The sequence below is a fragment of the Lycium barbarum genome, chromosome 1 (assembly GCF_019175385.1).
Source record: "Lycium barbarum isolate Lr01 chromosome 1, ASM1917538v2, whole genome shotgun sequence".
Classification (NCBI taxonomy): Eukaryota; Viridiplantae; Streptophyta; class Magnoliopsida; order Solanales; family Solanaceae; genus Lycium; species Lycium barbarum.
In genome coordinates, this window is record NC_083337.1 from 12,651,589 (window position 1) to 12,721,935 (window position 70,347).

At 37.2% G+C, this 70,347-nt stretch overlaps 8 protein-coding genes across 12 annotated transcripts; 3 read left to right on the top strand and 5 right to left on the bottom strand.

Annotated features, from left to right (window-relative positions):
- Nucleotides 1-2,994: 2,994 nt before the first annotated feature.
- LOC132632045 (protein IQ-DOMAIN 17-like) lies at nt 2,995-7,111 on the top strand. The gene is made up of 5 exons (XM_060347844.1): nt 2,995-3,304; nt 3,425-3,730; nt 4,826-5,071; nt 5,705-5,833; nt 6,104-7,111. The coding sequence occupies exons 1-5, from the start codon at nt 3,149-3,151 to the stop codon at nt 6,863-6,865; spliced, it is 1,599 nt and encodes a 532-aa protein (XP_060203827.1). The 5' UTR covers nt 2,995-3,148; the 3' UTR covers nt 6,866-7,111.
- A 6,429-nt stretch (nt 7,112-13,540) lies between these two features.
- On the top strand, nt 13,541-23,082 carry LOC132632055 (heterogeneous nuclear ribonucleoprotein Q). 3 transcript variants are annotated; one of them, XM_060347853.1, is made up of 9 exons: nt 13,541-13,699; nt 15,369-15,814; nt 15,954-16,070; nt 16,199-16,339; nt 16,434-16,613; nt 18,591-18,795; nt 21,795-21,976; nt 22,062-22,150; nt 22,646-23,082. In XM_060347853.1, the coding sequence occupies exons 2-9, from the start codon at nt 15,431-15,433 to the stop codon at nt 22,788-22,790; spliced, it is 1,443 nt and encodes a 480-aa protein (XP_060203836.1). In that variant the 5' UTR covers nt 13,541-13,699; nt 15,369-15,430; the 3' UTR covers nt 22,791-23,082. The 3 variants fall into 3 exon arrangements, with proteins under 3 accessions (XP_060203836.1, XP_060203848.1, XP_060203841.1); XM_060347865.1 differs by having other exon boundaries at nt 22,065-22,150; XM_060347858.1 differs by having other exon boundaries at nt 13,666-13,822.
- A 1,241-nt stretch (nt 23,083-24,323) lies between these two features.
- LOC132609685 (uncharacterized) lies at nt 24,324-26,682 on the bottom strand. Its single transcript, XM_060323796.1, has 3 exons — nt 25,940-26,682; nt 24,777-25,805; nt 24,324-24,660 (listed from the first exon to the last, which is right to left on the bottom strand). Exons 1-3 carry the CDS (start codon nt 26,680-26,682, stop codon nt 24,324-24,326), a joined length of 2,109 nt encoding a protein of 702 aa, XP_060179779.1.
- Nucleotides 26,683-26,742: 60 nt separating this feature from the next.
- On the bottom strand, nt 26,743-27,492 carry LOC132609695 (uncharacterized). Its single transcript, XM_060323806.1, has 2 exons — nt 27,336-27,492; nt 26,743-27,182 (listed from the first exon to the last, which is right to left on the bottom strand). The coding sequence occupies exons 1-2, from the start codon at nt 27,490-27,492 to the stop codon at nt 26,743-26,745; spliced, it is 597 nt and encodes a 198-aa protein (XP_060179789.1).
- A 4,281-nt stretch (nt 27,493-31,773) lies between these two features.
- On the bottom strand, nt 31,774-33,289 carry LOC132632074 (uncharacterized). Of its 3 annotated transcripts, none has more exons than XM_060347876.1 (2): nt 33,126-33,289; nt 31,774-32,578 (listed from the first exon to the last, which is right to left on the bottom strand). In XM_060347876.1, exons 1-2 carry the CDS (start codon nt 33,241-33,243, stop codon nt 32,175-32,177), a joined length of 522 nt encoding a protein of 173 aa, XP_060203859.1. In that variant the 5' UTR covers nt 33,244-33,289; the 3' UTR covers nt 31,774-32,174. The 3 variants fall into 3 exon arrangements, with proteins under 3 accessions (XP_060203859.1, XP_060203877.1, XP_060203869.1); XM_060347894.1 differs by having other exon boundaries at nt 31,774-32,536; nt 33,126-33,288; XM_060347886.1 differs by having other exon boundaries at nt 31,774-32,554; nt 33,126-33,288.
- Nucleotides 33,290-39,201: 5,912 nt separating this feature from the next.
- On the top strand, nt 39,202-40,281 carry LOC132609703 (uncharacterized). The gene is made up of 2 exons (XM_060323815.1): nt 39,202-39,540; nt 39,832-40,281. Exons 1-2 carry the CDS (start codon nt 39,202-39,204, stop codon nt 40,279-40,281), a joined length of 789 nt encoding a protein of 262 aa, XP_060179798.1.
- Nucleotides 40,282-49,239: 8,958 nt separating this feature from the next.
- On the bottom strand, nt 49,240-51,338 carry LOC132609711 (uncharacterized mitochondrial protein AtMg00810-like). The gene is made up of 2 exons (XM_060323827.1): nt 51,192-51,338; nt 49,240-49,392 (listed from the first exon to the last, which is right to left on the bottom strand). The coding sequence occupies exons 1-2, from the start codon at nt 51,336-51,338 to the stop codon at nt 49,240-49,242; spliced, it is 300 nt and encodes a 99-aa protein (XP_060179810.1).
- A 2,707-nt stretch (nt 51,339-54,045) lies between these two features.
- On the bottom strand, nt 54,046-54,993 carry LOC132609716 (uncharacterized). The gene has a single exon (XM_060323843.1). It carries the CDS (start codon nt 54,991-54,993, stop codon nt 54,046-54,048), a length of 948 nt encoding a protein of 315 aa, XP_060179826.1.
- Nucleotides 54,994-70,347: the final 15,354 nt, after the last annotated feature.

The window sequence follows — 70,347 nt, forward strand, 5'->3', positions numbered from 1 at the left end:
GACCTTAAATAGGAAGTTATGGAGGGCACATATTAGGATAGAAAGTTAGTACGTAGTTGAGCATTATCTCGTTTATCCATCTATATTAGTAAGCATAGTATTACTCTTGAAGTTTCTTGTTCTTTGATTTCTATAATATTTATTCTTTTTTGTACGATTATCGTATTATTTTGTTATAGTCACTGCTCCTTTTTCAGAATGCTTTGTCATGCTTTCTTAGTATTTTGCCATGACTTCTTTACTTCCGTTATTTCTTTTTCCAAACTGTTTTGAAATGCTTTTCCTTGACCCGAGGGTCTATCAGAAACAACCTCTCGACCTCCCAAATTAGGGATAAGATCTGCATGCATACTATCCTTCCCAAATTTTACTTTTGAGATTACACTGAGTTTGATATTGTTGTTGTAAAATTGAGATCGAGGAAGTATCTAACATATATTTGTGAAATAGTCAAAGTAGCACACCCTGGAAACTAAAACAGGGGTATATTTGAGACCGAAGAAGTATCTAACATATATTTTGAAAATTTTCGTTAAGACAAGAATATATTTAAAAAATTTAATGACGGGAGGGATATGTTTGATTTTTTTCTAAAAAGAAAAGAAAAAACTACAAAAGGTGAGGGTCACAAGGGTAGTTTTGGTTGTTGTGCAGACTTCTTCAACAACGTGCATTCGATCGTCTCAATAACTCAATGGCACACTGCTTTCAATGTGGCAACTGGCAGGTGCTCTTTTCTCTTGCTTCATCCACATAGATATTCATTTACTTTTCTAGATCTGAAAACATTAACAGACACTGTACTATATTTCTCTCTCTTCTATGTCACCTCTCTTTAAATAATTTTGTGTTCAAAGCTGCACTCTCTCTGTCTCTCTCCCCAATTCTGACACCACCCACTACTGTCATTGTCCTCCGGAGCCTGGAGGACCATGAGAGATGACAGACCCCAAAACAAGATAAATAACTAATCGGAAAACTAATTAGTTACTAATACAAGAAACTATAATAAAAAGAAGGGTTTAAGAGCCCGTTTGGATTGGCTTATAAGTTAGCTTATAAGTTGTTTTCAGCTTTTTTGAGTGTTTGGCTGGCCAGCTTAAAGTCATTTTATGCTTAAAATAAGCTCAAAAAAATAATTGAACCCATTTGACTTAGTTTATCTAAAGCAGCTTATAAGCTGAAAACAACTTATAAGCCAAAAAAAATAAGTTGGACTACCCCAACTTATTTTTTTCAGCTTATAAGCTGCAAACAGCTTTAAGCTGTAAGCCAATCCAAACGGGCTCTAAGTAGTAAAGTACTCCCTCCGTCAAATATTGTCTTATTTTTTTTACTAGTCTGTCCTAAAATGATTGACACATTTCTATATTTAGAAACAATTTAACTTAATGAGATGATTTATAGCAACATAAATATTTATGGCTTGTTTTGGATCACACATTTCAAAAGTTTTCCTTTATTTCTTAAACTTTGTGTCAAGTCAAACTAAAACAATCTTTTTAAGACGGAAGAAGTATATATTATGGGGTGTTTGGCTAAGCTTATAGACTTGCTAAATTGAATTATGACCAGCTTATAAGCACATTTTAGTTTATTTACGCTTTTGATAAACACTTTAATAAGTCATAAGTTGGTCATCTCTAACTTATGTTTTTTTAGCTTATGAACACTTGTGGTTTGATCAAATTTTTATTATTTTATTCTTAATATTTTTATAATTCTCCAAATATCTTTCACAAAATAAAATTCCTAACTTCTTCTCCATTTTGTATCTATTATTTCTCCTTTATTTTACAAGGATACTTTTAAATTTATTAAGACCATTCAAGGACATTTTAGTTATTTTAACAGAAATAGCTTATTAGCATTTTTTTTATCAAACACATCAACTACTTATTAGTAGTTTCAGCACTTCTATCCAAACATGTAGATTGTCTACGGCATACCTTTTAGGGTGCGGCCCTTTCCCGGACCCTGCTAAAACGCGATGCTTTGTGCACCATACTATTTTTTTTTTTTTTTTAAGTTTCAATGTTCAAAACGTTTTTCAATACTTATAGCTTACTATTAGTTATTTACAACGGAAAAAGGGCCAAAATTACCCCTGAACTTTGAAAAATAGTTCATCCATACCCTTCGTTATACTTTAGGGCCAATTATACCCTTACAGTTATACTATGGGGTCAATTATACCCTTATGTCTAACGGCTGCCACGTGGCATCATCTCAGCCCTTCAAAATTATTTTACCCTCAAATAATTTTTTACCCACTAAAATAACTCAAAACGACCCGAATTCTTTTTTTCCAGCAAAAATAATACGGAATTATTTTTCCAGAAAAAATATAAAAATAATTCTGTATTATTTTTGCTGGAAAAAAAATTCGGGTCGTTTTGAGTTATTTTAGTGGGTAAAAAATTATTTGAGGGTAAAATAATTTTGAAGGGCTGAGATGATGCCACGTGGCAGCCGTTAGACATAAGGGTATAATTGACCCCATAGTATAACTGTAAGGGTATAATTGGCCCTAAAGTATAACGAAGGGTATGAATGAACTATTTTTCAAAGTTCAGGGGTAATTTTGGCCCTTTTCCGTATTTACAATCCGCTAATTCAAAGCTTTTAGGGTCGTCTGGTTAGGAAACAAGTTATTTCAAGATTACTTATCCCTGAAATGTTATCCCACACTCCCATAAGGATAAAAATAACACTACAATCTCGGGATAACTAATTCCGGGATTAATTATATCACGATTTTATCTCAACCAAACGTGAGATAAACTCATATCAAATTTAATTCCGAAATTAATTATCTCTTATCCCTCTTATCCAACGAGCCCTTAGTGTATTAATTTGGTTATACTTGTGATGAAAAGTTACATGTTATTAAGTCAATTTCATAAAATAACTTAAAATTTTAAACACTATCAATGCCAGAACCTAAACATGAAAATGAAATAAAGACCAGAAGTCTTGTTGGCCCCAAAACTATATACCAGAAAGAACTACTTATTCGTGTATCTCTCGCTTTCACTCTCTTTAGAGTAGTATCTACTCTTCTTTTGTCTTCGTATATATCTTTTTCATTCACTACTTTTGCTCCATCTTTGTCAAAAAAGAAAGCCTGAAAGTCATCTTCATAATTATGGGAAATAATAAGAAAGGATCAGGATCTTCTTCTTCTTCTTGGTTAACTGCTGTTAAAAGAGCTTTCAGATCTCCTACTAAAGACCCTCAAAAGAAGAAGCAAATTAAAACAAGAGATGAAAATAATGAAGTTGATGAAGATGAAGAAGAAAAGGTACTACTAGCCAGTAGCCACCTTTTTTTTTTTTACTTTCTTTTTTGGTCAATAATTAACTTTAGATCCATCTTTTTACTATAGCAACTAACTTTCTTGTTTTTTTCTGAATTCATGCAGAAGAAGGAAAAGCGAAGGTGGCTTTTCAGGAAGGCTACTAGTAATCTTGAAAATGTGACAGCTCATCAGGCTCCACATAAAGCGGAGAAAGATGACATAGGAGCGGACCAAAGCCAACGGCATGCAATTGCTGTAGCTGCGGCAACTTCAGCCGCTGCTCAGGCTGCAGCTGCCACAGCACAGGCAGCTGTTGAGGTGGCTCGAATGGCCAAGCCACCTGTTTCTAGATTCAATTTTTCTTTTTATCCCGGGGAAAAGGAGCATCAGGCCGCGACGTTAATTCAAACAGCTTTCAGGGGATATCTGGTGAGTCATGAATTGCAATGTTTGCCCTGTAGATGGATCAAAAGATATACACAATATTGTATTGGAAATATTCTAGGTGATTTCTTTATATTTGTTAAAGCTTTAGTAGACAAAATTACCTATACATGTGTGCTGCTGAAAGACACCAGGTATGCGCTGACATATCCAAGATGGACACAAATTGACTGAAAACAACCTTTATCAAAAGAAAATAAAATGGTCATTGGAGTCATATCAAGAATGAAAGCATTTCTTAGAAATGAATCTTAATTTGAAAATGGCATTCTAGCATCAGACACCATAGTCATTTAATTACAAAATAAGAAAAGGAAAAATGGTTTTTATATTACTTTAATTATGGACATGTGAAGAGGAGAGACACATATGCCCCAGTGCGGAGGTGTGAGAGGTTGGCCATGGATGGTTTCAGAAGAGGTAGGGGTAGGCCGAAGAAGTATTGGGAAGAGGTAATTAGCCAGGACATGACGCAGTTATAGCTTACCGAGGACATGACCTTAGATCGGAGGGTCTGAAGGACTCAGATTAGGGTAGAAGGCTAGTAGATAGTATCGTTTATCCTTTCATATTAGTAGTCGCATTATCGCGATATAAGCTCTTGTGCTTTGATTTCTTCTACTATTTGTTATTTTCTGTACTTTGATTATCTTATTTTATCTGTGATAGCTACTGCCCCTTTGCAAACTGCTTCATCATGGCTTAATCGCTTTCGTTATTTTCATTTACATATCGCTTTGAATTTCTTGACCTTATCTGACCTCTTTTTATGCTTTTTATTGAGCTGAGGATCTTTCGGAAACAGCCGTCCTACCTTGGTAGGAGTAAGGTCTGCGTACACTCTACCCTCCCCAGACCCCACGTTGTGGGATTTCACTGGGTTGTTGTTGTTGTTTAATTATGATTATTGAATGTAGGGCATTGTCTAATTTCAGGAAAATCTAGAAACTTGAGTAACTTGGTTGATACAGTTCATTATACACACTAAGAAAATGTAGCTGATGCCATGTTCTTAGTTTGCTTGTTTTCTGACCATTTGTGGAATTGATTGAATGAATTGCTTTTGTTGTGATTTTGAAGGCAAGAAGGGCTCTAAAAGCACTAAAAGGTCTAGTAAAATTGCAAGCTTTAGTGAGAGGTCACAATGTTAGGAAACAAGCCAAGATGACTCTTAAATGCATGCAAGCTCTTGTTAGAGTTCAAGCGCGGGTACTGGACCAGCGATTTAGGCAATCTCAGGAAGGAAGTCGAAAATCAACATTTAGTGACACTAGTAGCGTGTGGAATTCTCAGTATCTTCAAGATATCTCGGACAGAAAATCAATGGTAAGTTCATAAGTTGATGTATAATTCATTACTTTCCTATAGTAAGTACTTGGAGATAATTTGGTTTTGAGTTTGGATTTGGATATGCAAGAGTTGAATTTGGAAAGGAAAATACCATTTTCATTGGTTTTAGATTCAAAACAAAAAATAGTTAGTTGCACCTTCTCTTCTATCCAAATTCTTTGGTTTTAGTTTTTTGAAAATATATTTCAAAAGCCTTTTAAAATCAAATCCTCGTTTCGTGGTTTTTGGCTTTGATTTTGGGAATGCATTTGTAAACGACGACTGATTTTGGACTGCTCATTGGTTTTGGTATTGGTTTTAGCACCAAGTAGGCATTGGTCTAGGCGTGCGCAAAGGATTGGTTTTAAAGTCAAATCTCTCTATAATGAAGTCGTTTGTCTAGATATTGTTTGGTTGCTATAGCAAAATGTTGTTATACAGAACATATAATATAACATAACATGAAAAATCGGTTCCAAAAAAAAAAAAAAAGACTTGGCCGCTATAGTGAAATGTATTATAGAGGATGAATTTTATAGATAAGTCTGACTGTACTACGTACCAAACAAGGATTGAGATAGATGTAAATACTTTTCGTATAATTAACTCATTGGCATTTATATATGCCAGTCAAGCAGCATTCCAGATGATTGGGATGAAAGGCCTCATACTATTGAAGAGGTAAAAGCAATGCTGCAAAGGAGAAAACAAGCTGCTTTGAAACGCGAAAGGACCTTATCCGATGCCTTTTCTCAACAGGTTTCTCTAAATCCATGTCGAAATTTTCATGTTTCAAGTAACTTTCTTGGTGTAAGCTAGTTTTGCCAATAATGGGCGGAGCTAGGGTACCAGAAGGGAGTTTATCTGAACCCCTTCGTCAAAAAATTACACTAGATTAAAATTATTTTATGTATATATAGTAGATGTTGAATGACTTCTTCGTAAGTTTATTTTTCTATACTTTGAATCCCCTTAGTGAAAATCCTAGCCCACCACTGTTGCTAATTCATTCTATTTTCCGTGTGACAGACGAGGAGAACAGGCAGAAATTCCTCGATAGGCAGTGATGCGGATTTTGGAGAAAGACATCAATGGATGGACCGGTGGACGGCTGCAAAACCATGGGACAACAGCAGAGGCAGAGCATCAATTGATCAGAGTAACTCTCCTGTTGTTAAAACGGTTGAAATGGATACGTCACAACCTTATTCATATTTACCTCCCAATTTAAGAAGATCACACGAACGACCAAGTTCACCCCTTCATAGAACTCAACAAAATCAATCGTTTCAATTCCCCATTACACCTTCTCCATCAAAAACAAGACCTATTCAAGTCCGCTCTGCAAGCCCCCGATGTCCAAGAGACGAAAAAAGTTATAACTACACAGCTCAAACTCCAAGCCTGAGGCCTAATAATAACTACTCCTCATTCAGTAGTAGCTCTAACCAACATAATAGACTAACTTCCGGTGCTGCAAATATTCCTAATTACATGGCTGCTACCAAGTCTGCTTTGGCAAGAATTCGTTCACAAAGCGCCCCACGACAGAGGCCATCGACTCCAGAGAGGGATCGAGCTGGATCTGCTAAAAAACGTCTTTCTTTCCCCATCCCTGACCGTTATGGCAATGTCTATGAACATAGTCTAAGGAGTCCAAGCTTTAAAAGCCTTAGTGGAGTACATTTCGGATATGAACAACAATCTAACTATTCTTCCTGTAACACGGAGAGTCTTGGTGGCGAGATCTCTCCATCCTCAACCAGTGATTTGCGAAGGTATTTAAGGTGACCAAGGGCAAAAAATAAGGTGATCAATGTACATGCTAATGCATATTGCAACTGTAATGCCTTTTCTTGTTTGTTAGGTATTTTTTAACTTTGTTTGGAGTCTTATTTTTTAAATCTTTGCTCCTTTGTTGTGATTTCCTTCTGACTTGTAATGTTTTTGAACCCATATTGATGTGCTAGTCAAACATATTGTAACTAGTTCTTTAAGCATTGTTTAATGAAATAGCACCTACCGCAATTACTGTTATAGGGCTAACTTTGATGTGATCACTACTTACATGCGCTGTTTCATACTTTGTCATACCCGAATCTAAGAAAAAAGTGAAAACTTTCAAAATTTATGATATAAATAAGTCATAAATATTTGTGTGGTTATAATCATCTCGTTAAGAATAAAATATGTATTTTAAAATTAAATTATTATGAAATATAAGAATATATCATTCCTTTTAAAATTATCTAACTATAAAAAATATCACATAAATTGAGGAGGGGAGAGTATCTCACGAGTGCAAAAAGCTACATTTTATTTAGTTGAACTTAAAATAGCTATACTTGCTTCTTTTGTCGGCACATCTACCTTTTCTTTTCTACTTCCCCTCTAATAAAAAAATGTGATCATTTCCTCTTGAATTTCTTCAAAATGATGCTGATTGAGCATAGGTCCACCTCTGTAGTAAAGAAAAATAGGGGAAAGTGGAGGACCCCTCATCCTCTTTAACATTTTTAATGAAGATAATAGCACCAGCTCAATTGGGGGCCCTGTATCTATGATTTCTAGGCAAGAAAGATTTAAGTTGCAATGATTACGACCTAAGTTGCTATAACTCTTTAAAAATGATGTTGCATTCCCCAGGATTCTTCAAAAATGCATTATTTTTTAAAGATATGATATACAATCAAATATTATTACTCCATCTTATATATTTTGTGTGAATTAAAGTTCTACACTCACGAAGTCTCTCATAAGTCACTTCTCTTGAAGTCTGACTTCAAATTAGAGTCGAAACAACATAGATTATTACTTCATCTTATACATTTTGTGTGAATTTAAGTTATACACACTCACGAAGTCTCTCATAAGTCACTTCCCTTGAAGTCTGACTTCAAACTAGAGTCAAAGCAACATAGATTATTACTCCGTCTTATACATTTTGTGTAAATTTAAATTATACACACTCACGAAGTCTCTTATAAGTCACTTCCTTTGAAGTGTGGCTTCAAATTGAAGGTCTACCATTATAGCTACATCATAAAAACCTTTCCTGGCAATAGGTACTAATTCTTAGGTACAAAACATGTAAAGTTCGTTGCTAATTTTTAGTTACATCATTTCTTGCTACTACCACATATCACAAAAAAGTTATTGTGGCTAAAGTGTTTAGGTGCCAAAATTGGTACATTTAGTAAAATGTAAGTCTTCCATTGTAGAGTAAAAAGGTTTTTCATGAATGTTTTGAAGCTAATGAGTATTTGAGCCTGTTTGGATGGGCTTAAAAAAACAGCTTTAAGCTCTTTCCCCTATTATTTTTAGATGCTAAGCCAAATGGACCCAATTATTTTTTTGAGCTTATTTTAAGCACAAAATGGCTTTAAGCTGGCCAGCCAAACACTCAAAAAAGCTGAAAACAGCTTATAAGCAACTTATAAGCCAATCCAAACGGGCTCTTTGTGACCACCTGAGTTTAGCTACTGATTCAACTAACCTACTAAGTTGCATTTTTTTGCGTGGATTGTCCTTCAAAGGCGCTGGTCTTTAATTTTTGTCCCTCAAATTGCTGGTCTTTAATTTTTGTCCTTTGTTTACAAAAGTGGCGAAAATAACCCGAAGTTTTGGGTACGAACCCCGCTCAGTCAAAAAAAAAAATCGCAAAACTTTTGCTTTTAAGGCTTAACATTTGTCCAAAATTAGGCCTATTCAGGCAAAACAGTTTGTCCTAAGGCCTAACTTTTGCTAAGCAGCTCTGCCTTGCAATTTTTTTTTAACTGAATCGGGGTTCAAACCCAGAACCTCGGGATATTTAGCAAAGTGAAAAATTAAAGACCACTCCCGAATAAGGACAATCGTGCAAATTGTCCACTAAGTGATCCTCGTTCATTCATTTCATCCTTGGTGTCCACCTCAGTGACTAGCCCAACTAGATTATTGGGCTCTTTTTTCATTAACTGATTGGGTTCTTTTTCAGACATGTCAAGATTAATTAAGAGAGTCCAATTGTTAGTAGAAAAAGCCCACAATTTTATAAGAAAATTTCATACAACGACGAAATAGTACCCTTAATTATCATTTTGTAGATATTTTCAGCTAATTATCCAATATAACAATAGTTTACATTCTGCAGCAATTTAAGCCAATCAATGTATATCTTGATTTTAGGCTCCCTTGATTCAAATCCTCACATTTTCCTTTATCAATTTATACTTGAAGTTGAACCTGACATTTGAGGTTCTTGGGTATGAATGAGTTCGAAAAATCAGTCGGTTTTTCAGTTACTGAGATGAAAATTAAAGGTTAACATTGTTGGTGCATATTGGACTTAGAGTTCCATCGTTGAGTTTCAAATTATGAGTATGAAAATTCTTGTTTGTCGTTGCTCGTGTTTGAAAAATAATAATTTAAGTATTTGTTTGCACATATGTTGGATACTATTGTTAAATGTAGAAATCATAAATTCAATACTTTAGCGTTCCAATATTAATTTGAGAGTTGAATCATGAAGAAAAAACTACAGAACTCTATTGACGAATTCAAGCTTAGAACTTGAATTTTTGTATCTGAGTTTTGAAATTATTTTTGATTGAGTGTTCTTCCAAAAGTCTAGATTCGTCTTAGGGGCTTATATCTCAAATTTGGGACGATTCGATGGATATTGGAGGTGGTTTTGGCCAAAAAATCGTGCGGATTGCCCTTCATATGGATTGGTCATTAAATTTTGCCCCTCAAATCGGTGGTTTTTAATTTTTGTCCCTACTTTTCATTTAATGAAAATTTGTGGGCCAAAGTACCCTATCTATGAAATCAAAGATTTGGGTTTAAGAGGCAAAAGTTAAAGACCAGTGATGTAAGAGGCAAAAATTAAAGACCACCACCGAAATAGGGCATTTGTGCGAATGACTGGTTTTTTTAATGGTAACCAGCAGTGTATGTCTTGAGTATACTATGTATCACGATTGTAAGTTTATGTATCTTATATACATAAAACATACCCATAATATACATACACTTTACATAAATGAGACATTTACACTTGACATAAATGGGACATTTCTTCTCTAACCTCGAAAATCAATATAAAAAGTAAACTTTTTTGCACCACCACAGCGCATGGAACATTGTGGAAGTGTAAAAATTAGGTTGGCCTACATATTTTCAAGTCTATGAAGTTTTAGCTTAGCACGACGCGTGACACCCCATGCCAAGTCAATTTTAGCCCTATTCGAGTCTGTTTTGGTTTAAGAAATGTGCTTTAGTCTTAGCATGTTTTCACATATTATAAATACATATTAGACACATTTTTAAGAGGAGATTGGAGGGGATTACACTAGATTAGAGAGAGACGACCGAAAGATGAAGAGGAGATTCAATGACGACTCAAGTGCCTTCGACCCTAACCTTTCTTCTCTCTCTTCTCTTATTGTTTGTTAGTTTTAGATTCGTGGTGTTTCATGAATGTTGTAATTTGAATCTTGAATTGTTTGATTGATTTATCATATTGGTTAATTTATCTGATTTTGCATTTAATAATTTGATTGTCTGGCCAACGATACTATCTACGAATCCAAGATTGAATTCAGAGAGAGGATTAATCTGGATTGCATATAGGATTGAACATGGAAAGTTTTTGAAATTGGGCCTCGGAGAATAAATTCACGTATTAAAATTAGCATAACTTTATACAATTATTTGGTAACAGAAATGGGAAAAAAATATTGTCATGTGGAATATAGTATAAGTTATACGATGTTTGGTTGATTTTTTCTCCTTTTCCCACAAAACATATTATTGCTAATACATTGTTTGGTTCATCCTTTTCTTTTTTCGTATAACTAATACATATATAAGTTATGAGAGAATCTATGTAATATTTTATGTAGAGTAGAAAATAAAACAACTAACACATGAATAACTAAACCATGCATTACTTAATATTCTAACAAACAACCACACAACCCCTAATTATTTCAAATTACACTCAAAATAGTTAAATAGGTAAGATAAAAAAATATCGACGCATTATAAATATCCCATATTTAAAATCTTAAACCAAATTACGCACACACCTAACTTTTAAAGAAAACAAAGCTGAAAAATATCATATTGACAATGATACCCCTAACGCTCATTATTTATGGAGTGCTTTATTTATTTTCATAAGTGGAATATTCTTGATATAGAGTAGGGGTGGAAAACGGGCGGGTCGAGTCGGATATGGGTCGGGTCGAAAATGGGTTGACAAAAAACGGATCAATTACCCGACCCGCCCATATCTAACATGGTTAAAAAATGGATTATTCGACGGATAATATGGATATCCATATTATCCAAAGTTACTTCAAAAATGTTGGCTTCATGTAGCCAATATGGAGAAGGTTAATTTACCATTTTGTCCACGAATCCAATCCCTAGTACATAGTTGCGCCTCAACATTTTTGGGAAGAATAGAACTATGAACCTTTTCAATGACACGACCTCAAAGCAAATATTTTTTGGAAACTATCCACCCAACCCCACCACCCACTCCCCAACCAAATCCCAGCCCCACCCAACGACCACCCTCGAATGCACTTCATCTTCACCTGCCCACCCCAACTCCATCCCATCCCACACCACCACTCCACCTAACCCTCACCCACCCCCCTCCCAAAGCGTCTATTTCATATTTGACTACTTTGCGCTTTGAAGACGGTTCCAAAAAGTGACTATGTTTTTAAACTAGTCACTTTTTAAAAGTGACACAAAAAATGGCTATTTTTGTAAATTGACCATTTTTGAAAAGTGACATAAAAGTGGTTATTTTTGCAAAAATATATTTCTCGCAAAACGATTGAAAATGCAAATTTGCAAATAGCAACTTTTTTTGTCATTTTTAAAAAAAATGATCACTTTACAAAAGTAGTCATTTTTGCGTCACTTTAAAAAAATGGCTAATTTACAAAAGTGACCACTATCTTAGAAATGACGTATTGCAAAAATGGTTATTTTAATACTTTCGCAAAGAAGTTATTTTAAAAAATGGCTACTTTTGCAAAGTAGTTAGTTTTTAAAGTAACCACTTTCACAAAATGAGTATTCATGAAAATTGACTACTTTCAAAAAGTTACTTTTTTAAAAATTATCTATTTTTATAAAGTGGCTATTTTTTAAAGTGACTACTTTTACAAAGTGACTATTTTTGAAAAATAGCTACTTTTCGCAGTTAATATTTTGAAAAAGCGGTTACTTTTGTAATGTGATTACTTTTGTAAAGTTGTTATTTTTGAAAGTTACTACTTTCACAAAATGTGTAGTTTTGCAAAGTTGAGAGAAGTGGGGTGGTGGTAGGGAGGTGAGAGGTAGGGGTTGGGGGTAGGTAGTGATAGGGGTAGGTGGATAGGGGTAGGTAGTGATAGAGGTAGGTGGATAGGGGTAGGTAGTGATAGGGGTAGGTGGTTATAGAGGTAGGGAGGGAGGTAGTGGGGGTGGGGGTAGGAGGGGGTGGTTAAGTGGTGGGGTGGGGTGGGGGTAGTGAAGGTGTAGGGGTGGTTAGGTGGTGGGGTGAGGGGGTAGTTAAAGAACTTGTTTTCCTAGAAAAAATGTTTTTAAAAATATTTTAACCAACCAAATATGGGAAAATTGGAAAACATTTCCTCCATACCACACTCACTCTATATGTTGTGGGTTTTATCCATTTTACCCATTAATTTACCCATATTTTAAGTGGATAATATGGGTTGACCCATATTGGACCCATATTAAATGAGTTGGGTATCCAACCCGTTTAAGATGGATTGAATCGGGCGGATAACCATATTTTTTACCCATTTTGCCACCTCTAATATAGAGTATAAATTAAACGGAAAAGGGCCAAAATTACCCCTGAACTTTGAAAAATAGTTCATTTATACCCTTCGTTATACTTTAGGGCCAATTATACCCTTACAGTTATACTATGGGGTCAATTATATCCTTATGACTAACGGCTGCCACGTGGCATCATCCCAACCCTTCAAAATTATTTTACCCTCAAATAATTTTTTACCCACTAAAATAACTCAACAATTTTTTTTCCAGCAAAAATAATATGAAATTATTTTTATTTTTTTTCCTGGAAAAAGTATCCGTATTATTTTTGCTCGAAAAAAAAATCGGGTCGGGTTGAGTTATTTTAGTGGGTAAAAAATTATTTGAGGGTAAAATAATTTTGAAGGGTTGGGATGATGCCACGTGGCAGCCGTTAGTCATAAGGGTATAATTGACCCCATAGTATAACTGTAAGGGTATAATTGACCCTAAAGTATAACGAAGGGTATGAATGAACTATTTTTCAAAGTTCAGGGATAATTTTGACCCTTTTCCGTAAATTAAAACTAATCAGATCCTAAAGCAGGTGTGAATATCGGATAAAAATACCAAATTGACGATAATACCCCTAGGGCTCATCTAGTCATTGACAAAATCAACCTCTTGGCCAGGGGCAGCGGGCAGAGCGTACCCGATTTAGGGTGAAGTGAAATCGCAGCCTTAATATAAAAGAGCTGAGAAAAGAGGTATTTCTCACAGTGTATATTATTGAGATTAGCTTCTTGGCCTTCAATCAAACACTGCTCTCCAGAAACACAACAGATTAATTTTTGGGTATGCAAACAAAACCCCCAATACTACTACTCATATATCTTCTACTATAATGTCTTCTTCTCAAATACTACTGATATATTTCTTCTGCCCTTTATCATCCATACTCATAATGAATACTACAAGGTTTTCTTCTTTTACCCATCCCTTTTATTCATGCCTATCTATATCCTTTTTCATTTTTTTTAGATGGGTACAAACATTGACAGAATTAATTACCTATGTCTCTTGTTAGGGTTTATTTTGTTTAGTTTTATTTGTAGAAGAAATTACTGGTATTGAATTTACATTGCTAGATTACATGTGTACGGAGTTACCTATGTTAGGGTTTAGTTTTTTCTGGGTGCATTGGTTTTTGTTGATTTTGAGCTCTAGGTTTTCGAATTTTACACTTTTCCCCATCAAGTTTTAGCATGTGTGTTTTTTTGTTCATTCCTTTGTTTACATTTTTAGCTTGATTTTTTTGTTTTTACCTATATTGCTGTTAGGGTTTTGTTTGTTACTGATTAGTTTTTCTTTTCTGGGTGAGAATTGTTTTTGTTATTTTTGAGCTCTAGGTTTTCGAATTTACACTTTTTCGGATCGTTGATTTCTAAGATTTTGTTTTGGGTCGGGTCGTTCTACTACCATTATCAAAAGAAAAAAAAATGTTTTTTTTTTGTGGGGGGGGGGGGGGGTTGTTTTCATATTTTTAACTTTGATTTTAGCTGAGATACCTGTATTGTTATATGTTGGTACTAAAATTGGTTGAGTTAAGTAAAGAGTTTTTGTCTTAACATAGGCATATTACTTCGTGCCCTATTACTTCGGTTCAACAGCGCTATCAGCCATGTCATGTGTGCTACGTGCACCTTACTATTTTGAAAACTAGTATTGAAGTAAAGAAGGGTAGAGGGGCAATCCCATTACCCACTTTTTTTTCCTTCTAAAAAAATGTTTTTAAAAAATTTGAAGCAAACTCCACCTTATTAAGGCCCAGCCTTTTTATCCGCAAGGATGGCCAAGTTGGTTGAGCAGGTGATCTCCCTAACGGGGGTCTCAGGTTCGAAACCCCCCGTATGTTTTCTCGGTCAAGCTCGTCGCACAGAGCTTGCCTATTGCCGTTTTCTTTACCTCTCCTGTGTGGTTTATGGGCTATTACACTGGAGTGGGGTTTACCTTGTGCGCACCCGAAGGGTAGCGGCTGCGGATTCCCTTGCCAAGAAAAAAATATTAATTAAGGCCAACCTTCTCTTTTTTCTTTAGTAGATAATGTTGTGCATTTTCCTTATTAGGACCCAAGAAGTTTCATATCTCCATTGTGTACTACTTCATCTGATATTTATGACACCATGGGCTAATCAACATTTGGCTTCAAAAGATGGAAAAGGAAGAAAGAAAAAAGTGGTGTTTCTATAAGTTGGAAATTGGTTGCGCATTTGTTTTATATTGTATTTTTGTCTCTCTGAATATAATTGAAAAGTACCTGCCCTACATGTCTTTCCTTTTTGGTGCGGGACAGGAGAAAGTACTTCCTATTTTAAAGAAAAATATGATTTTGCTAATTGTTTACATGTCTATGTAGCTGATCCTTAGTAATTTGCGTTTGAAATAGTCAATTGACTAATTGGTTGATTGATTGATGTCGTATCTGTTAACAAGCAAAAAAGCTAACATAAATGTTGCGCTGCAGGCATTATTGGGGTGATATTCAGTTTATTTGTTGGATGAGAAGATCTGCGACACAAAACAATCATGGCAGACAATACTGAAATTGATGACCGTGTGGATCTTGATGATGAAAATTATTCCGAGGAAGATGAAGAACCAGAACTGATAGAAGATGAAGGAGCTGGAGAAGTCAATGATGAAAATGGCGAAGAACAATCATATGATTCCGGAGGTGGAGATAGTGGGAGAGAGCAGTCTCCAGAAGAAGCAGATATGGGCGACGTTCCGGAGCCTGCTGCAGATGAAGAAAAAGCTAGTGCTTCTCTTACTGAAGAAGAGCAAAAGGAGCATGCTGAACTTCTAGCTCTCCCTCCACATGGCTCTGAGGTTTTCATTGGTGGGATTCCTCGAGATGTTACTGAGGAAGACTTAAGGGATCTCTGTGAACCACTCGGCGAAATACATGAGGTATTGTGGAAGTATTGGAACAGGCATAAATATTACCTTATCAAAAGAAAAAAAAAAGTATTGGGACAAGCATATGTTTGTGACAGACTTCAATTTGTTTGCTTTTCCCTAATTGTGGAATCGTCTCATATCTTGGCAGGTCAGAGTCATGAGAAATAGGGATACTGGTGAAAGCAAGGGTTTTGCCTTTGTAGCATTCACAACAAAGGATGAGGCACAAAAGGCTATTGAAGAATTGCATAACAAAGAATACAAGGTGATTTCTACATCCACACTTGGCTTCATTGATCATATTTTTCTGTTGAAGATTTTTTTTAGTAACTCTATCTTCTCTTTTAGTGTGTTGTAATTTATTTGTTTGTTTTGTGTTCATTATAAACCCAGGGAAAAACCATAAGGTGTTCACTATCAGAAACTAAATACAGATTGTTCATTGGTAATGTACCAAAGAGCTGGTCTGATGATGAATTCAGAAAAGTCATTGATGAGACTGGTCCTGGTGCAGAATTAATAGAACTCATAAAGGTGTGTTTTGACATCCCAAACACTTCTATAAATTGTTGCGACTCTGTCATGGACATCTCATGGACAATTTTAAACTTTTAATATTTGACTGAAGGATCCTCAAAACCCGGCACGTAATAGGGGTTTTGCTTTTGTTGAATATTACAATAATGTCTGTGCGGATTACTCTCGGAAAAAAATGGCAAGTGCAAACTTTAAGCTGGAGGGAAATTCACCAACCGTCACCTGGGCCGATCCAAAGATTACACCGGATCATTCTGGTCCCGCTTCTCAGGTATCAAACCATATATCTCACAGTTATTTGAGTATGAGCTTTTATGAGATCTTAAGCGAATACTCTTGATGTTTAGTTGTTACTATGAACCTTTATCAACAGCAAAATGATTATACCCTTATTCTTTTTCCTACAACAACATACCCAGTGTAACCCCACAAGTGGGGTCTGGGTATGGTAGAGAGGCTTTTTCCTATTGTGGGTTTGTGAGTTCTTCTCTCCAATTGTTGTCCTGTTGGCTTGAATGCAGTACATTATCTGTTCTGACTCTCCCTTTGTATTTCCAGATAAAATTGCTTTCTTCTTCTTTTCTTTGTTTACTTCATGTTGATGTGGCTAGGAGTGGGAACGGGGATAAGGCTGGTATTTGTAATGTACATAAAATTTCTCAGCTTAAAAGTTTTACTAAAATGAACATAGGGTTAAATTAGCCGAATACAGTTGTAATTTATAAAAAATTTATGTCTATAATCTCTTATATTGTAAATATTTGTATTAATTATATTATTTATCTTGAATATAGACATAAATTTTTTATAAATTTCAACTGTAATAGGCTACTTTAACCCTATGTTCATTTTCAATTTAGTCATTAGTAAAGCCGAAGTCAATGGGGGTACTACTCTGAAGAAATTGAAACCTTGAGCTCGAGGACGTAGTTGTCCGATAAAAAGATCTACCTGTCATATAAAAACTATTCGTTTTATCCGTATTCAGACCAAAAGCTGACATAAGATGTTATGGGTAGAATTCTTTTTTTTTCCTTCTAATTTTGTTCACATCTGAATTTTTACATCAGAATTGGATTCTGTTTGATTGTATTCAACCGTGAACAACTAAGATTCGTAAATCTAGTGCCCCTGCTAAAGGTTCTCTTCAATGATGATGGAATAGTCGAGTGATAGTGGAAGAAGAACAAGTAAAGAAACACAAAATAGAAATAGTGAAGATGTAGAAATAAAAGTTTGACACAATTGAATTCAATATACAATAAATTGCAAATAAACCGAATACCTCCTACTTGGAAATTTCAATTAAGCACCAAAAGCTATTTGGAACCCCAAGAGGCAATCAAGTCAAGCCAGCACCAATGAAGGTTTGGAAGTTAGTAAAGGATACAACCTGTATTCATCGAAGTCTAGCTAAGAATGAAGAAAAACCTTAGGAAACTATTTATTCTATGGGTTACATTGGTCATATACAAGTAACGAAAATAACCTTGATACTAGGACTAAGAGTAGCTCATCCCAGGATCCTATTCCGCTGGTTAGGAATGCAAAGCTGGCATGATCACTACCACTATAACCCTGAAAAGAAAAAAGATGTCATAATGAGCTAAATCACATAGTTGGCATGATATTAGGTTTCCTGATGTGTTGCTGAATCCATACGAATCAATTGCCTGATTGAAGATTCACCTGGGCAAAACAATGAGACCTTTTCTGACAGTATTATTAAGCGATGAAGAGATGCGAAGCAAGGGGTCACCGCTTGGGGGCAGCCATGCGCTTTAGATAAATGTGCGCTTAGAGAATGACGGACAATGTGATTCCCATGAGAAAACAGTCTATGTTTCGAATCTCATCTTTGAGGAGTTGGATGCTTTCAACTTTATCGTAAATTAAACGTTGAAACTAGTAAAATTTATTGAGATTGGATTATTGTATCACTAAAAGTCATAAATGTCTCGTTTTTTTTTTTTTTGAGAATATATGTTGTATTTTTTACTTTTCCGCACATAGTGCACTTAATTAAAGAACCATGCTCATCACTTCTCGCTTTTCGCTTCAGATCCCCGGACCTTGGCTTTTCGCTTTTAAAAAATACCTTTTTCAATTAACCCTTGTCTGCTAGTTTGCACATTGTATTACATATCTTTTGTTGTCTTTTCCAGATTAAAGCACTTTATGTGAAGAACATTCCAGAAAACACACCCAATGATCAATTGTATTACATATCTTTTGTTGTCTTTTCCAGGTTAAAGCACTTTATGTGAAGAACATTCCAGAAAACACACCCACTGATCAATTGAAGGAATTATTCCAACGCCATGGCGAAGTTACCAGAGTTGTTATGCCGCCAGCCAAGCCTGGTGGTAAAAGAGACTTTGGATTTGTCCATTATGCAGAAAGGTCAAGCGCTCTGAAAGCTGTTAAAGACGCTGAAACATATGAAGTTAATGGTAATGCTTCTAGACATGTAAATACCAAGTGGGACACATACATTGCATATAGGAAAACTCAGGATCTACATCTGACTGTTCCATAGGCCCTCCTGTAAATCACTTCTCCCCTTCTCAACAAGAAAAAAGACAACACGAAAAGAAATAAATCATGAATAGAGAGAGGAAAGGTGAGGGTGACGATTTTTTTTGGGGGTGGGGGGGAGGGAGTTCCTTAAATTTAATAATTTTGGTTTTAAAATCTCTAGAACCGTCAGTGACCCAAAAAAAGAAAAAGAGAAAGAAAAGATTGAAGTAGTTTGTTCAGTCTCAGGGCATACCTAAAGTGATCAATGAGTAGAGATGAATGTGCTTGAGATATGTTTTTTTTTTTTTTTGGGGGTTTATGAAGTACTTGATGATCTGAGAATTTTCATGTGAGACTTCAAGGATCTATTGGAACTTTTAGTACCAGTGAGGCATTGTGTTGAACAATTCCTAGTTTGCGATAATTGATATTTACTTGGGATTTACTAAATCCAGTTGTAAAATTTAGTAATGAAACTCTTATATACGGAAGATGTACAGATGACATATTTTACTATATCATAGATGGATATTTTTTTGATAGGTACAAGTAAATATGATGGATGTAGATTACGTCTTGATGTTAGGAGGATATTAAAGAGATCCAAAGAAAAAATGCCGAAAAGTGTTGTCAGGAGTGTGAGGCCTATTTTGTTTTTGAATCAAAGCAAGCTGACCTTGGGGTGAAAGCAATGCAGATATAGCCTGTATTTGGATCAGCTCTCATCCTGTGTAATTATTTTCACGACTTTGAAACAATAAGTCTAGACTTTGAAGTTTGAGCTATACCAACAGTAAAGTCAGCTTACTTCAGTTGTCAGGAATCTGGTGCCTGTTTCATTGAATCAAAGCAAACTAACCATCTAGACATAACCCATTTTCATATCACCTCATCCTCTGTATTTTTTTTTTTCAAGATTTTGGAATATCACTGTTTGGGCTGAACCAAAAGTAAGATCAGCTTTGTCCCATTGTGATTGAGAGGCTTTTCTTTTCCCTTTTCCCATCTGACCTTGGGTTATAAGCGATCTATATTCAGCCCAGTTCCTGCAAATGTTTTCTTTCAAGAGTTTGAAACAATAAGCTCCAAATTTGGGACTGGATCAACCTATGATTGACCTGTGGGATTACACTGGGTATTATGTTGAGCCACCTTATTATCTTGTTCATGCTCTCATTGACAGGCCTGAGCATGTAGTGGGAGGGGGGTTAAGTTGTCCCACATCACTTGTGGGCTGTGGAATTGGTCTCCTTGTATGGTTTTGGGTAATCCCCACCTCATGACCTGGCTTTAGGGGTTAAGTTTGGCCCAAGGTTCATTTTTTTATCTGATGCTTTGTTGCATTTTTACTGTAAACCACTAAACGTAGGCACAGGGAAACTGCTAGAATCATTTTTGGAATATATCAAGTTTGTTCTGAGTTTTGGTTAGCACTATGTTGTTACATATATTAGGCTTAAGTAAGAAGGAACATAAAATTGGAAGACATGCGGCATCCTGCACCCGAGTATGTGGCCTAGTGGTCAATGAGGTGGGAGGAAAATCATGAGGTCTCAGGTTCAAATCCAACCGAAGAAAAAACACGAGGTGGTTTCTTATCATCCGCCTAAACCTTGGTGGAGAGTTATCCTTTGCATGTGCTGGCGGGAGGTAGCAGGCACTCGGTTGAATAAGTCGAAACGTACCATAAAAAAGGCATCCTATCACCTTTACCTCAATTTAGTCTTTCCTTAGTTTGAATGGCTAAAGCAAGAACACTCCGAAATCATTGAAATATTATAGCAATAGTGTCATTCCACAATTGGGTTTAAATTCCTTGAGCTACCTGGTAGTTTATTTGAAGACATATTATATGGTTAAAAATAGTGCTTTAGTATTTCAAATTACCAAAGGATCATTTATGCATGAGTATGCTTCGATATTGTAAATTCTAGAGTTAAAGTATTTGCAAATACTAATTTGGGCATGAGTATTGCAAATACATAACTTTTGTAAAATATTGTTTCTAAAGGTACAATCAAGTGAAATACTGGTGCCCATTCACAATTATTTTTTAAACTTTATAGAAACATTTCTTACCAATGAAGTTTATGGCCAAACATGTTTCAAGTTTCAACTACCATAGAATTTTCTCAACTTCGATTGATTTGCTCTTTATTTTTTCAACTTCGACTCAAATATTGTCCAATGCCTAATAAAAGGGTCGAACTGTCTATGGGTTGATAGGTTTGGTTGTTGGGTGCTGGTATATTTCCTGCTGATAGGGTTCTGGCTTTGAAGAGTGTTGTCATCATTGTATTGATAGGCGCTTGTGTAAATACTTTTAGTTTCTCTCTCTGAATTATATTCTAGATTTTACTGCGCATTTAGTAGTATGATCTCATTTGATTGGTCTAAAATTTTGACGTCAAATTGTGAAAATGTACGGCCAGAACATACCTTGATGTTTTTGTATTTACATAATATGGAGGTTTACTTAACTTTTAAAGTATGGAAATAGCACGAGGTTCCTTTTCATAATATGAAAGGGGGTATTTTGTGCAAGTTAACACTAGGATTTTGTTATTTTGTGCAAATTAACACAAAGCTGAAATTCACAAATTTATTCATGGTTTACTGTATGATGCTTCTCCATTCAGAGGGTAACATTACTTAACATGTGTAAGTTTATGATAGTGATATAAACTTGTGTAGTTTTCTACTAAAATTATTTTTTGATATGTGAGCTGAAAAAGCAGCTAGATGCTTTCCTTAAATATTGTATGAGTTCTGTGTTTGCTGCTGTATTTCAATCAATCTGTCCATGATTCCTCGGCTGAAACTGGTTGGGTCAGCTATATGAATTCTCTATATCAGTTCCTCTATATACTAAACTAGTTTCTTATCGATTTATTTAACTAGGCAAATAACATCAAGTGGATGTGGATTGCAGGTCAGGTGTTAGAAGTAGTTCTTGCAAAACCTCAGACTGAAAAGAAGTTTGATGCAGCCAGTCCTCACAATGCATTACCCCATCCTAATTATATTCCCCATCCAGGATATGGTGCATATCCAGTGAATCCGTATGGTGGACCTCTAACTGCTGGTTATGGTGCTGCTGCTGCGTTCCAACAGGTGCTTTCTGTGTACTTCATGTCTTCATCGTCGATTCTTCACATTGTCATTGATCATATTCATCTCATAGACTATTATTCTTTAGCAGCCTATGATATATGGTAGAGGACCGATGCCAACAGGTATGCAAATGGTGCCAATGGTTCTACCAGATGGTCAGATCGGCTACGTTCTGTAAGTTCCTATCAATATTAACATTTTGGTTGCCTCTAGCCCGTCTTCTGAAATACTCTCTCCATCCTAATTTATGTGACACTCCTTCCTTTTTAGTCATTCCCAAAAAGAATGACACCTTCTGTGTTTAGTAACAAATTAACTAAAAACTTTCCATTTTACCCTTAATGAAACAATTTATAGCCACAAATATTTATGGCATCTTTTGGACCTCAAGTTTTGAAAGTTTTCATTCTTAATCTCCGTGCCCAGTCAAACGCCTTCACATAAATTTTTGGGACGAGGGAGTATCAGTTTAAAGTTTCTTCATCACTAGCGTAATTTTCAGTTTTTTTCATATAGTGGAGACTGGATGATTGCATTATAACTAGATGTGCAGATAAATGGTGAAATATTGTAGTTTTGCTAATGACAATACCTTAGAAACACTGAGGAAGTATTGACTCTGCATAGAATAAAGCAAAACCTTTTACCCTTGTGATGTTTTCCTTGCAGCCAGCAGCCAGGAGTTCAAGCACCACCTGTTCGGCCTCGGAGGAATGACCACAGGAGCAATGGTGCTGGTGGACCACAAGGACGAGGAGGATCCAGTGGGAGCGGAGATGATTCCAACCGGGGTAGACGTTATCGACCATACTAGAACGGTCAAATGTTGTAGTTGATGGTACTTGTTACTTGCATTGAATGCCAGACCAGTAACCTAGGACATATGTTTCCTATTCCCTCTTTATTTTAAAAAAGAAAATGAAGCTAAAAATGTTAGACCAATCTCAGCAACTTAATGTGCATTGCAACTAAACAAGGATGTTGGGGATGCTTTTGGGTGTTCCATAATCTTGCCTGCTGGACTTTTAGTTCATAAATTTGCTTCTCCAATGTTGGGGTGAATGTTCATGAAATGTTGAGATGAATGCTTTGAGTTTTTGTAGTTTCATTGTTTGTCATTGTACCAGATGTGGATTTTAGATTGAGTAGCCTTAGATTCTAACTGCAATGACATGACAAGGTGTTGGATTATGCACCTTTAGTCTGTCATTAACACTTTTGGGGGATTGATATGCTTCGCTGGGTAGCCTTGTTGACAGTGGCAGAACTAGGAATTCATACTAGTGGAATGAAAAAAAAATACTAGAATGCTGCACCCATGATTTGAACCGGTGACCTAAAGCAGCTTTTGAACCACTTATGTCGCTACATTAGGGTCTACCCTCATGTCAAGGGGATTCAGCGATTTGTTTTGATTGATTTCAGAATATTTTTTTGGAAAAAGGAAATATATTGATCCTCTTATTTGGACCTAGCCCCCCTGCCTATATTATATGTATAAAACCAAAGCATATGAATACTACTGAAAATGATGATAGTGCAGAAGTGATGGACATATGGCTTTCCTTTATCTAGGAAATAAATCCAGCCCCATTAGGTAGATGTATCAAGCTTTCATGTCGTTGGAAAATGCAGCTCTTGGTCTTCCCATGATTTCCTGTTCTGGAGAAATTAAAACGCGAGTTTTGCTCAAACTTAGAGTGGTAGAAAAGTTTACCAAATTATTTACTGGCCATAGATCAACAACAACATACCCAATGTAAACCTACAAGTGGAGTTCTGGGTGGGGGGGGGGGGGGTTGTGGTGGGGGTGTAGGCAAATAATTAATTCCAAAATAGTATAACAACTGGTTGAACTAGACTTTCAAAGGTAGGTGATAAGTAGGTTGCAACTGATCAAATATTGGTACTATAGTTACTCACGGGATTTTGTTTGGTTGGCTACCAGTTCTACTGTATGCATCACGTTTTCAAGAACAAATGTATTATATGTAAGCATTTTCCAGATTGTTTTGTCAAGTCAAGAGCACCTTTTTTTTTTTTTTTTTTTTTTTTCTTGTTTTAAGCCAATCATCCTCTAATCAAAGATCATAGGATGTTGGGGGGTTTGGCATGACCCCTACCTTGTATATTCCTTCATATCGACAAGAGGGGTGGAGGAGGACAAGGGCCAAAGCCTCCACGATTACATGAGAAAGAAAGATCAGCCTAAGACCACAAAAAAGAAACATGAAGGGGACAGCGGGAGCTTGTACAAAAAATATACATCCCTTCATGCTTAGCTAATCAACTCCTAACTAACGAAAAAATTTGCTTTATCAACTCTACTCCTCAAACTTGGAAGTTGCTAGGAATCCATGAAGAAAGATCCTTTGATATTTCCAGGCAGTTGAGTATATGAGTTGTATTGTGTAGAGATATCGACGTTAGCTACAGATTTGGCCAGTAGATCAGCTACCTGGTTTGCCTCTCTGTAGCAGTGGGTGACTTTGACTTCAGCGTGCTCCATCAATTTTGCGGTGTTGAGAATGATTCTTTTTAGCTTAAGATTGTTGGTGGTTCTAGCATTCAGCATATCGACAATAATTTGTGAGTCCGATTCCAAATGGATTTCTTTGTAACCTAATCGTAAGCACTGTTGAATTCCCTCCATTGCGGTTGTGGCTTCAGCTATGTTATGAGAGCTGCATTTAATGGATTTGGCAAAGGCAAAAATCATATTCCCTGAGCTTGTTCTAATTATTCCACCGATTCCTGCCTTGCCATTTTGGAGAAAACTGCCATTTGAGTTGATTTTCACCCAGCCCTCCTCTGGTTTGTCCCATTTAACGTGATAAAATATTGTTTTTGGTTTCCACCTCTCGATTTCATGGCAGAGATTGTACCATGGCCAATTGAACTTGGAAAAGCTTTAGCTAAGGCGGCATCAATGGTCCAGCTAACTTGGTGCCTCATTTTCCTGAAGTAGAGTCTGTCTTGCTCGCCATATTTGCAAGCTGTCCAGTTCCTCCAAATTTCCCAGCAGATTACCAAGGGGACAATGTTAACTAGTAGCTTGTGTACGCTGTTGTGGGTCGCTGTGTCTCTCCAGAGCTTGAGGATTCTTTTGATGGGCCAATTTCTGTGTCTAATACCTAGAGGCGAACCAAATGACTCCCAAAGATATTTGGCAGCTTGTCCCTCTACCAAAGTGTGTTGCATACTGTCTCTGATAGGCGTGTTGCAGCATCTACAATTGGAGTTGTCAACTATGCCCAATCTAGCCAGATTCTCGTTGAAAGGAAGTTTGGATAAACAAGCCCTCCAACCTAAAAAAGAGATCTTGAGGGGAATGCAATTATGCCATAGACTGCTGAGAGTTTCATCATCTTGTTTCCTGCGTCTGTTAACCTGAAAAGCAGAAGAATTAGTGTATAGCCCATCACTGGTAGGTTTCCAAATAATGAAATCTTCCAGTGATGGGTCTCCAATATCAGTGTTAGCAAATATGTTATGATTCCTATCCCCAAAATCAAGAGTAATCTTAGAGGAGTCCCAAGCACCATTATTAATGTAGCTACTAATCGTAGTATGCCTGTTATGGTGATGGTCTGGAAAAAGATTGGCTAAAGCCCCTTTATCCGACCAATTGTCCCACCACAGACTACAATTACCAACATTGATCTTCCAAAGCATATTATTCTCCACTTTGTCTCTTATTTGTAGCATGCGTTTCCAAGCATGTGAATTACCAGGGACCCATTTTTTAGCAGCCGGGTGGGACCTGCTACAGTATTTAGCTCTCATAAAGGTACCCCACAAGGTGGTATTAGTTCTGAACCTCCACCACCTTTTCATAGCAAGAGTATCATTTATCTCCCTCATACTCCTTATACCAAGTCCCCCCTCATTAGTAGGATAGCATAGGTTCTTCCAGGCACTCCAGTGATATTTTTTTTTTCATTTGAAGTGCCCCAAAAGAACCTAGCAAAATACTTCTCAATGAGAGTTAGAGTTCCTTTCGGGGGGCTCATAGCAGAAAGTGTGTAAATGGGGAGTGATTGTAACACGTTCTTGATCATAATCATTTTCCCACCAAAGGTGAGCATGTTGCCTTGCCAACTGTTGAGTCTATTAGCCACTTTCATGGCCATATTCTCAAAGTAGATTAACTTCTTTCTTCCTTTATAAAGAGAGCAGCCAAGATAGGTGAAAGGAAAACTTTTTTCCATGAAACCAGTGCAATTTCTCATTTTGTTGATTCTTTGTGCACTAGCTTTTGGATCTGTTATAAACAAGCTTTTTTCTCCATTAATCTTTTGGCCAGAAGCATTTTCATACTTCTCAATGTGACTCATCACAAGATTGATAGAACTTTGCTTGCCACTGCAAAAAATAACAATATCGTCAGCATAGGCGAGGTGGTTAATTTGTGGGCCTCTTTTATTCATATGGAAAGGAATAAAATCAGGCTCATTGTTGAGGCTATTTAAAGATCTAGTTAGAACTTCAGCTGCAATAATAAAAAGTGAAGGGGATAGAGGATCCCCTTGTTTCAAACCTTGAGAAGAGGTGTAAAAACCTCTTCTTACCCCATTAATGACAATGGAGTACCAAACTTCTGAGATAAGACCCCACATTAGATCAATCCAAATTTCCGAAAATCCAAATTTCCTCAGGACCGAAATCAGGAAATCCCACGATAGCCTATCATAGGCTTTTGCCATATCCAGTTTGATGACTATGTTCCCTCCTCTGTTTTCTTTTCTGATACCCTAAATGATTTCCTAAGCTAACATCACATTTTCAATAATCAGTCTCCCCTGGACAAAACCACTCTGGTTCTCTGAAATAATCAATGGTAGAAGAGTATTAAGTCTGCTGGATAGGATCTTGGAAATTATTTTTGTGGTAAAGTTTGTGAGACTAATGGGTCTCATTTGAGAGAAGCTAGTCGGGGAAATGACTTTAGGGATAAGAACAAGGCAGGTGTGATTGTAGAATTTGGTGAGGTTCCTTCCGTTGAAATATTCTTGAACGAAGTCTATAACTTCACTTTTAATGATATCCCAGCACTTTTGGAAGAAAGTGCCATTGAAACCATCAGGCCCTGCAGTGCTCTCAGAACTAAGGTTGAAAATGGCATCCTTGATCTCTTCTTCCTTCGGGATTTTAGTCAACATGTTATTGTTCTCCTCAGTAATTAGGTGAGGGATATGGTTCAAGACTGTGTTATCAGTAGTGGGAATTTTTAGATTGAAAAGTTTCTCAAAGTGGTGCACAACAGCTTTCCCTATTTTATCCTCTCCTTAGATCCAGTTCCCTCTGTGATTCTTGATCCTAGATATGTGCAGTCTTCTCCTTTTATCCCTCATAACACTGTGAAAGTATCTGCTATTGTAATCCCCTTCTTGAAACCATTTTATTTGAGATTTTTGCCTAAGCAAATTGTCTTGGATGCCTAGCCACTTGACATATTCTGCATTGGCTTTGTTGAGTTCCTGTCTACCATGCTCATTGTTGTTCTGCAGGTCCATTTCCTTAAGTACCTGGACTTTAGCCTCCCAGGAATTAAATTGTTCATTAATGTCTCCTATGCTTTCTTTGGACCACTAGCTGAGTTTTTTCCCCACTGCTTGGAGTTTACTTTTGAGCCTCCACATTGCATTTCCCTGCACATGTGAGTTCCATGTATCCTGCACAATGGAAAGAAAATCAGGTTGTGTAGTCCAAAGATTTAAAAACTTAAAATACCTGATGATATCTTGTTGCTCATTGTGGCACTTTAAGAGCAATGGTCTGTGATCCGACCCAGTTCTGGACAGATTTCTAACATAGTTGTGTTGATAGTGTTGAAGCCATTGGTCATTGACACATATTCTATCCAGTCTCTTGCATATCCTTTTGTCCGGTCCTCTATTATTGCACCAAGTAAATTTAGGGCCTACAAAACCCAAATCTGTTAACCCACAAGCTTCCATTGAGCTGATGAAGTCGAGGCTCTTGGGCCCTGTGAGGCCTACCTCCTATTTTTTCATCACTGTTCATGATAACATTAAAGTCACCACCAACACGAAGGACCATTAATTCTACTGGCAAGATCAATAAGACTATCCCACAGTTCTCTTCTATCGTTAGAGCAGCATTTAGCATAAACAATAGAGACATATAGAACCTCATTTCTACAATTATCAGAGATCTCAAAGGTGATTTGTTGATTATTACTCTCCAAAACAGTAGCTTGAATATGATTTTTCCAAAAACACCAAATTTGATCATTGTTATTAGAAAGACAGTGATGGTACCCCAGAAACCTTTTATAGCCTTCAATCTTATTGCTATTTATAAAAGGTTCTGAAATTGCCACAAAGTTAGATTTGTTGATATTCGTTAATCTTTTAAGCCTATGAATAGCTTTTTTGGATCTTACCCCTCTGATATTCCATATGATTGCACTAATCATGGAAAACCAGTTTTTTATTGCCATTTTTGTTCCCCTTCCCGTGATGTTCAGGGGAATTGTTGGATTTACCTTTCTTATTCTTGTTCTTCTGCTTGTTTTTACCTTTGTTGTTTGATGATTGAGCTTTGCTATTCCCTTTATCTTCTTGAATGCCGATTTGTTTATTTTCTCTTGTCTGCTCCTGCTTGCTTTGCACCTCCATTTGGCCAGTGTCCGAATTTTTGGATTCTAGGGTAGCTTCTTTCTCAGGGGAAGTAGCTTCAGTATTCTTTGTGTGTTCATCCGCTATATGAGATATAGGAGGGATCCAGTTTAAGTCTACTGTGAGATGTATGGGTTCCCTGTTTCTGTCATCAGTGTTTGCACTAACTGCTCTTTAGGAGCTATTGTTTCACCTCTTCTTTCCATAGGATTTATCAGTTCTCTGTTCATATCCTCTTTTTCTTTGTTCATATCAATAACTTTATTTGATTCTTGATCTCTTTGGACAAATGAATTGGAATCACTCTCATCCAAGTTGATATTGATATCACCGGCAACATCTATTTCTACTTTATTCTTCTCTTCTTCTTCGTTGGGCCTTTCCTGTAAATTTTGCTTTATTCCTGTAAGGATAGGAGTAATAAGATCATAGTTGACAGGTTTCGGGTTAAGTTTCCTGGACTTCCTAGCCCCTTCTTGGGACATACTTGGTTTGAACTGAACTTTGGCTTTCTTCTTGGGCATCTTTTTCTTGTCCTTTTTCCTCTTTCTTCTGATTTTTTTTTGTTCTGTCCATGGTTGCGTTTTGGGTTTCATCAGCCTCCACTGACCCATCTCTGTTGTTATTAGTAGTTGCAACAGTTATTTCCTTGCGTTCAGTATGGACATTATTTTCAACATCATCGACCTCATTTTCACCACAATCAATCTTGGTCGTACCAATGTCTTCTTCTTGTCGATGTTCCTGTTCTTCGGTTTGAGGAGTGATACTATTGTTACTATTCTTGTTTTCCTCATTCCCCATTTTCTTCTCCACTTTTCTACATTGAAGTATCGAATGCCCAAGTAATTTGCAGTGTCGACAGTATTTAGGGACACCTTCGTACTCCAATCTTTGATTGAACCCTTTGAGAGTGTGGTCCTCATCTTGCGATCCAATCCAAATAGATTGGATTTTAGTTTTAGTGAGGTCAACCTCGACCCTAACTTTGGCAACACTAGGTCGAGTTCTTCCTTCCGTGGCATTATCCATTGAGAGAGGAGTTCCAATGGGTGCAACTATTTGTCGAAGATAATACCAAGCATGAAAGTGATAAGGCAGCTCGGGAAGGAGGACCCAGACTGGTACGACAGGGGAATCCTCCACCGGCTTAAAATCAGGCGTCCATTTTTGGAGCCACATTTGTTGCCCATCAACTTCCATTGATCTCCTATACCAGAAATTTTTGCTATCTTCTTCAAGAGAAAAATCAACAAAAACTGTACGATAATCAAAAACTCCTATCGTGTAAGTACCTTTGACCTTGATTTTTTCCGCGAATTTCGATCTGATTCTGTCAATTTGAGGTCTTGTCTTTATGAATTTTCCGACAATAGTGAATTTACACGGATCTGTCATGATACCATAGTATTCCGACGCATTGAAGACAACCGCCGGACCTCCGTTGTGTTTCATGATTTTGGATTTGACATTAGGGCATCCGAACTTGTCATTTTTGGTGTTTAGATTTGGGGTTTTGGTTACTGCTGTAGCAAAATCTAGTTATTTCTCTTCATTGGGTTTCGTCCCCTCCGGTGGGGTGTTATTTTCCATAAGACGCGCCGGAACAGAGGTGGCCGGCGGGCCCATGGAGGAGGCGCATGAGCACCAGACGCGTGAAAGAAGGGGAAGTTTCTGATTCAACGGTCTACTGTACGGAGAGAGTTTTTTTTCTTTTTGTTGCTTCAGTCGGTAAATTTTGAGCACCTTCATTCTTGCATAGATTCCATGACTGATCATGTTCTTCTATTCACACGTTGCTTTCTATCATATCGTTGCATAAACAAAAACAACCTCAATGCGAAATTTAGCACTAGTAATACAACATCTAGTTTGTTGCATAATAAAAACAAATTTAGCACTAGTAATACAACATCTAGTTTGTTGCATAATAAAAACAAAACTCTGATAGTCATACTGGACATCTTGTTATACGAGACAAAATGTGAAACACAGATATTCTCTTAACAATAAGCAGTAAAGATATTTAAACACAAAAATCCTTAATCAGAGGTTTCAAGTTCGAGCTTTGAGTATGAAAAAACTCTGTTAGATTAAATGAGCCTTACACGGCGTGAATCTGAATTAGTGGCTGCCATTGCAGTTACCGAACATGGATGGGAATCCAAGAGAAAATGTAAGTACCTCACATAACAATTTCTATATCATTATTGATGGTATTTGTACATTATTATTCATATAAAAAATCCTATATGTCAACCCCTAAGTATCAAATTGCAGGGGGTTTTTATACGAACAAAGACGTCAAATCACAATGAAGACATTGCTATTTAGTGCATATAGCACTAATCAAATGTAAAAAGTATTGGAAAATAAATTGGTATTTTTTTCATGTTCTATGTTAGTAGTAGCACTTGGCAGCAAAGAGTAAACTTAGTAGTAGCACTTGGCAGCAAAGACTAAACTTGTAAATTTCCACTTTCAAGCAACAGTTGTATCCCACAAGCTCTTGAAATCTTTTCTCCAATTCATCCAACGAGTCCCCCAATCTTCTTTTAGATTCAATAGTCGAACATTTTGTTACACTTACCACAATCCTCCAAGCCTTCATCCCTTTTCCTTCCCTTTCTTCATTGTCCAGTCACTTCTTTATTTTAAGTGATTCTCAACTTAAAAAGTGGTAGAAAAGTTTACAAAATTATTTACTGGCCACACTTCATTCAAAAACTGGTTCTACTTTCAAACTAAGAGGTAGGTGATACATAGATTGCAACATCTGTTTTAGTACGTAACAACTTTACATCATTATTGATGGCATCTGTACATTATTACTCATACAAACAATCCCCATATGATAATTCCATGTATAACGATTTGCAATGAAGAAACTGCTACCTAATGTATATAGCAGTATTCAAATAAAAAGTAGTATGGAAAATGATTTTGTTCTGTTTTTTTTTCTATGTTAGTATTAGCACTTGGCAGCAAAGACTGAATTTGAAATTTTCCACTTTCAAGCAACAGTTGTATCCACAAGCTCTTGAAGTCTTCTTTTCAATTCATCCAAACGAATTATCCAATCTTCCTTTATATTCAATGGTCGAACATTTTTGTTACCTTATTCTCTACATCATTGTTGATGGTATCTGTACATTATTATTCATGTATAAACAATCCTCATATTATAATACCATGTATAACAGTATAAGGAGTCAACCCCTAAGTATCAAATTACAGTTTTTTTCCACATGAAATAAGAAATGAAAACACAATGAACACTGCTACCTAGTGCATGTAACAGTAATCAAATATAAGAAGTATGGAAAATGAGTTGGTTCTATTTTTCATTCGACGTTAGTATTAGCACTTGGCCAGGTGCGTAGCCGGAGCTAGTGTGTATATTACGGGTTTAGCTGAACCAGTTTCTTGGTCCAAATCCTGTATTTGGCCTTAAGAAATCCATTGAATATGTACAAATAATTAATTCAGAACCCAATAACGTAGAAAGATTCAAATCCCGAACCCATAAGCTTCAAATTTTGACTCCGCCTATGTCAAGCGGCAGTTGTATCCACAAGCTCTTGAAGTTTTTTCTCCAAATCATCCAAACGACTTCCCCAATCCTCTTTTACACTCAATGGTCGAACATTTTTGTTACCATAATTCTCCAAATATTCATCCTCTTCCCTTCCATTTCTTCCCTTTCCATTCACTTTTCTACTCAACAACGAACTCTCTCTTCCATTTCTCTTTTTCTTCATTTTCTGAGCCGTCGCCTTTTCCAGTGCTCGCAATACATCAAAACCGCTTAATTTCTTTGAATCTTCTTGCTTTTCTTCTACTTCTTCTTTTGCTTCTTGTTGTTTTCGATACTTTGGTTGCGATTTCTTCATAGTTTGCTGCTCCGCCACGGAACCTGATTTGACCGCAGTAACTGTTGGGATCGAAATAACTCTGTCTAACAATTGCAAATCTTGATGATGATAAAAACATACTCTCTCTGTCCCAAGTTAAGTGACTTACTTTTTTTTTTGGTCTGTCTCTAAAAGAGTGTCTATTTCTATATTTAATAAGTTAACAATTCAAACATCCTACCTGACAAATTTATAACAACAAGATCAAACACTATTTTAGTACATTATACTCATCCTTAATTTAGGATCATAGGATTCAAAAGTCTCTTTTTATTTCTTAACGTGCCTAGTCAAACCAAGTAGGCATTTGAAAAACCAAATAATTTTCACTTTACTTGAAATTTTAAAGTTGGAGTTGAACATGTAATTGTGTTTGGTTATAGTTTTTGTAAAAAATATTTAGTTATTTGAATGTATTGAAAATGAAAAAAATAATGAAAACAGGTTTCAGGTGTCATGGCCAAATGCTGATTTTCAAATAAAAAAAAAAATTCCGAAAAAAAGTGAAAAAAACACAGGTACCATAGAATCCAAATAAGATAGCAAATTCAAGACAAACCTTAACAACAATAACGACAACAACGGCCTTACCTAAATCGAGGTTTCTAAGCTGCGAGTAGAGTTGAAACTTCCTCGGAGCTCCGACAGGAAGACACGTCATCACCGGAATACATGGATACCATTGTTTGAGTGGAGGAGCGGCCCACATGATTTTTTCTGGTTACGATTGAGACAAAGGAGATTTGGTTAGAGCAATACAATACTAATAGGAAAGTGGAAATGGACTGGTTAAGGTGTGTGGACTAGAATTATTTGGGCCTGAATCAGTGTGAAGCTCTTTTGGTAACAAGAATTGGGCCGAGTTATTCTATGAATTTTACAGAAATATATGAAATAAAGCTTTGATAATAATTCAACATTTTTTTGTGCGGAATGCCCTTCAAATGCACTGGTCTTTAAATTTTACCCCTCAAATTGGTGATCTTTAATTTTTTCCTTTTCGCCTAATACCATGAGGTTTGGGGTTTGAACCCCGACTCAGTAAAAAAAAAAAAGATTCACAAGGCAGAGTTTGTAGCAAAGTTAGGCCTTAAGACAGAGTTTTGCTTCAGGTATAAGGCAAGGCAGAGTTTTGGTATGCCTGAACGCAAAACTCTACCTTAAGGTAGAGTTTCAAACTATGTCTTAAGGTAGCAAAAATCTGCCTGAGGCAGAGTTTTATATGCAAATCTCTGTCTTGCGAATTTAAACTCTACGTTGCAATTTTTTTTTTAAATTTTTGACTGAGCGGGAGTTCGAACCCGAAACTAAATGGTTCTAATGAAGAGCAAAAATTAAAGACCATCAAGTTAATGGGAAGAATTAAAGACCACCCCAAAATAAGGGCATTCCTGCGAATTGCCCATAATTCAAAGTACTATTCGACTTTCCAAATATTAATAATAAAATTTTCATATAATGTAGGGTAAAAGATCAAATTTGTCCTTGAACTATACGCAAAACATATTTACCTTCCATTAATAATTGGGTAAAATATGCCCCCGCGTTACTAAAACAGGCTAAATTTGCCCTTAATTTCAAACAGCGAAAGTTTAGCACCCGTGATGTCATGTGTCACAATTAAGCTTTCCACCATTTGAAAATAGTAAAATTTTCACAAATAGCTACCTTTTAGCTCCTTCTAAGAACCTATAACTACATATTCTATATTTACAATTCGTAGCTAGATGACTATATATTTAGCTAGTATTCGGGTATACCAAAATATAGTATAAATATAGCGGAAATACAGGCGATAGGCTAACTGAAACTGCTATATTTATGGAAACAAAATATGTTTCAATTTAAATTATAATCGGTTCTATTGTTCCCTGATTCACGCAAATATCCTCCCATTCCATATCTGATTCAAACAGCTAACAAATTCAAAAAAATTTGAATTCAAAAAGTACAATCATATTTTTAACCAAAAATAAAAAGGTTCAAAAACTAGTTCATCAAAAATCTTTGAAAAATAACAATATCAAACCAGTGAACAGAGCTTGATTATCACGACAAATATATATTTGATTTCATCAAGTTGAGTTCATAATTGAGGTAACGATTTTTCACTGCAAACTTTTTTTTTTGTTCGTCTTTTTTGAAATTTTGAATATACGAAAACTCAGATTCATAGATTCAAAATATTATTGTTTCAGCTAAATTGAATATAACACATTGTTGTATTCGAAAACAATAGGATAATGACGAGCGTAACTGCGTTGATTCGTTATTCTGGATTTTGGAATGATCAGAACTGTTTTGTGAATTACAAAATTGATGCTGTTGTATTCATTGATAATTGCAATTACGATGAGTTAGTTTCTACGATTACAAATCAATTAGGCGTGGATACTGTTAGGAAAACTATTTTAATAAAATATACCGTTGAAGGCGATTTTCAACCAATTGAAATACACAACGATATGGGAGTTCCTGTGTACGTTGAGCTTAAGAGAGAAAACAGAGTTTTGGGGATGTATCCAATGTGCGTTAGTATTCATGATTTTGATGTTGAGGATGATGCAACTGGTAATCGTATTAGTAGAGATGATGTGCTGCAAATTGGATATAGCAAGAATCGGGATGGTATGAAAGTTTGTGATTCTACAGGAAAGGCTGTTGTTTTGTTTGGGAATGATAACAATTTGGTAATTTCGAAACCGGAAGCGAGAGGAGTTTTTGTCGATCAAATTTACCAGGATAAGGAAACGTTGAAAATTCCGATGACGAAATACGCAATTCGTGAAAGATTCAATTTCAAAAGAGAGAGATCGAATGCTATAAGGTATGATTTTCTAAATGTATTATGGTAACAGAAAGTGCAAATGTATTTTTGTTATATTTGTACTATATTGAGATGATTTGTTAACTTATTTAGCACATTGTTAATTTTAAAAATGTTTGATGCAATATATTTCTGATATATTTTTGTATATTTATACTGTATTTAATTGATTCAATATGTACTATTTGCATTGTATTATGTAGCTACACTCTGGCATGTTGGTCGCCGAAATGTAAATGGACATTCAGAGCATCGAGAATTGGGGATTCTGAAATGTTCAGGGTTAGAGCTTTCAATGATGAACATACATGTCCGTTGAAGGACAAGGTGTATTCACAAAGACAAGCAACAAGTTGGTTTATTGGAGAAGCGGTTGTCAAGGCGAAAATAACTAACCATAAAAGGAAGGTCACACCTGGGGATATAATAGATGATGTTAAAAATGAATTCGGCGTAGATGTTTCTTATATGATGTAGAGAGAAGGCTATAAAAGATTTCAGAGGTGATCCAGCTGATTCATTCAAGAAGTTGCCGGCATAGATATACATACTTGATAAAACGTATCCTGGATTGCTTGTTAAAATGCATAAATCATCAGAAAATGAGTTTATGTATTTGTTTGTAGCACTCAAAGCATTCATAAAAGGATTCGAGTGTTGTAGACCAATAGTTGTAGTGGATGGTGCACACCTTAAATCAACGTATAATGGTACATTTGTGTCGGCAAGTACTTTGGATGGAGCAGGTATGTGTAATTCTATTCTATGAATGTTTTTTTTTATAAATACAACATTATGCTATTGATTTGTAAATAAAGCTGCTAAAAACATACTCTGGATATATTGCTAGTGTTAATTTGTGAATATTGATAAATAGTGTAAATATGTAGTAAAAGAATATTTTGTAAATCTTCTATTTTAGGTTAGTATAGTTTGTATCCTAATAGGACATTGTAACTATGGTATATTTACCAACTCAATCAATGAGAATAATCACGGAATTAATCTCTTGCATGGTATCAGAGCGTCCTATCAAGAATGTCCAATGTGATAATGGGAGGGAATATACTAATAGTCAATTCGGAAAATTTTGTGCATCCAATGGGATGTCTTTTCGTCTTTCGTGTCCTCATACATCCTCTCAAAATGGGAAAGCAGAAAGAAAAATTCGTTCACTAAATAATGTCATCCGGACTCTTCTTGCTCATGCCTCCATTCCTCCGTCTTTTTGGCATCATGCATTGCAAATGGCGACGTATCTCATTAATATTTTACCAAGTAAGCTATTGGGTCACAAATCACCTTTAGAGGTCCTTTACCAATGGAAACCATCTTATTCTTATCTCCGAGTCTTTGGGTGTTTATGTTATCCCCTTTTTCCATCTACTACTATTCACAAGTTGCACCCTCGGTCAACTTCATGTGTCTTTTTGGGATATCCACCAAACCATCGTGGCTACAAATGTTTTGATTTATCCTCAAATAAAATCATTATTTGTCGTCACGGTTTATTTGATGAGACTCAATTTTCGTTTTCCAAAATCCATACTCCGGCTCCCACCTCTTATGACTTCCTTGATGATGGCCTCTCTCCTTACTTGATCCATCATATAGCCGCCAGCCCTCCACCGCTGCCCTGTCCCCCTCCGTCGTTGCCCGTGACTCAGGACCACGCCGACCTCTCCCCACCTGGGCGGCAACCTCCATCGTCCTCTACGCAGGACCAGTCCGCCCCTCTCCCCCACCAGCTTCCCACCACCCCGCAAAACTCGACCATTTCTCCACCTGTCCAGCCCAATACCCACACACGCATGGTCACTCGTAGTCAGCGTGGGATTTTCAAACCCAAGCACCCATTTAATCTACATGCGGCGGTTACCAAGTCCCCCATACCTCGTAAACCGTTGGATGCGCTACGTGACCCGAATTAGAAATTGGCCATGGATGATGAATATGATGCTCTTATTAAAAATAAGACGTGGGATTTGGTACCCCATCCACCTAATGTGAATACTATTCGGTCTATGTGGATTTTTTCTCATAAAGAAAAGTCTAATGGTGATTTTGAGAGGCATAAAGCCCGTCTTGTAGGTGATGGCAAAACACAGCAGGTTGGCATTGATTGTGGTGAGACTTTCAGTCCGGTCGTGAAGCCAGCAACGATCCGCACTGTCTTAAGTCTAGCTCTATCTAAACATTGGCCCATTTATCAGTTGGATGTCAAAAATGCATTTCTTCATGGCGAGCTCAAGGAGACGGTTTATATGCATCAGCCTATGGGTTTTAGAGACCCATCTCGTCCCGATTATGTGTGTTTTTTGAGCAAGTCCTTATATGGGCTTAAACAGGCACCGAGAGCTTGGTATAAAAGATTTGGTGACTTTGTTTCTTCCATTGGTTTTGCTAATAGCAGGTCTGACCACTCCTTGTTCATCTATCGCAAAGGGCACCACTTGGCTTACATTTTACTATATGTGGATGATATTATTCTTACTGCTTCTTCAGATGCTCTCCGCTGTTCTACTATGGGCCTTCTTGGCTCAGAATTTGCTATGAAGGACTTAGGTCCTTTGAACTGTTTTCTTGGCATTGCGGTGACCCGTCACAAGGGTGGTATGTTTCTATCACAACGAAGTTATGCTACAGACATTATTGAACGTGCAGGAATGTCCTCGTGTAAGCCTTCTTCCACTCCGGTTGACACTAAACCGAAGGTCAGTGCCTCTTCTGGCGATCTGTGTGACGATCCCACTCATTTCCGGAGCCTTGCAGGTGCTCTTCAGTATCTTACCTTCACCAGACCGGATATTTCTTATGCTGTACAGCAGATTTGTCTTCATATGCATGCTCCACGAGATACGCATATGCTTGCTCTTAAGCGGATTATTCGGTATATTCAGGGTACTCTTGATCATGGTTTGCATCTCTACTCATCTTCAGTTACTGATTTGGTTTCATACACTGATGCTGATTGGGGGGGATGTCCAGACACCAGACGCTCGATGTCGGGTTATTGCGTGTTTTTGGGAGATAATTTGATATCCTGGTCATCTAAGCGCCAACCTACTCTTTCCCGCTCTAGTGCGGAAGCAGAATATAGGGGGGTTGCTAATGTTGTCTCTGAATCATGCTGGATACGTAACCTCCTCTTGGAACTACATTGTCCGATCCCTAAGGCTACTTTAGTTTATTGTGATAATGTCAGTGCCATTTACCTGTCAGGAAATCCAGTCCAACATCAGCGCACCCAACACATTGAGATGGCTATACATTTTGTTCGTGAAAAGGTGGCGCGCGGCCACGTCCGTGTCCTTCATGTTCCGTCCCGATATCGGCTCACCGATATTTTTACTAAAGGACTGCCACAGGTCTTATTTGAAGATTTTCGAGACAGTCTCAGTGTTCGTAAACCTCCCGTTTCGACTGCGGGTGTGTGATAAATAGTGTAAATATGTAGTAAAAGAATATTTTGTGAATCTTCTATTTTAGGTTAGTATAGTTTGTATCCTAATAGGACATTGTAACTATGGAATATTTACCAACTCAATCAATGAGAATAGTCACGGAATTAATCTCTTGCAAATATTATATGCTGAAATACACTGTAAATATGAGTTGAATATATCGTAAATATATACTGTTGTTTTATAAATGATGTTGCTAAAAATATAGTGTGAGATCAAATTCGGTTGAAATATGTGTTGAATATATTATAAATATATACTGATTTTTGTAGGTAATATCCTACCACTAGCGTATGGTGTGATAGATTCTGAGAATAATAAGTCCTGGACGTGGTTCTTTGAACTATTCAAGCAAGCTTATGGTGTTAGGCAAAATATGTGTGTCGTGTCCGACAGACATGAAAGCATAATACACGCAGTTTCTAAGGTGTATCCTACTGTTCCTCATTTGGATTTTATATGGTATTTGTGGAAAAATGTGACAAAGCAATACACAACAAACAGTGAGGTGTTGAGTCCTATATTTTATTCACTAGCGAAGGCATACAGCCAAGATGAGTTCGATAAATTGATGGAGAAGATTGGGAATGTTGATATTCGGGTAAAACGATACCTAGAAGATGCTGGAAGAGATAAATGGTCTAGGCTTTATTCACCTGTTAACAGAGGATGGACAATGACTTCGAATATAGCCGAATGTATTAATGGAAAACTGGTTGCTGCAAGAGAGTTACATATTTTTGATTTCCTTGAAGAAGTGAGGAAGATGTTTGGTAGATGGAATTGCACAAATAGAAAAAATGGTACCTACACATTCACAACACTGATGAGGCGGTATCAAGAGATGTTGTCGATAAACGAGTACAAATCAATACGAATGAGGGTATCTTTGTTTGCAACACAAAAATTTAATCTATATTTTTACTATATCTAATATATTTATATATATTCCCAATATGGTAAAACTGCTCAGGTAATGCTTGTTTTTTAGTTAAATGGTTCTCAGGTTGAAGCGTCAACTGAATATGTTTACACAGTGAATGATGGACCGAGGCGTTTCATAATCGATTTGAAGAAGAAAACTTGCAGCTGCAGGATGTTCCAACTGGGCGAGATACCGTGCTCTCATGCATGGGCAGTATTGAAGAATAAAAATTTGACTGCTGATGCATATTGTTCGGATTTATTCAAGCCGGAAACAGTTGTGAACACATATGATGTGCCAGTTGATCCTCTTCCCGATGATACCGAGTGGAATGTTCCTAAAAGTATATCAGATGAAGTTGTTATGCCATCGATCTATAAGAGACCCCTTGGGAGGCCAAAAAAGAAGAGGGACAGGCCATTACAGGAGTTGATGATTGGTAAACGCAGGAATTCTTGCGGTAAATGTGGACGTCTTGGTCATAACAGGCGTTCGTGTGATAATCTGCCGCTCAATAAGAAAAATAACTAAGTCCATTTTGACTTTATTTGTTAAGACAATTCTACTTTAAATTTCAGTTAAAAATAAAAAATGAATTCATCTTGAATTCATATTATTCTAGTATTGTATTTCACATGGTTGAACATCCGATGTTTTTCAATGTAATGCTATATTGGTGGTTAAATGGGATTTGGAAAGTCTACTCTATGTAAACTGATTTGACCTTTTGTTTTGGATTTATGCTTTAATAGTTGTATTTCGTATATATTTTGGCAATATTTTAGTTGCATTTTGTCTGATCTGGTAGATAATACTTGTTCTGGTTTACTGTTAACTATATTTGATATATATTTTACATATATTTGAAGTGTATTTAGATGAAATTTTAAATTTTGTAACACACTGTACATTAAAAAATGGACTTATGGAATATATCTGAGTTATATTTTCTGTATATTTCGACTGTATTTAAATGGTTAGATATACTACTTTGTTAAATGAATACATTTCACAGAAAATGAAAATGGAATTTATGCATTGAAAAAATAACATACTTGAAAGAAACAACAATATAAAAACCATAAGGTGGTGTTCAATATTAATCATACTAAAAAACATTACTGCACATGAAACGATATGTCCAAAATGAAAAAACAGCAACAAAAGTCGCAACCAACTATGCTATTGTTCAACATGAAAATCAAAAACACAAAAGACTTGGTGGCCTAATCAAGATCCTCTTTATCAACTGCATCGTAATCAACTGCCGGTTTAATTGGTCTTGGAGGCTGCTCGTTATCACTTGATGCATTGTTGTTTGACTTATCCCATGCATAGTCGCATAAAAGGGCGCCGTATCTCATACGGAGTAATTTTGCATCGAATTCGATGGGATGACTTCACTTGAGCTCAAGTATTCAGCGAAGGCTGCCACATACACATCATAATCCCTGAACAAAAATGATCAAAAAATTTACTGATCAAAACCCACAAAAAAAAAGATGTATTTATTGTGTTTTTTATTGGAAGAGATTCTTACATGCTAGAGGGAGCTTGTTGCGGGAGATTGTCTACATTCACAATGTCAAAGTTGTCGGTCTGTTCTCTATTTCTGTAAGAAGGATGTGTGGCAAAATCTATATCCGTCTTCTTCTCATAGAAATCAGTCATTTGTAGACTGTGTGTCACAAGAGTAGCCAACATTTTCATTCCGGCTCTAACGACAGCATCATGCCCTACAGCTCGGTATGAGTTGTATACGTAGATGCACCTGTTTGTAAAAATAAAATATACGAAAAAAACAAACATATAAATTTTGTAGAAAAATGAATGATCTTTTCATTGGATGAGAACGCACCTGTCAGTAAATGATATCACAACCAAAATCCAGTGATTTTCCTCTTTTATGTTGACAGGAATTAGTACGTTGTCAACAGTATACCATGGTACATTAGCCAACAGCCTGTGCCCGTTAATGTACTCACACAGTTCATCTTCCTTACTGGCGACACATGTGGATGAATCAGGGTTTTCCCAAGATTTGTAAATTTCAGCAACTAAAGTGTGAAAAATACAGCTGGCAGTGGTGAATCTATAGTTGTTATTGTGATACTTCCCCTTCTTGCGTAGGTAGTAGAAAATAACATCAATATACTGTAAAACATCAATTCCGTGACTATAATCAATACTATGTTCAATAAAACTATTGCTGTATATATATTAAATATAGTGAAATTTACTCTTAAATATAACAAAAATACAATTCTGTATACCTGATCAGTACTATGCTCAACTAGTAAATTAATGTCTCTATATTAAATATAGTGCAAATATAATGATGAGAATATTTTAAAAATACAATACAGTCTTAACGTAAATACAAAATTGTGATCTATATATATATATGTCAAATATAGTAAAAAATATACTCTAGATACATCACATTGTAATTCTATTATAAAACATAAAAAAACTTAGATAACAAGCAGAAAGATATCAAACCTCATCAGTCCAAAGTTGCCCATCCATAGATAACAAGTAGAACCAGTTTTTGTCGGATACGGCTGTAACGCCTAAATGTAACCGAAGTTCGGCATCCGCAGGATCCACTCCTTCCTTGTTCTTTCTATAATGATTTTCCTTTGGCTTCCTGTATATCAACAATGGAAAGAACATACGTTAAGTTTATTGAGAATTGATTTCTGGAAAACTAAAAAAATAAGTTGTGACAATAAGTACCTTTTGTCGTGCGATTTCAACAGATCCTTCTCAAGCCACTTTTGATATTCTTGAAGAAACGAAGTATCTAACAGCGCATTTATAGGGTGGTCAACAAATGGGTGTTTTTTCTAATAAATGCAAGGACTAATATTTTTGGCAAAAGAACCCGCTGAGCTGAAATTGGGACAATAAGGGGACAAGTTGTATTTGCTTGGTTTCCTTTCTTGGGCAGCACCTGGATGGACAATGATTTGTTTTTCAGTGTTTGAAAGCTGTGCAGTCTCACCACTTGAGCTTTGACCCGCATTTGGTTGTACAGGAATTTGTTGTCCAGTTTCATCACTTGAATGTGGCCAACGATCGGTTGTACTCCAACTTGCTGTTCAGTTTCATTAGTTGAACTTTGTCTGGTTGTTGGTTGTACTCCAAGTTGGATTGATATCTGAGAATCAGGAATCATCCACTGAGAGATCGTTACCGGGTTATCGTCGAGATTCTGAGGGGTCCTTAGACTTGACAAATCAGTTTGATCATCGCGTGGTACTGGAGGAGGACCGAGAGGAATAACACATGCTAAAGGACAGTTGACTAGCAAGTCCGCTACCATTTCCTCTGATGCGGTAAATTCAGCATTAGCATTCTCCATATCACCGATTTGCTGAGATTCCTGAAATAAAAAATAAGAAAAAAACGACTGGTGTTTGTCAATTATTGCTTATCAAAACGATATGTGATTGACACTTAAAAGCCACATTTCAATACTTACATCAAAATTTAAATGGATTGGTGTTATGGGCACTTCATCTGTTTGTGCATCACTTTTAACTCCGGTTTCTTTATCCACATCAACAACAGAAATCGGATCATTAATTGGCAACCCAACTCCCTCAACCTAAAACAATAAAAACATGGTTCAAATGAATTTAAAGGCATCAGCAAAACAGATACACATATACACATATATAGCACTGCTATAGAAGTTAAAAGTTTCATATAAATATAGACAAAATATATGGTAAATATACCTGAAATATAGTAAACATAAACCAGAATAAGTAACATTGAACATAATAATCAAAATAGAATTAAAATATAGCCACAATATATATGAAAAACTACTATTAAAATATCAATCCAAAACAAATATAGCAAAGTGAAAGAAAAAATGAGTATCACTGGATGACTCCTCTGCGCGGAAGTGGCACCACCACCTTGATTCTCTTTGGTTGAAAGCTTTACTGCACCGCCACTTTGATTGCCTTGAGAAATCCCATCATCACTATGTAAGTTAGCTTGCAACATTGTGTCTCCAACCTTTAAAATTTTCCAAAAGAAAATATAAAGTCTTCCAATAAATATATCAAAATAACTTAAAAAGTATATAATTTCCATTTTTAGTGTTGATTTTTACCTTATATGGTGTTTGATTGCCCTTTATTGCATCTAACAACTTTTTGAAGTTGTTATCCATGTAGTCAAACACCTACAGTTTTGAAACACAAAAAATAGAATTAGAATTGTTAATTACTTGACACAAGCAATATGAAGTAAAAAAAAACATATTGAAAACAAAACGCCTACTTCTTTCTTGAAAATTCGAATCTCTTCCCTTATCGGTTTAAACTCATCTGTTCGGGGTCCTGTAGGTGCATCTGGTTTACTTGTCCCTTTTATCCGAGATTCCTTCCGTGATGCTTGTTTCCTGGAAGGAGGAACAGAAACTGGAAACTGTGTCCGTTTCTTGCCTCGCGGGGAATCAGAATTGACACTCCTTTGTTGCTGTTTGCCACTGCACAGATGCGGTGGTGTGGTACTAAAATCATCTTAATCATTATCTACTAAATCAGTACCATGTACACCATCAACTCCATGTTTGACGTCTGGTATGTCATGTGCAACAGAGGGCAATTTAAGAGTTTCCAACTCATGGGGTGTTGGCACAACTTCCTCAAATCTACAGGACTGCGAACAACAAAATATAGAAACTACATTACCATATATATTTACATTGGTAACATACTAAAAATATGAGGAAAATATAGTCAAAATATATTGATCACAAATGACTTATTTCATAAATATAGACAAAATATAATCAAAATATACCATGTAAAACAAACATATTAAAACAGTTAAATGGTAAAGGATACAAAACTGTTAAAAACTGTTTTACCGGGTTTTTGTCGTCTCTGAACATGCCATCCATCAATCTCTTGAATTCTGGTTTTCCTTCCGTAGTCCGCCAGTTCAAAATTCTAGGAATTAAATTCCCCGTCTTAACTGCAATGGTGGACGGGACTTTTGAGCAACATTCATACAACCATACTTGCATAGCAAGCGACAAACCATGAATCCTATAATATTTCTTAAAACCAGCATATTTCTGCCCGATGCTTACAACCAACTCTCTCAACGAATCTTTACCCCAAGGATACTCATTATATCTCCCGTCCTCTACAACATCAAAATGGATCCTTGGTATGTTTGTTGAGTTTGGCTCACCACAATGTACCCACGTATTTATGAAATACAATATTGTCATCTTGACTGCGTCATCCCCTTTATCATCCCAGACAGTCTTGTTGAAACACTCAATAAGCTCGTGTCTTTTAACTGGCAGTTGGTTCTCCTGATTTCTACCAAAATACTCAACCATAAGCCTATTCGGTTTTGAGTTATCATAAACAAAATCATTTTCATCAGATACACAATCTAGCCCAGTGATCAGTGCAAATTCTCTAAGGCCAAAACGCAAAACTTTACCATTTATTTCAAATGTAAAGCACCTATATGTACTGCCCCTAAGTTCTTTGACCATAAAGCACCGAAAAATCTGTGCTTGTACATCCAATTGCTGCATTCTAAGATATTTACCAAAACAAGAATTCCTAAACATATCCATCTGTGGGTCTGTTAGTTTGCCTCTAATATCTTGCATTACATTAACATTCGTGTAATACACATAGATGGTGGCACACCAGGGTGCTTGGTAACAAAAAATTTAGACACCTGAAACAACATGCCAAAAAACACGTATGATTGACAAAAAACAATGAACACAAACAGGTAAAAAAGAGATCAACTAAAAATATATACAAATATAAAACAAAACAGTGATTGACAATGAAAAAATATAATGTAAGTGAACAATAAATATATATGAATATACTGAAAATATAATGACATATATCGACTGAATATGCAAATTACAGAACTGTAATAATTGTCAACAAAATATACACAAATATACTTAAAAATCTTAAAAATTACAGTTATGGTGAAGAACAATAAACACGAAATAACTGAAGAAACATGTGTAAAAAAAAAAAAACCAGAAAATATACTTAAAATGCACATATAATATAGATTTGGTTAATTCACAGATCTGTAATAACTGAACTAAAAAAAAATGAATTAAATATACTGAAAATACAACATAAATATACCTCTTCATCATTATCCTCATCCACATTATGTTTGGCTTTAGCATTTTTTTTGCTCTTAACATTAACAACATTGTCACCAGCCTTTCTCTTCTTTTGTTTCGCCATTTGAGAAACCTTTTTCACTTTTTCTTGTCGTTTACTCTTCGAATCAACATATTCCTTAGAACGCCTAGGATCGTTAATTTTTTTGAACGATTCTCAGCATAAGAGCCTGCAATGGCAGTTTCATGTTGAGAAATTCCCAAAGAAAAATTAGGAATCGCACATTCGGGTTCTATACCTGTATTTCTCATCGGAGTAGAAGCTTTCTTAGTCATTTCAATTGAATCTAAGAAAAAACAACCAAGAACAAACACTGATAGTTAATTAATTAGAGTTGCATTCCTGATTCAAATGAAAAACAAAAACCCAAAATATAGGTTAAATACACGGTGAAAATTAAAAATCAGTATAGAATCTTACCTTATTTTGGGAATTAGATTTGAAACGTGAGTGAAATTAATGAGTAGTTAATTAGAGATAAAAAAGGAAGTTGAAGAATTGTAAAACTGATTTGAAATTGGAGGAAATTAATGGATATGATGAATAATGGCGTGTATTTAGGAGGTAGGAGAGAGACACGTTTTTGTTGGCTTAAATTTAGGGGAGTGGGAAGTTATCAGATGAGTGGTAAAAACATGGTAGCTATGTGAAGTAAATATGTTATATTTTAGCTACTAAATATAATTATTGAAAAGTTTAGTTATGTTCCATAAATAGGTAATAATGGAACCTATGCCAAGTAAATTTTACTTGAAAATAAGGGCAAATTTAGCTCATTTTAATATCGGCGAGGGTATATTTCGTCCGAACTATTAATAGAGGGGAAATATATTCCATTTCACATAGTTTAGAGGCAAATTTGACCATTTTTCCTGTAACATATATAAGCTCCAACGAAATTTACAAAATCGGAAATTTTAAAAATCTTCTTTCTTCTTGTCTTCTTACTCAGGATTTTCAAGCACAACTCTAAAGCTTTCCCAACTTCTTTGCTTAATTTTCTTTCCCTTACACCGGAAATCCTCCGTGTAATCAACTTCCTTTTTGAATTTTTTTTGGGAGAACAATCATTAAAGACCCATTTGAAGTTTCAATTCAAATTTAAATCTTTTTGTTGCTTTTCCAGTGAGTGTGCTTAAAAATTGTCGGATTCTGTGGATAAGACTAGATACAAAATTTAGAGAAGATAGGAGGTGATGTGGAACGGTTTGGTGTCAAAATTCAAAATTGAATTTTTTTATTGCAACATGTCACGTGTATATCATATGTATGTCACGTGTATGTGATGTATACAATACTGATGCAAATAACATACATCTAATATATACAGGATATATAACGATATACACGTGACACACACAATGTATGCATAAAACAAAGACAACATCGTACCCTTTATGCCACAAACATTTATTTTCCCTCATTTTTCACATATCCTCCACCACATCACCACCATAAACTAAACATAACCACTAGTCCTTTCACTATAACAATGCAATAACCATTTCCAGGTACTAAGACCTTACAATATCACTCATGGTGGCTTTCAAGTTGAAGCTCAAGTGTGCGATAATGGTGGCTTTGAGTTTTGTCACTAGTTCTTCACTCTAGAATTCTGTAATTCAAATAATGGTTTCCATAATTGTAAAGAAACGACAACTTCAACTTCTAAATCGGTCTACAAAGAACCTAAATGTTGAGACTTCACAATTTCCACACTTACTTCTCAAAACAATTGGATAATTCAAATTTGCTGCTCAAACGAACAATCCTATTCGATTTTAGTAGGCAAAAATTTCGAGATTCAAAATCCAAATTGAAGATTTGAAACGAGAGAGAGAGAGAGAGAGAGAGATGAATTGGAGGGAAAGAGAATTGGAATATCTGGGAGAGATAATCAAGGGATACAATGGTTGGCATAAATTGCTACAAAATGAAAAGTATAGTAAGTTGGCAATTGTTTGAAACTGTTGTAAAAATATAATTAGTGCTCCTAAATCGTCATGAGCTGTAACATTTTTACTTTTTAGATCGTTAATAAAAAGGAGTCCGCAACTTAAATGACCTAAAAAGTGACAAAAGGTACCAAAATAACCTAGAAAAAAAAGTTACCGAAGTACCTTTTGCACACTAAATTAGTGCGCAGTAGGACCAAACTGTAAATTTACAGTTAAGTCCTATTGCGCACTAATTTAGTGAGCAATAGGTGTTTACTAAAAGTCCCCACCCATAGTGATTTCCAATTCATTATTGACAATATGAATCAGAGGTTAGCTCGATGGAAATCCAAATTCCTAAACTTGGCAGGAAGAACCACTTTGGCAAAAGCCAGTCTTAGCAGCTCCCCTAGCCATGTCATGCAATACGTTCAGCTGCCAAGGCATACCATAGATGTTGTCAATAAAATTCAGAGGAACTTTATTTGGGGCACCACCTCTGAAAAAAGGAATCTCCACCTCCTTAGCTGGGAAAACATAACCAAACCAAAAAGGGAGGGGGGTCTTTGACTGCAAAAGACTGAGCACAAGAACACACCCATCCTTGCCAGTCCCTCATGGAGATTGTACTCAAACCCTACCTACCTATGGGCTAGAACCCTAATTTCCAAGCACTGCAGCACCAACACCATCAAGAAAACACCAACCTCTAGGACTTGGAAATGCATTCTAGAAGGTTGGAAAGTTTGTTCCTAGGAGAACAGCTGGGTGGTCGTGTACAATTGTAATAGAGCCAATTTCTCAACTGATAGGTGGATCTTAGGTCATGAACCAATCCATAGAACCCTTTATGGTCCCTGAACTCCTAGTGCTTGTAGCTCCAAAGTAGCCAGCTACCATTCCAATGGCATTTGGTCCTTTGAGAGCTTCCCATATGTTATTCCATCCTCCATCCAACATGCCATCTCTAGCACTTTCCTCCCAACTCACATAGACAAAGAGGACAAGATGATTTGGGGCCTCACTAGTAATGGTGTTTTTAGCACTAAAACTGCTTACTTTCTTGTAGCTAAGGAACATAGAACTGCTGAACCAAATTCAAATGGGTTTGGGACCTTGAAATCCCAAACAAAATCAAGCATTTTCTTTGTCTCTTGCACCATAGGAGGCTTCCAACATGCCATTACCTTAAATCCATTGGCATGAACATCAGCCCTACTTGCCACTTCTGCAGTAATCTTGAGAAAGACATTGAGCATATCCTTTTCAACTGCCCTAATGCTCAAAATTTTCGAAATAGGCTCCTCCAAAGAGACAACAATTCCAACCCTGTTCCCATCAACTCAATGGGCACCTCCAACAATGGGCAAGATATCTGGAACTCCATCAAACATCAACCCTTTAATAATGTCATTAACTGGAACCATATCTTGCCATTCTCCTTTTGGCATATCTGGCTTACTAGAAATAATAACATTTTCAACCATAGAAAGAATCTGGTAAGCACAAATAACACTTTAGCCAAAGCCATAGAAACCTTCCTAATTATTGGTAAGGGAACAAAGAATCAGAATGCTCCAACCATCACCATTAACATTAAATGGGAACCACTTGATAGGGGGTGGTACAAGCTTAACACATATGGTTCAGTCCTGACAAATAGTGGTTGAGGAGGACTGGGGGGTGTCATTAGAAACAGTAGAGGTGATTGGGTCTTAGGATTTATCAAAACACCAATCAAACTACTAACAATCATGCTGAACTATGTGCTCTCTATGAGGGACTGTTAATGGCCTGGAATCGGAACCTTACCCCTCTTCACATCAATACTGATTCCACTGAGGTAATCACAATGCTTACTAATGGTCATTCTACTTATGCCCCTATTATTGATGAATACAGGTGGGTAATCCAACAATTGGGGAATCCAACAGCGGTGCATGCCTTTCGGGAGTAGAATTGAGTAGCTGATCGTTTGGCAAAGGAGGGATCAAAAGGAAACTTTTGTGCAGTACAATATTTTTGTCAATTCCTCCTGTGTATGTCAATGAAGCACTATGGGCAGACATTTCGGGAACTACTTTTGCTAGGGAAATTAGCTTTTGTAATCAAAACAATGCTACTTTGACTTATGCTCAGTCTGAGCCTCTATGGAGGAACATGTTTCCCTGTAACTCCTAGTAATTATAGTTTAATATATACATACATACGGATATATATATATATATATATATATATATACATATATACATATATGGTTTTGCTAACCTACTACATGAAAGTAGTAGGTTAGCAACCTACCAATATTTTGATTCACTTAAATACCCTTACTATTTTTTTTCCAGCACATTAAATTAGGGACTTTTTTGTCAATTCACAAAAAAAAAACAATTGATTTCCCTCTCCCTGTATCACAATAACCCAAAACTCCCTAGATTGGCGGCCAAGCTGATTTCAGAGATGATGACTGTAAGAGAATATTTGTCGTGATTTTTCTCATTCCTTCAATAGGTTAATATACAGTATTTACAACATAATTGTAGGCTACAAATTAGGAACTAATTTGACTAATTTAATTCTAACATATGCTATCCTAAAATAGAAGATTACAAAATATATTTGACTAAATATTTACATAATCTAACACACCCCCGCAGTCGAAGCGGTAGGTTTACGAAAGGTTAGACTGTCCCGAAAATCATCAAATAGTTCGCGCGGAAGACCTTTGGTGAAAATGTCGGCAATCTGATAACGGGACGGAACATGTAGGACACGAACCTCTCCACGTCTAACCTTTTCACGAACAAAGTGAATGTCCATTTCAATATGCTTGGTATGTTGATGTTGTACCGGATTTCCAGACAAATAAATGGAACTCACATTGTCACAATAGACCAAAGTTGCTTTACGAATAGTACAATTGAGTTCAAGCAACAGATTACGAATCCAACAAGATTCAGAGACAACATTAGCAACCCCTCTATACTCAGCTTCAGCACTAGACTTAGATAGAGTAGGTTGGCGCTTTGAAGACTAAAAAATCAAGTTATCCCCAAAATATACACAATAACCCGATGTGGAGCGTCGAGTGTCTGGACATCCTCCCCAATCAGCGTCGACTGTAGAGAGGTTTTGTATAAATGTGTACCAAATTCAATCGTACCTCGAATGTAAGGCAAAATGCAATTTAATGCTTCCATATGCTCGACTTTGGGATCATGCATAAACAAGCAAAACTGTTGGACTGCGTACGATATGTCTGGCCGAGTAAATATCAAGATTGCAAAGCACCTACCAGACGACGATACTTCGTAGGATCTTCATACGGGGCACTCGAAGTGGCGCTGAGTTTGCCTTTTGTATCAACTGGTGTGGGGCAAGGCTTACATTGTGACATGCCTGCCCTGTCAAGAATATCCTCTGCATAAGAACTCTGAGACATGAATAGGCTATTTTTGTCCCGGGAGACTATTTTTGTCCCGGGAGACGGCAATCCCCAAAAAATAGCTCAACAGACCCAAGTCTTTCATTGCAAATTCCGTAGCTAACTTGGACATAATACCGAGTCTGAGAGAGTCTGAAGATGCAGTTAGAATAATATCATCCACATATAACAGAATGTAAGTAGTATCCTTTCCACGACATTAAGTGAAGAGAGAGTTGTTAGATGTACTATGCGAGAAACCAATGGTTGCCACAAAATCAGCAAAACGCTGATACCATGCCCGTGGTTCCTGTTTCAAGCCATAAAGAGACTTACGCAAGAGACAAACATGATCGGGACGAGCCGGATCCCGGAATCCCAGGGGCTGATACATATAGACGTTCTCATTCAAGTTGCCATGTAAGAAAACATTCTTTACATCAAGTTGGTGAATGGGCCAAGAGTGAGATAAAGCAATAGTAAGTACCACACGGATAGTTGCTGGTTTGACAACCGGACTGAAAGTCTCGTCACAATCAACACCTTTCTGTTGAGACCTGCCATCACCTACAAGACAGGTTTTATGCCTCTCAAAAGAACCATCAGATTTCTTTTTATGCCAAAAAATTCATAAAGACCGAATAATGTTAGCATTTGAAGGACGAGGGACCAACTCCCAAGTCTTACTGTCAATAAGAGCATTATATTCATCTTGCATAGCATTTTTCCAATTCGGGTCATTAAGTGCACCAACTGGATTTCGGGGAATAGGGAAGATGGAATTGTTAGTAACACTTAAGGCTTGATTATGGTATTTCAAGTTTGGCTTAAATATCCCATGTTGACTACGTGTAGTCATGCGAGGAACGGGTGGGAGGCTGGCAGGGATGGGGCTGCTGCCGTGGTGACGCAGCGAGGGAGAAGGAGGGGCTGACAGTGGCGAGACTGCTGGCTGGGCCGCGGCAGGAGTGAGAAGGAGCTAGCGGGCAGCTGGGGTGGTGGGAGGGACCTGCTGGACAGGCGACGAGGGAGGAGAGGAGACGGGTGAGCGCGGGTGTTGGGTTGCAGGAGGCGGAGGGGGCCGCATTTGCGGAGCAGCGGCCTGGTCATGCAACAAATGTATTCTTAGTGGGGAATTATCATCACCCAAAAACTCATATGAGGTAGGATATGGACTATTTATTTGTGAAAATGGAAGGAGTTTTCATCAAACCACACATGTCGGGCTATGATTATTTTTCGGCACGATAAATCATAGCATTTGTACCCCCGATGATTGGAAGGATACCCCAGGAAAACACACGAAGTGGACCTAGATTGTAGCTTATGAATTTGTGTGGAAGGAAAGAGAGGAAAGCATAAATGGTAGCCCGGTGCACTAAGCTCTCGCTATGCGCGGGGTCCGGGAAAGGAAAGAGAGGAAAGCATAGACAACCAAAAACTCGGAGATGAGAGTAGGATGGGTTCTTTTGATAAAGAATCTGAGTGGGTGTCTTATATGCTAAGATTTTAGAAGGGAGAATATTGTGTAGGTACGTTGCCATGGCCAAGGCGTGATGCCAATAGGAGGGGGGCATAGATGCATGGGCAAGGAGTGTACGAACAATATTATTTATGGATTTAATTTTCCGTTCCGCCTTACCATTTTGGGGTGAGGTGTGTGGACAAGAAAATCGAAAAAAGCATCCCGTTTTGTTCACAAAATTTATGAAAAGGATCATTATCAAATTCACGCCCGTTGTCACATTGAAAAGTTTTGATTTCTTTTTCAAACTGAGTGCGAATGAAAATCTGGAAAGACAAGAAACAATCATAAACTTGAGACTTTGTTTTGATGGGAAAAGTCCAAAGAAAATTAGTGTAATTGTCAAGAAATAAAACATAATATCTGTGACCAGAAGAGCTAAGAACAGGTGAAGTCCATAAATCAATGTGAACAATGTCAAAGGGCATAGTAGTAGTTGAAAGAGAGTCATAAAAAGGCATTTTAATTAATTTCTCCAAAGGGCAAGAATGAAAAACATTGTTTCGAGCCTTATTACATTCAATAAAATTACTACTACGTAAAGAACTAAGAATTACATCCCCGGGATGACCTAAATGGGAGTGCCAAATATGAGGAGAGATGACGGTAAAAGCAGATGGTGAGGAAGACGAGATGGCTCGATAATTTTTGAAGAATGGATAAAGATCACCCGAACTCTCACATCTCATGAGTTTGCTCCCCATCCGTAAATCCTTCACAGAAAAGCCAAAAGGATCAAATTCAACAGAAACCATATTATCGATAGTAAATTTACGAACGAAAATAAGGTTTTTGATGAGTTTAGGTGCATGTAAAACATTTTTCAGGTTTAGGGAGGGATTTACTAAAGGGATGTATGACCATAACCACGAATCAGAATCATGTTACCATTACCAACAACAATGCCATTGTTTTTGCTCAATTGATAGTAAGACGAGAGAGTACCTTGGGAGTTAGTCATGTGAGATGTGGCTCCGGTGTCCATGTACCAATCGTTGTCATCGGGCGGATTCAAAGACATTGTGTGCATAGCCTGATCAATATCCGTGGGCGCATACCCACCATGTGATGACGGGGCTGCCGAATAGAACGACTGTGGAGGATGAGCACCGAGAATGCCCTGCTGTGACGGGGCTGGGCGTGACTGCTGCCACCCTGCGGTGGGGTAGGGGCACGGTGGGTGGCCCACGGCTGTGGCCCTCAAAGAGCCCAAGGTGGGAAAAACCAAGACGGGGCAGTGGCCCCTTGGTGCTGCGACGCGGTGGGTTGGTTGGCCTGGGCGTTGTTCCGGCTGCCCCCGCCGCTGCTCTGCCCATTCCTCGCGCCACCGCGGTTTCTGTTGCGGTTGTCGCCGCTGCGACCGCGGTTGTTCTTCTTTCCACGATTGTGAGAATTTCCTCGATTATTGAAGGTATTTTCAGAATTGTCTGGCTGCCCATTACCAGAGAAATTATGAGGATTAATATTGTGGGAAACGAGAGCAGCATTTGACTCGGAGTCGTGAATGGCGTCCTCGCCATGGCTGTCTTCCTCAAGTTCGAGCATTGACCGGACAACGTCAAAAGATGGGAGAGGAGTACGGTGTTGCACCGTTGTTCGAAATTTTTTATATTCTTCTGATAACCCACGCAAAAGACGGAGCACAAGTCGTTCGTCGGAAACTTTGTGGCCGACGTTGGCGAGATTGTCTACAATAACTTTTAGCCTGGTGCAGTATGCTTTCACATTCGGAAAATCCACCAATTTGGTGTTTGTGAATTTTGCATCAAGAGCAAGAGCCCTAGCCGATTTGTTGTCTTGAAAGAGATGAACAAGGCGATTCCAAGCCTCGACTGCGGTGTCCTCTTGATGAATGATCGTGTTGAGAAGATTTTTCGATATCGTACCAAATATCCATTGCCGAACGATGTCATCTAGCCATTCCCATAGAGCCTTTGTAGCAAGTTTCTCGGCTGCAGTTGCCGGGGGTGGCACGGTGGGGGAGGCAGGAGGTAATATGTGGTCGATCACCAAGTTTGCTCGGCAATGGAGCTTGAAGAGGGTAGCCCAGTTATTGTATTGGCTTCCTTCATAGTCAAGAACAATAGGAATGCATGATTTGATATTGGTGACTGTAGTCACAGGATACAACTTGGACGCGTCAGCCATGGAGAAGAGAAGGAGGAAGGGCCGAAGAGGAGAGAAACGAAAGGGGGTGGGCGGCGGCTAGGATGCTAGGGTTTTTGGAGAGACCTAGTCTGATACCATGTAAGAGAATATTTGCCGTGATTATTCTCATTCCTTCAATAGGTTAATATACAACATTTACAGCATAATTGTAGGCTATAAATTAGGAACTTATTTGACTAATTTAATTCTAACATATGCTATCCTAAAATAGAAGATTACAAAATATATTTGACTAAATATTTACATAATCTAACAATGACATCAAGAAGTTTAACAAAACTCAAAGTTGGATTTGGCCTTTTGTTACATAATCTGTTCAAATTGAGATGGACTGATGCAAATCTACTTAAGTTCTCATGGCTTAGTTAAGCTTTTCTCGGTTGCAAAAATAAAATAAAAATCCAAACACTATCTAATCAAAATGTGTCTCGGGTTATAATCAATTACCGATCACGATATATCCAGAATATTTCAAATACTATCAATTGATTCAGTTCAGTCACTTCTATTTTCCCTTTGATTTTATTACCATTAATGACAAAGTAGGGAAAAAAAGAGCGGACTGAGTCTTAGGAGAATGATAATAATATGGACGGAAATTGGGGAATTAGGTGATTTTACTACCATTATCAAATTTATGTGGTTTTAATTATTCTGTCACTTACTCTTCTCCAAGGATGAACAAAAATGTGAAATTTCTCCAAATCAGATTATTCGTTAGTTAATATGGGTCTATTTAGTATTCTATTTAGACAGGAAAATTTGACTACGGATTTTGTGTGCGATAGATGAGATTTGAGAAAGGAAAGGAAGGCGGGTTCAGACAAGAGAGGAGTGGAGATGGTATTCGACGGATGGGTTTAGCTCTTTTCCATTAAAAGACCAAAAAGTCCCTTTACTTTTTGTGTTTTAGTAATGTTGTTGAGGGCATTAAGTGAATCAAAAAATGCGTAGGTTGCTAACCTACTACCTTCATGTAGTAGGTTAGCAAAACCTATATATATATATATACTTTCTATTTGATTACTTTGTGATTAAATTAGTACAGAAAATAAAAGAAAAAATAAAGAACATTCCCGATTTAAATATGCCTCTAGAAACAGACTATTTAATTATAGAAACAGACGGCAGTTTTGAAAAATTAGATATAATAAATCCACTAATCTCTCTCTCTCTCTCTCTCTCTCTCTCTATATATATATATATATATATATATATATATATATATATATATATATAATGCATATCTGTTTAACCAAAAAAAAAAAACCACTAATCTAGTTTTTTTCTCGGTTTGACTTGAATTATTTGTTTGGTGCGGTTTGTCGGTTTTCTTTGTACACCCCTAGTTCCAAGTACCCTATATGCAAAACAAATTCACTAATCACAAGTTGAGTCCGTGATCAACAGGGGCGTTGGTCGTCTAGCAGATAAGCTGCAAGCAAATGTTCATACAATCTTTTTATTAATATAAATGTTACTGCTATAGAAAATGGAACAATAAAAATTACGACTACATCATAAAAATATTGCTGATACTATATGGTGCTAATTGAGTAATTTTTCTTTGTTGCTTGAATTCATAGGGATCAAGTCTTGAGTGATGAAGAGTTATGAAAATAAAACTAAAGCGTGAATAATAAAGTGTTAGGATTGGAAAAGTCTTCTATTCATAACCAGAATAGAATTACAATAGGAGGAGCAACTCTCACACTCAACTATTACAAAAAACCAATCCTAAACTTAATACCTATATCTCACTCAAGTGTTTTCCTTACTGTTTTTCTCTCTTGCTCTTGGTGATGTTACAAATGATAGAAGGCTTCCCTATTTATAGGGATGAAATGAACCTATTGATGTCATTTGTGACTCAAGCAAGCACTTGACAATTTGTCAAATACAAGGAAGATGTTTTCTTCCTTAAAACAAGGAATATGTTTCTTCCTTAAAACAAGGGAAATGTTTTCTTCCTTGTTTTCTTCCTTAAAATGAGGGAGATGTTTTATTCCTCAAATTATGGGATGGACCCAACAAATCTCCCCGTCCAGTCCCATACACCTGAAGGAGGGTACACTGGCTTTTAGTTTGAGTGTATGCCGACAAGTTCTTTGCACAATTCGAACTTGTCTCTTGGTACCACCTTGGTCAGCATGTCTGTAGGATTGTCATTTGTGTTGATCTTGGAGAGCTTCAGTTCATGTTGCTCGACTGCTTCTCTGAGCCAGTGATATCGAACATCAATATGTTTTGTGCGTGAGTGGTACCTCGAGTTTTTGCTGAGATCCATAGCGCTTTGACTATCACAATGAACTGTGTATTCTTCTTGTCGGAAACCCAGTTCTTGAAGGAAACGTTTCAGCCACATAAGCTCCTTCCCAGCTTCAACTGCGGCAATGTATTCGGCTTCTGTGGTTGATAGTGCTACACACTTTTGTAACTTAGATTGCCATGACACAGATCCCCCTGCAAATGTGAATATATAACTCGAAGTTGATTTCCTGCTATCATAATCTCCTGCCATGTCAGCATCAGTATAACCTTCCAAAATCGGCTTAGCTCCCCCATTGCACGAACATAGTATGGATGTACCCTTCAGGTACCGTAGTATCCACTTGACAGCTTCCTAATGTTTTATTCCTGGATTTGATAAGTATCTGCTCACAACACCGACAGCATGAGCAATGTCTGGCCTTGTGCACACCATTGCATACATCAAACTTCCAACTGCTGAAGAGTAGGGCACTGCTTTCATCTTCTTCTTTTCTTCTTCGGAAGAAGGACAACTTTCCTTGCTCAACTTGAAGTGATTTTCTAGTGGAGTACCAACAGGCTTGGTATTTTTCATGTTGAACCTTTTGATCAATCGTTCAACGTATTCCTCTTGTGACAAGAACAACTTCTTTGCCTTTCGATCACGAATGATTTTCATGCCCAAGATATGTTATGCAGGGCCTAAGTCTTTCATATCAAAGAACTTAGACAAATCTTTCTTCAAGTTGTTGATCATAGTTGCATCCTGGCCTACTATCAGCATATCATCTACATAGAGCAGAAGGATGATAAATTTTCCATCGGGGAACTTCTTCAAGTACACACAATGATCTGCAGTTGTTCTTTTGTAATGATGTTTCAGCATGAATGAGTCGAACCTTTTGTACCATTGCCTTGGGGGCTTGTTTGAGACCGTAGAGACTCTTACTTAACTTGCAAACGAGATGCTCTTTCTTTGGGATTCGGAAACCATCGGGCTGCTCCATGTATATTTCTTCCTCCAAATCACTGTGCAGAAAAGCTGTTTTCACGTCCATCTGCTCAAGTTCAAGATCCATACTTGCCACCAATCCGAGAACCACTCGGATAGACATCATCTTCACAACCGGCGAAAAAATCTCATCAAAGTCGATTCCTTCCTTCTGTTGGAAACCTTTGACTACGAGCCTTTCCTTGTACTTCACGATATTTCCGCTAGCATCTTTCTTGAGCTTGAAGACCCATTTGTTCTTCAAGGCCTTCTTTCCCGGAGGAAGTTTCACCAACTCATATGTTTGATTCTTTTGTAAAGAATTCATTTCTTCCTCCATGGCCTGTCGCTAATTGGATTTTTCACGATGAGATTGAGCGTTTTGAAAGCTCTCTGGCTCCCCCTCGCTGGTAAGAAGGATCCATTCTGTTGGCGAGTATGACCTTTGAGGGATTAACCCTCATGCAGAACGTTGAACTTGATTATTTCCAGCTGCGTCTTGGGGTGAAGGCTCCCCCTGCTCAAGAATTTCTTCGTTTTGATCATCATCAACATCTGCCGGATCAATGTTTTCTTGTTCATCATGGACATTATCATGAAGTTCCTCGTTGTTGAGAGGAATGTGTGGTGATTCAGGGACATCATCTGGAGCACGATAACTTCGTTGCTTGTTGACTGTTGGAGCACACTCATGAAATTGGTTTTCATGGAACACGACATCTCTACTTTGAATCACTTTCTTCATTTCGGGATCCCACAGCCTGTATCCGAACTCTTGATCTCCATAGCCGATAAAGATACACAGAGTTGATCTGAGATCAAGCTTCTGCCTCAACTCCTTGGATACATGCACAAATGCCTTGCACCCGAACACTTTCAAGTGAGAATATGAAATATCTTTCCCAGACCATATCTTTTCTGGAACTTCAAAGTTCAATGGGACTGAAGGTGACCTGTTTATAAGATAACAAGCTGTCAGAACAGCTTCGCCCCAGAATGGCTTTGGCAGTTTAGCCATACTGAGCATGCATCGGACTTTCTCAACAATAGTGCGGTTCATTCTTTCAGCTACACCGTTATGTTGTGGTGTTCGTGGCACCGTTTTCTCATGTCTGATCCCATGTTCAGCACAATATGCCAAAAACTCCCGGGAAGTGTACTCGTCTCCATTGTCGGATCGGAGGCATTTCAGCTTATTTTCAGTCTCCCTTTCTACCATAGCATGGAATGTCTTGAAACGATCGAATACTTGATCCTTCGATTTGAGACAATAAGCCCAAACCTTCCGTGATGCGTCGTCGATGAATGTCACGAAGTATTTGCTACCACCAAGAGATTCTTCTTCAATGGGTCCACACACGTCAGAGTGGACAAGACTCAGTAACTCGGAACGATTCTTTCTGGTGGAACTGAAAGAAACTCTATGTTGTTTCCCGAATAAACAGTGATCACAGGGATTCAAAGTTACGTCTTTATCTATTGAGATGGCTTCTTTCTTTACAAGAGTCGTCAATCCCTTCAGACTCATGTGGCCCAATCGTCTATGCCACAAGTTTGGCGATGTCTCTTCTTCAACTGCATTGAGACTCGGTCGATACAAATTTACATTGGTTTTGTAAAGAGTACCACAAATATGTCCTCTAGCAATAACCATAGAGCCTTTGGACAGCTTCCACGTACCATCCTTGAACAGATTTCCATACCCCTGTCGATCCAGAGCTACTCCTGAGATCAGATTCAATCTCAGATCCGGAACATGACGAACCTCTTTTAACACAAGTGAGCCTCTATTGCTGGTTTTTATGTGCACATCACCAATGCCAACAATGCTCGAGAAACTGGTGTTGCCCATCTTCACAACGCCGTTGTCTCCAGATTTATAAGTACTGAACAAATCCCGGTGTGGAGTGGCATGGAATGATGCAGCAGTATCAATCACCCACTCAATATCATTTGTGCCCACGTGTAGGCATGCTTCCTCTCCCCATGTAACAAGTGCAATGTCTGGTGACACGGTGACCATGATCTCACCATCTTCCTTGCTCGAACTCTGGTTAGTTTGAGGCTGCTCCCGTTTAAGCTTTCGACACTCCACCTTCTTGTGGCCATAGTTGCCACAATAGTTACAATAGCCCTCGAGCCAACTGTTGGTATCGACGGACTTTCCCCGCTCTCGTGATCTCCCTCGAACTTGAGATCTTCCTCTATTTTGACCTCGACCTCTACCTTTGCCTCGGCCTCTTCCTCTACCTCCGCTTCTACCTCCGTTGCGTCCACTATTTTCAGAAACAAGGGCATATGATTGATCTACCCCGGCTTCTTTTCTTCGCGATTCCTCGTTTATTAAGGCGTCCGTGACCATCTGCATGGTCACCTTACCATTGGGGGCGGAATTACTGAGAGTGACGACAAGAGTCTCCCAACTATCAGGTAGAGAATTTAGGAGCAAGATTGCTTGCTCTTCATCTTTGAGAACCCATTCGGCTGCACTTAGCTGGTTCACGAGATCTTGGAACTGACTTGTGTGTTCTGTGACAGAGGTACCACTACGTAGCTTGTGATTTACCAATCGCCTCATCAACAATGTTTTATTTCGAGCCGTTTTTGCTTGGTACATGCTCCCAAGCTTTTCCCAAAGTTTGTAAGCACTCGTTTCCTGCGCGACATGATGGAATACACTATGGTCAATCCACTGTCGAATTTGTGCGACCGTTTTCCTATTCATTCTTGCCCATTCTTCGTCTGTCTTCTTGTTGGGTTTGACACCTTTATTTTCGAGCGGCTCAGCTAAATCCTTCAAATTTAACAAGTCCTCCATACGAGGTTTCCACATGTTATAATTTGAGGATGTTAGCGGAATCATGGTATCCGATGATGATTTCTCCATGATAAAGTGCACCTAATCTGCTTGTACTGGACTGTGGAAGCAGAATCAGGCAAAACGGGACTCACGGTTGAATCCGGAATGGTCGAAAACCTAGGGAACCGGTCTGACCAATCTGAAAACCGGACAAAAACAGAGTGAACCGGGCTGCACTAATTCAAACCGAACCGGGCCGGTTTAACCACTGGCTGGTTGAAAAAGTCAACAAAAGGATGATGTGGCAATTGGACTTTGACCAGATCTGGTTCTAGTCAAACGGGTTGGTCTGGACAAAATGGGTTGTTCGTATCGGGTTTCTCCGGTCGTCTTCTCTGGAGAGCTGGTGGCCGGAAGGTGGCGGAGCGGCGGCGGCGATGGTGGACTGAGAAACTTTGACTGGACTTTTGGAGGCCTTCCGGTGGCCGAAAAATTCCGAAAAATATATATTCGGAATCCTCGGAACAAGATCTTTCTAATGGTATACTCAGAGCACAATTTTGGGACAAAAAAATTTTGACTAAAAATTTTACGAAACTTTAAAAGATTGGCCTGGAAGATTAACCAAGCTCTTGATACCACTTGTTAGGATTGGAAAAGTCTTCTATTCATAACCGGAACAAAATTACAATAGGAGGAGCAACTCTCACACTCAACTATTACAAAAAATCAATCCTAAACTGAATACCTATATCTCACTCAAGTGTTTTCCTTACTGTTTTTCTCTCTTGCTCTTGGTGATGCTACAAATGATAGAAGGCTTCCCTATTTATAGGGATGAAATGAACCTATTGATGTCATTTGTGACTCAAGCAAGCACTTGACAATTTGCCAAATACAAGGAAGATGTTTTCTTCCTTAAAACAAGAAATATGTTTTCTTCCTCAAAACAAGAGAAATGTTTTCTTCCTTAAAATGAGGGAGATATTTCCTTCCTCAAATTATGGGAACCCAACATAAAGTGTATTAAAATTGATTTTTTTTTTTCGAATCTAATTTTTTTTTTAAATCTTTAAAACATATATTTGTGAATATTGTATACATAAAAGTTCATAAGTTCATTAAGATCTTTTAGGATTGCGTGAAGCGCGAGTAAATTTACTAGTACTATAATAAGATTAAACTTTCCGATGAAGTTTTCCAAAACTAAGTGAACAAAGAATATCAAGCCTTCTGATTGACAGCACCCAACTCTAGCTAGCTTCAGCCATCTTTTAGTGCTTGAGATTCTATATATGTTGATTACTCTATTAAAAAGCACAAGTTATTTCTAAATCACAAATAGATCATAGGACCGTAGGTGAAATATTCTCCTGGATAAGTATCAATCATTACTTTTCCTTTTATTCTCTGAAAAAGCAATAATTTTTTTTTTTTACCTCTTTTGTTTTAGTCCGTGGAAGCAATAAGTTTTGATTATTAAGAAGCACCATAACTTGCAATGCAACCGCCCAATTCCTTGCTCCAGATAGCCACGAAAGCTAATAACGTGTATTGGACAAACTCATGTTGAAAAGAGTATCACACCCCTTTTTTTGGGCTCCCCGCGTGAATAAATGCATAGGTTCTTATATTAAAGAGTTTTTCCAATTGAAGTCACGATTTTGAATAGGGATTAATTATTGTTACAGAGTCGCCACTTGGAATTGAGTTTTGGTGTTCCAAGTCACCTTATGAATCCCTAATCAAAAGAAAGTGACTCTTTATTATGATCCGCGAAAACAGAAGACCGGGTAAGAAATTCTGTTGACCGGGAAGAAGGTGTTAGGCATTCCCCGAGTCCCGTGGTTCTAGCATGGTCACTTTATCAACTTATACTTAACTTAAACTAATTTTGGATAAATTGCGTTATGAGCCTTGATTTGCTCGTACTTTTTATTGTTGAACTTTTATTAGTCTTGACCTGAATGCGTAACCACATTCTCAATCTTTTAAGTATCTCACCATAAGATGTATAACCGCATTCTTAATGGCCAAGGTGCGTAACCGCATCGTTGAGTTGTCTAAGCGTCTCAAAATAAGATGCGTAACTGCATTTTTAATCGAAACAAACGTCTTGAGACGAGCTTAAAGCTCATCTAGCGTTAAAGCCAATTATTTGTCTCTAGAATCCGAGACTTATTATTATTTGATTAAACTTCCACTCTTTTGACTACTTGTTTTGAATAAATTCGCAACTCATCTGGCTCCCTTACAATTGATTTTACCACTCTTTTTTAATACTTGACAATGAGATTCGAAATAACGCATCTCGTCTCGCTAATCTTACAATTAATTAATTAATGAAATGGCCTTAAAAAATATCTAGGCCCAAAGAACTATGGTCATCACTCCGAAGAGTCCAATAAAAAGGAATAATTCAGCCCAACAATTGTTTTAAACTCAAATCAGATTTGACAATAAGCAATCAGATCCGTAACCCACTAATTGACCAATTAAAAAAACTCAAGTTCAACTTAAACCAATCCAAATAGCAAACTGTAGTAAACCATTAATTTAACTAAGTTCATTAACGTTTATCATAGCTCATCAATTTCCTATTATAATTGAAATAGTGATTAAACATAATGTAATCTTCTTTAACTTCAAAACAAAGATCATTTTGCCATGCTAATTCACGATCAATCGGCAACTAAATTCGACCGTCGACCGCGACCATGTCAGAGAAAACTCGAACAGAACCTCTTGAACGGAGCTACTGAAAGACACTTCGTTGAATCGACTCGAACCTTGGTGTTTTGACCCAGGTTTACATGGTGTTTTCAATGGTTTTCGTGTTTTTTTTTTTTTTTGGTGGTATTTCAGTGGCTAAGGAAGCTCGTTATTGGTCTTTACATGGCCGTTTTAAGGTGTTTAGGGAGGAACAAGGGTAGTGGAATGGTGAAGTTTGACAGCATCTTGGCGTGGTTCTCTACATGGTGGCTATGGTGGAGAATATGTGATTTAAGGGCCTGTTTTCGTGGTTGTAAAGGTGATTTTGTTAGTTTATTTTTTTACCTGCTACTATGGCTAATAGGTGTAGTCTTTAGAATTTTGATGGGGCTGATTTTAGGTGTAAGGTTGTTAGATATTTTTTTGGTGAAGAAGATGACATGCGGCTGCTTGGTTTTTTTTGTCTCTACGGGTATTGTGTTTTTTTATGGTCGATGATGGTGTGTAGAGGCTGGTTATGTGTTTGTAGCTGTGTAAGGTCTAAGTGTAGTGTGTCAATGTGTGTGTTGCGGCTGATTATTAGGTAGTTCTAGGTGTTGAGTTTAGGTTGGATGCTTCCTCCGTCCCCGAAGTCAAGGGCTTTGAACCCAAAATCTAGCCTAACCTAGCCGTCAACAACCTTGTACTGGCCAGAATGGCCAATCCATCCGGTGGACAACCTCCACCGGTGGCCCCTGAATCGAGCAATGCACCTATACATACTAAAATTCCTTTGCAACCTCACCCCTTTCAAACCACTCCTACAGATTTGCCTACAGGGAAAACCACAACCCAAATATATGCCAATTTATTAAAACCATTTACGATTGATACAAACCAAGTTGAGATCCCTACCAAATATGTTACATATGTCGATGGAGAACCATACATTGCGTGGAAAACTACAGAGATACAACAAATGATTATAAAGGAGAAATTACAATATGCAGTGATTGGTAAATTTTCGTATGATAATATTGACATTAAAGAATTACGTAAGGTGATTCCAAATCAATGTGGAATCAAAGGTGTTCCTATTATTGGACTGCTTAATGAGAGACATATATTAATCCGGTTGAATCTCTTGGAGGACAATGTGAAGATGATGTCCACACCTGCTTACTATTTGAAAGTACATGAAAGGTATTGCCAAATGAGACCTCTTATTTGGGACCCTTGGTTCAATCCAAAAGAAGAAACATCTAGGGCAGTTGCTTGGATTAGTTTTCCAGAGCTTCCTCCCAATTTTTTTGCTAGAGAAGCTGTATTCTCTATGGCCACATCGGTTGGAAAGCCATTGACTGTTGATTTGGCCACAGCGAATAGAACACGACCAAGCTGTGCAAAAGTCAAAGTAGAAATGGACTTGTTAGCAAATTTACCCAAGAGAATCAACATTGCTGAAGAAGATGAATCAGGTATAATCAAATCAAAATGGATCAAAATTAATTATGATTACTTGCCTAAGTATTGTAAACATTACAAATTGCAGGGCCATGAGGAAAATGAATGCAGGGCACTCAATCCAGAACTTGCCAGAAAATTTAGAGAGGAAATAAGGAAAGAAAATGCAGAAGTTTTAAATGAAGAAGTACAAAATCGAGTAACCAATAAAGGAAGAGGGAGAGGATACAATCAAGGCAAGCAGGAATGGATGCTGAGAAGGAATAGATACAAGAAGGATAAGTTTGGTGTAATTATTGGAGAGGTGGATATAGATGACAAAAAAGATGATGAGATTATCATGGAGACAAGAAATGCTTTTGAAGTGCTAAATGATATTGAGGAGAACAAGCAAGATGCTATGGCAAACAACACAAGTAATCAAGTGGATAAGCAAATGAAAGAAATTGAAGAAACATCAAAGAACTGGCAAAATCAGCAGTCAGTACCAGTTCTTACCAGCAATAAGTTTGCAACTTTAGATGATAGTGATGAGCAACAGTTGGAAGGTGAATTATGTATGTCACAAGAAGTGGAGCAAAGGGAGAAATCCAATCAGCATATATTACCAGTTACCCCCAGTAAAGATATTGCAAGTAGAGATGAGAAACAGCAGGAAGATGGTGAATTATCACAATCAGTGAAAGAAGAACCTGCACATCAAGATGAGCCTTACAGTGCAGACAATTTTCAGAATGAAGGGCATAAAAAAGAAGTAGATGAGGAAAGCTTCAACAACACTCATAAATCTGATGCAAAGAAGGATGGAAACAAAGCAGATGCGCAGATTAGTGAAGAAACACAACATAGCAGTAACACAGAAAATATAGTCATGAACACACTTGAGAGAGCATCAACACCTAGTTATTCATGTGAGAGTAATGTTGTAACATCTCAGAGAAATACAAAGCAGCACAAGACAGGTAACAATGAAGGTGATAAGATGGAGGACCAAGAAATTGGTAAAACTAACAGGGAGATGGTAGAGCAGAATTTCAGGCGTGACTTTGGAAAAGTACCTATACAGCTTCATGAAGTGGGGAGGATTCAAGAGGAAAAAAGACATTTTGAAGAAGAACAAAAAGCATTTCAAGAACTTCAAGCAGAATTAGAAGATAGCTCCATGGACCAGAATTATGAAAATGCTGCTAGACAAGGGGATCTATCACTTCAGGAGATGGAAAAACTTAAGAAAGGCTCTAGCAAAGCAAGGAGTGCCAGATATAGCAGTTTACCCCCTGGGGTGACAACAAGACATAGACAGGCTAAGCAATCTAGTTTACAATGATAGACAAAGTACTGTTTTGGAACATTAGATCAGTTAATACTCAACAATATTTTGAGAGATTAACTGATTTAAATAGGAGAAATCACTATGCTTTAATAGCACTAATGGAACCTTTTCAAAGTGCAGATACCATTAATACTTACAGAGGTAGATTGGATTATCAAAATTCATATGTGAATAGGTCAGGAAAGATATGGATTTTCTGGGCTGATGAATGGCAAGGATTGATAGTAGCAGACACAGACCAACAAGTTACTTTGAAGATGAATTTGATGGGAAATGGACAGGAGTTTTTTATCACCACAGTCTATGCAAAATGTGATGAAAGAGAGAGAGAAGAACTGTGGGATTCTTTGACCCTTATGATTCTAGATGATAGTAATCCTTGGTTGGTTGGAGGTGATTTTAATGTCATTTTGTTAGAACAGGAAAAGCAAGGAGGACTTCCAGTGACTGTGCAAGAAACAATGGATTTTGCTCAATGTATTCAAAGTTGTGGATTAATAGACATGGGGTTTACTGGCAGTAGGTTTACCTGGTGGAATGGATGAACGCAAGAGGCTTGCATTTTCAAGAGGCTTGATAGAATACTATGTAATCAGGCTTTTTTGAATGTCAAGCCAAATTCACAGGTGCATCACTTAATCAGGCAGGGGTCAGATCATGCCCCTCTTCATTTAGTTTGTGATGATGTGTCACAGATAATAAGGAAACCATTTAAGTTCCTGAATTTCTGAACCAATCATCCTACTTTTCAGAATATTGTTAGACAGAACTGGCATGCTGATTTTGAGGGTAATCCTTTCTTTACTTATCATCATAAACTGAAGAAAGTAAAGAAGGCTTTATCTCGGTGGAGTAAAGATACATATGGAGATATTTTTCAGCAGATTTCTACACTAGAGGATACTATTAAAATAAAGGAATTACAGTTTGAATTGGCACCTACTCTTACAAACAGGGAGGAACTTCATAAAGAGCAGGCTGAACTGTGTAGATTTCTTTATTTGGAGGAAAATAGTGCAAACAAAAAGCAGGAATGAAATGGTTTAAAGATGGGGAAAGGAACACTAAGTTTTTCCATTCCTATGTTACAGGGAAGATGAAGAAATTAGCAGTGCAAAGGATTCAAAATCAAAATGGGGATTGGCTTACCTCTGTTGAAGATATGGGTAGTGAAGCAGTGAGATTCTACCAGGAGCAATTTCATGAGGAAAGTATGCCAACAAACTTCACATTACTGAAGAACATTCCCAAATTGATTACTAATGAATAGAACCATAGATTGGAGCAACTACCTGATAAAGAAGAAGTTAGAAAGGCAGTTTTCGGTCTTAATGCAGAAAGTGCAAGTGGTCCAGATGGTTTTACAGGACAATTCTATCAGAAATGCTGGGATATAGTAGGAGATGACATTACTTTAATGGCGAGGGCCTTTTTCTATTTTTATGAAATTCCACAATTCATAACTCACACAAATTTGGTCCTAATTCCAAAAAAAGAGAAGGTTAATACTTTTGGTGATATGAGACCTATTAGTCTGAGTACATTTGCCAATAAGATTCTTTCAAGAGTTCTGCATGAGAGATTAGTAGGTTTTCTACCTGACCTCATATCACCTAATCAGACTGGTTTTGTCAAAGGGAGGAGCATAGCTGAAAATGTTTTACTTGCACAGGAAATCATCAGAGATATCATGCTGAGAGCCAAACATGTTAATGTGGTCATCAAGCTTGACATGGCTAAGGCATATCATAGATTATCTTGGTTATTTTTAACTAAGGTACTGAGGAAGTTTGGTTTCAGTGAGGTGATAATAGATATGGTATGGAGATTAGTATCTAATAACTGGTACTCAGTACTAATTAATGGTCAAAGTCATGGTTTTTTCAAGTCAACTAGGGGAGTGAAACAGGGAGATCCACTATCACCCACACTATTTATTCTAGCAGCAGAGGTTCTATCCAGAAGTCTTAATGTATTACATGAGAAAGACAAATTTATTAGTTATGGTTTACCTAAATGGAGTCCTCAAGTGAACCATTTATCCTATGCAGATGATACAATTCTATTTTGTTCAGGAGATAGAACATCTCTAAGGATGATGATAAAAAGATTAAGGAAGTATGAAGCTGCTTCTGGACAGATGATAAACATGGAGAAGAGTAGTTTTTATCTACATCACAAGGTGGAGCATCACATTGAAAGAAGAATTCAAAGAATTACAAATATGAGAAAGGGCATTTTTCCATTCACATATTTGGGTTGTCCTGTGTTTTATGGAAAAAGGAAGATCATATACTTTGCTGAATTGGTAAAAAAGGTAATGAAGAGGATGCTCTCATGGCAGAATAGATTTCTCTCATTTGGTGGTAGGTACATTCTCATTGCTCATGTCTTACAAACTATACCAATATATTTGCTATCTGCTATAAACCCTTTATCAAGGATAATTAAGCAATTGCATAAGATGTTTGCAAAGTTTTTCTGGAATAATGCAACAGGGAGTAAAAACAAACATTGGATTGCATGGGATAAACTCTGTTTGCCTAAAGAGGAAGGAGGAATTGGATTCAGATCTTTACATGATATTTCTAATGCTCTTTTTGCTAAATTGTGGTGGAATTTTAGAACTTCACATAGTTTATGGAGTGCATACATGTGGAATAAGTATTGTAAAAAGATGCATCCTGTGATAGCACAAGGCAGGGGAGGCTCAACCATATGGAAGAAGATGATTGAGGTTAGGGAACAGGTTGAACATAACATCTGGTGGCAGCTGAGGGATGGTAGTTCTAGTTTTTGGTTTGAAAATTGGACCAAACTAGGTGCTTTATACTATGTGATCCCTGAATCTAATATGGAAGAAGAAATAGAGGTGAAGAACTTTGTAGAGGCTGGAAGGTGGAATTTGGAGAAATTGTCTGAATTTTTGCCTGAGGATATAGTTCTTCATATTCAAGAGAAAATTCCAGTACCTAATGGGGATGAAGGAAATGACACACCTTGGTGGCAGTTGACTACAAATGGATCCTTTTCAGTTAAATCAACTTGGGATTTTATGAGGAAAAGAGGGAAGTATTCAAATATATATGGGATAAAGGAGTTCCAACAAAGATTAATTTCTTTATGTGGAGGGTTTGGAAAGGAAGGATTGCTACAGATGACATAATGAAGAGGATGCAAATTGATCTTCCTTCAAGATGTTGGTTCTGTTCCAATCCACAACAAGAAACCATGTCCCATTTATTTCTAACCTCTCCAATAGCTGAAAAGCTATGGAGAATGTTTGCTTCTTGTGCAGGTCTTATCATTGAAGGAAGGCAACTGAGTCAGGTGATACTATCATGGTGGACAACTGAGGCGAACCCTCAGTTGCAGACTATACTCAGAGCAATACCAGCAATTATCATGTGGGAGATTTGGAAAAGAAGAAATGCTATCAAACATGGGGCTAATGTTACATTTACCAGATTACAATATCAAGTTTTACATACTATTCATCAATTATGTAAAACTCGATACCCCTGGCTGTGTAACATTCCCATGGATTGGACAGGTTTGGTTCAATACCTAGGCAACTACAAACCTAAATTGTTTTATGCCAAAGTATTATGGAACAAACCCAATCAAGGAATTCTAAAATGCAACATGGATGGGGCTAGTAGAGGAAATCCAGGGAGAAGCTCCTATGCTTTTTGTATGAGAAATCATAATGAAGATCTTATATATGCACAAGCAGAGGAAATTCATGTGACCACAAATATGGAAGCAGAGGCAATGGCAATCAGGCAAGCTTTAATTTATTGC

What these genes read in the sequence shown, in the direction of transcription:
- LOC132632055 (XM_060347853.1), top strand. Translation starts at nt 15,431, where the DNA reads ATGGCAGACAATACTGAAATTGATGACCGTGTGGATCTTGATGATGAA. An exon ending in AATTAATAGAACTCATAAAG is followed by an intron (nt 16,340 to 16,433) that starts GTGTGTTTTGAC and finishes ATTTGACTGAAG; the next exon opens with GATCCTCAAAACCCGGCACG. An exon ending in TGAAACATATGAAGTTAATG is followed by an intron (nt 18,796 to 21,794) that starts GTAATGCTTCTA and finishes TGTGGATTGCAG; the next exon opens with GTCAGGTGTTAGAAGTAGTT.
- LOC132609685 (XM_060323796.1), bottom strand. Translation starts at nt 26,682, where the DNA reads ATGGCAAAAGCCTATGATAGGCTATCGTGGGATTTCCTGATTTCGGTC. An exon ending in ATTGAGAAGTATTTTGCTAG is followed by an intron (nt 25,806 to 25,939) that starts GTTCTTTTGGGG and finishes TGCTATGAAAAG; the next exon opens with GTGGTGGAGGTTCAGAACTA. An exon ending in ACAAACCAGAGGAGGGCTGG is followed by an intron (nt 24,661 to 24,776) that starts GTGAAAATCAAC and finishes CATTAAATGCAG; the next exon opens with CTCTCATAACATAGCTGAAG.
- LOC132609703 (XM_060323815.1), top strand. Translation starts at nt 39,202, where the DNA reads ATGTGTGTCGTGTCCGACAGACATGAAAGCATAATACACGCAGTTTCT. An exon ending in AATGTATTAATGGAAAACTG is followed by an intron (nt 39,541 to 39,831) that starts GTTGCTGCAAGA and finishes AATGGTTCTCAG; the next exon opens with GTTGAAGCGTCAACTGAATA.
- LOC132609711 (XM_060323827.1), bottom strand. Translation starts at nt 51,338, where the DNA reads ATGTCTCAGAGTTCTTATGCAGAGGATATTCTTGACAGGGCAGGCATG. An exon ending in CTACGAAGTATCGTCGTCTG is followed by an intron (nt 49,393 to 51,191) that starts GTAGGTGCTTTG and finishes TGTGCTTACCAG; the next exon opens with ATTCTTTCTATGGTTGAAAA.
- LOC132632074 (XM_060347876.1), bottom strand. Translation starts at nt 33,243, where the DNA reads ATGTGGGCCGCTCCTCCACTCAAACAATGGTATCCATGTATTCCGGTG. An exon ending in GCTTAGAAACCTCGATTTAG is followed by an intron (nt 32,579 to 33,125) that starts GTAAGGCCGTTG and finishes TGCAATTGTTAG; the next exon opens with ACAGAGTTATTTCGATCCCA.
- LOC132632045 (XM_060347844.1), top strand. Translation starts at nt 3,149, where the DNA reads ATGGGAAATAATAAGAAAGGATCAGGATCTTCTTCTTCTTCTTGGTTA. An exon ending in ATGAAGATGAAGAAGAAAAG is followed by an intron (nt 3,305 to 3,424) that starts GTACTACTAGCC and finishes GAATTCATGCAG; the next exon opens with AAGAAGGAAAAGCGAAGGTG. An exon ending in CCGATGCCTTTTCTCAACAG is followed by an intron (nt 5,834 to 6,103) that starts GTTTCTCTAAAT and finishes TCCGTGTGACAG; the next exon opens with ACGAGGAGAACAGGCAGAAA.
- LOC132609716 (XM_060323843.1), bottom strand. Translation starts at nt 54,993, where the DNA reads ATGGCTGACGCGTCCAAGTTGTATCCTGTGACTACAGTCACCAATATC.
- LOC132609695 (XM_060323806.1), bottom strand. Translation starts at nt 27,492, where the DNA reads ATGGACCTGCAGAACAACAATGAGCATGGTAGACAGGAACTCAACAAA. An exon ending in CAATAGCAGATACTTTCACA is followed by an intron (nt 27,183 to 27,335) that starts GTGTTATGAGGG and finishes CTGATAACACAG; the next exon opens with TCTTGAACCATATCCCTCAC.